The sequence below is a fragment of the Euphorbia lathyris genome, chromosome 8 (assembly GCF_963576675.1).
Source record: "Euphorbia lathyris chromosome 8, ddEupLath1.1, whole genome shotgun sequence".
NCBI classification, from domain to species: Eukaryota; Viridiplantae; Streptophyta; class Magnoliopsida; order Malpighiales; family Euphorbiaceae; genus Euphorbia; species Euphorbia lathyris.
The window spans coordinates 35,607,052-35,679,140 of NC_088917.1; the positions used below are offsets into that span (position 1 = coordinate 35,607,052).

A 72,089-nucleotide genomic window follows, 5' to 3' on the forward strand; every position below is an offset into this window, starting at 1 on the left:
TTCATAAATCTCCGATACGATTTTTAAGTAAAATTGTCTCGAGTGAATGTATTTAAGTAAAAAATTCTTTAAATCTCTATTTTTTATCATGCAATTCATGATACGGTAAATCTTATTTTAAATTTTCAAATTAGGTTTATAGGCATTAAATTGAACTAACAATTTTTAGCCCGGTTTGATTTCGTCTTACATTAACACCAATTGAAGTTTTTAAGGAAACTTTAACCATAATACATGTTGAATTTTTAAGTCAATATAGGATGAATGTGCTATTTTTCTTTTTCCCAATTTACAATTCATAATTCATATTAATTAATCAAGTAGTCATATTCTTAACTTTTGGCCACGATTGAGACCAACCTTATCACAATCGATGTATGAAAGGGAAGAAAATTAAGTACCGTTTACTTTTGGCCACGATTGCGACCACCCTTATCACAATCGAGGTATGGAAGGAATGTTTAAGCAAAAATAAAGCATGTTTAAAGTTTAAAGTAACGATTGCGTCCACCCATGGCATGGTCGGTACCTCTTAAGCGAACACAAAACAAAAAAAATGCATATACAGTTACGATCGAGACCACCCTTATCTTGGGCGTAACTAAGCAAATAAATTAATCCAAGTACCTATCCATTTAATGTAATTCATACAATAGTTTAGGTTTGGGAAAGGAAATTTTGTGCTTTGAAATGCCTTGAGACGAAAGACTCAATAACATGCGTGCTTATACCGTCCCGAATACTTCAATTTAAAATTGAAATATAAGACGAATGATATATCGCCTTTATACTTAGTTAATTTGATATTTTGCGTATAAATTTGTCATGCGAAGTTAGTCTTTTCTGTAACATCCGTGTCTAAAATTTTTCGATATAGATTTTGGAGTATTAATTAATTAGGATTTTAAATATATTTAATGTTTTTAGATGTAAATTAAAAGTTTTGGGTAAGTTTTATAAACAGTTATAACTATCAGGATCAAAATGAATATTTTTCAATTACCAAATCATATGTATACAGAAAGTGTATGATACAATTTATTCATATTAATTTATTATAAATAATAATAATAATAATAACAAATGAAATAAAAGACATATGTGGCATGATTTGGGGTTTTGAAGAACAATTATTCAAAATGTAAGAAAACACTTGTTGAAAGAATAGACATTTGTTGATGGATTAACCACTTATTATTTATATAAATGACACATATATTTAATTTAATATAAAAATAAAAGAGAGATACACTTATATATATATTGGTCATGTTTATAATTAAAAAAAAGAAAGAAAAGAATACATTGGTATTTTTATTCCTTTTTATGAAGTTTCATTTTTTTTTACAACTCTTAAAAGAGCAAGAGTAATGAGGCTTATGATATTTCGGCGACCGGCAACGGAGACCGGAAACAACATTTTGACGACGACATTTCGGTAACTGTATTTTAGACTCAAATTATTTTTAAAATTTTATAAGTATGATTTTGAGTAAGTTTAGTTTCGATAGTTTCGTCAAATTTTAACAGATTTAAATTTACGATTAATAATTTATCGACTATGGGTAATTCATATAAATTTTAGACAGTTGTCCTTTAGGTATCAAATTTCTATTAATAGGCTTTTAGTAGCGTCACGAGTTTAAAGATATAATCGGTCGGAATTAACTACGTCGGTCTAAAATTTCTATCTCGTAGACTAAAATAGAATATTTTGATTATTTAAATCTTATGAATAAAATAGTTTAAGCAAAAGTTAAAGTTATGAATTAGAAGGTCTAATTGTGATATTTACCAATTAGAGTCGGTATTGATATTTGCCAAGTAGACTCGGTATAAAGTCGAATATAAAATTAGTACTAATAAGATTTATGACAGTGAAACGAGTCTAATAGTATCAATAGTTCGAATTAACTATGTCAGTTTAGAATATTTATTTCGATGACGGAAAATAGTCGGATAAAAATGTATGAAAATAGCCCGATAAAGTGTTTGGTATAAATTTTATTTAAGTCTATTTCTATAATATTTGAGTGATTTTAATTTGATGAAATTGTCAACTTATGATTTTTATGGAAATATATTATTTAAAGTATTTACTTTTGATTTTAATTATAAAATGATTAATTTGAAGTATAATTTTATGCTTGTGGTATTTATTTGAAAATTGAGTCGAGAAAATGAATTCGACTATTTTATGTGAATTGCTTTTGGATTGAGAAAGCTATCACGGTTATGGTTATTATTTATGAGATTTGGATTGAAATCCAATATGATTTTGTTGCAATATTTTGAAAGATAGATAAAATGGTTTTGTCCATCTAGGATTGCCCGGGGTAGGGGTTGTAATTGTAAGACCATACCTAAGGGCGGTATGGCCAGAGTACACGGCTGGTAGTCCTAACGTTAGGCAAGGCGAGATATGAATGAGATATCTTGATTATTGATATAATTGATGTTATGATAAGCTACATGGGTGGAATTCGAGGATGGACACATACACGCAAATTTAGTATTACGTTTTGAAAATGCTTGATGATTTGAAATATAATTAAAGCGATTTATTTGATTACGAATTTGGTTTGATAAAGCGTTGGTTTGATAAAACTTTATTCGATTTGACTACGTTTTGATGTAACGTTGTTGAATTTGATTCGTTTTGATAAAAGGTTGTTCGATTTGATTCGTTTTGATAAAGCTTTGTTCGATTTGATTCGTTTTGATAAAATGATTTATATATATTAAATTATATAGTGATAAAGTGAAATATACAATTAAGTTATTAGTGTCTCAATCAAGTTAAAATGAGTTCATAAGTTAAGAGAACTATCTAAAATAGGTAGAACTACGTGGCTTTGATTCTCGATTTAAAGATTCAAAGATATTCGGGATACGTAGGAAGCTTGATAGAATTATCAAGTCCAAGCCAAATAATTAAATAAAACTTTAGGGAGTCCAAATAATATTTTTATCTATTAGATAATAGGTTCAACTTTCAGACTGTTAGAAATTCGTTATCCTATTTTCCGTTCATACTCGATGCCGTTTTGGGAAATAAAACTTTAGGTAGTTTAAATAAATTTTTATTCGTAGAAAATCAGTTTGCCTTCTAGACTTATATGTTCGTCATCCTATTTTTCCTTCATATCCGATGCCGTTTAGGGTCGGGTGTGACATTTTCTGCTTAACTAATTTAAAAGCATAATAAAAGATATATGTTTTATTTTCATAAAGAGATTAGTTAAAGAATAAATTCAGTGAAATTTTGCTCGGGACTAGCAAAAGATTAAGTGTGGAGATTTGTTAAGCCCAAAATATACCTAAAATATCATTAATATTTACATCAGTTTTGCTATAAAATCATACTGTTTATATCTATTTTAGAGTCCTTTTACGTTCGAATATGTTTCTTTCATACAAGGTACCTAAATATTTGGTAAAATTCAAATAGGAACGAAAAGAGGTCAAAAACGAAGGAAAAATCCTACAAAAGGAGTCAAAGACGACGAAAATCAACCGCACCGAAATGAGGACGAGGACGAAGTCAGAAATGGAGAATAAACCTCCTGTGTCGCGACCGAGAATCCTCCATTCTCGGTCGCGACACGCGTCGCCCAGATACTTCCCCCTTTCGTTCGAAGGCTGAAAAAACTGTTTCTCCATTCTCGGCCGAGAATTTACATTCTCGGTAAGTTCAGATTTTTAGGCAGCCTAATATACACTTGTTCGTTTTCAAAGATACGCGTCCGTTCGATTGGATAAGAACGTCTCTTCGCAGCAGACACGTTCCTTAGACTCGACTCCTCAACATCTATAAATAAAGAGTTGATTTCAGAGTTGATATGATATATTGAAGAGAAGATTTAGTACAAAATTAATGCAGAAATTCTGAGTTAAGCAATTCAGAGTTAGAAGTTCGATTTTGTAAAAAGCAATATGATGTACACACATTGTCTATCAAATAATTACAGACACATTAGCATTTAGATTTAGATTAAGAACTGTTTATATTAGTCTACATTTTGGTAGTAGAAGTACCCGTCTCTATTCTGAAGATTCAGCGAGAAGATTAAGTAGCGGATTCGACCCCGGAGCCTGACAAACTCTAACGAGGTTTGAGGAAAGGATTGACGACCTGGAACTTGAATGTCGTTTTGAATGCTTCAATGCTTTCTGTTCTCTGTAAACTTGTATCAAATTTATACTTCATCTAATAAAGTTTATACAATTCAATAGATTTTTATGTAGCACTTTTGTAATTGATCCGAAGTGAGTTCTGGTGTTTTCATTAATACGTAGTTGAATTCAATATCTTTACAAGGAAACTTTGTTGAACACTTAGGCAAATTAATTCTTATGCATATAAGTACTAATTTGGTTAAGGTAGCAATCTAACCCGACCGTATGAGGATTATCTACGGTTCAAAGCCCTTTAATTGAAAGAGTTTACGTTATTACATTTTCATAATTTATACAAAGTTTAAAGTTGTTTTCTTTGCTTAATGCAAACGAATACATTTATTCTCTTTTTCTAAACACTAAACGTTTCTGTTTTATAATTCATTCTCAAAACAGAATTGATTTCTAACATTCTACATATTCTAATCTAATTCTTGTTCTATCAATTTCAAAACCAATTTCAAATAACGATTATCTATTTATATAAACCTTAAGTCGTATTTAATCTACACATTAATAAGTTTTTGTTGAAAAACGTTCCCTGTGGGATCGATATCTTTTTATTACTACAAGCGAAACCGTGCACTTGCGGAAATCGCATCAACAGTAGTACATGTGAATTAGGGTGCTCATTAACGTATGAAAGCCATTGAAGAGGTGTAAGAAGATTAAAGGGGTTGAGAATGAGGGGTCTTTTATTAGATTCAAGTACAAACAGTTAAGCACTTTTCGTTATATTTGTGGTCATATTAGTCATACAAATAAGTTTTGTGAGTTGTTATTTCGACTCTCTCCCCAAGAAATTACTAGGGAGTGGGGTGATTGGTTGAAAGCTCTAATGCCTATGGGTGGTGAACAGTTAGTATCGCTATGGTTAAAGGAGTTGGGAGGAGGTGAGCATGGTGTTGGTAGTAGCATATTTCAAAATCCTAACTTTGCTACTAGTATGAACGTGTATGACACATGCGGCAATATTCATGGTGTGAGGAGTAGGATTCTAAACCTTAAGTTACCAAGCCTTAACTTTGAGGGTACTTCTCTAAACAAACAGGTGTTCAATGATACTCTATGGTCAGATTTTGATATGATGGCAGAGTTAGATTCGGAGATGAGTTTGGATTAAGAGGGTGCGATGGAAATACGAGATGGTAGAAAGAGGCATCGATGAGGTTTTAGTGGCGACAACGGACAAAAATTAATAATGAAAATGCTCCTAATTCTTTTTATGTCTATGAATAACTCAAAGGATGCTTCTTCTTTGCTCTCACATGATAAAATGTCTTCCTTTTGTGCTATTTTGGCATGGCCAGTAGACGAGGCCCACCGATCATCATATGTTGTCTTTCTTGGAACTTTCAGGATCTAGGGAACCCCTAAGCAGTTCGGTGTCTAAGTGAGTTGGTTAGGGCTTGCAATCCATCCAATGTTTTTCTTATTGAAACCCTAGTTGATAAACCTCGTATCGAGGGCATTAAACATAAATTGTCATTTCAAAGTTGTTTTTCTATTAATATACAAGGTATAAGTGGTGGGTTGGCAGTTTTGTGGAGGAATAAGGATGAGGTGTTGATTCAAAATTATTCTGATCATCATATTGACATGATTATCAAGGATAGTTTTCGTTATGACTGTCATTTTTTTGTTTTTATGGGTTTGATGATTGAGCACAGCAGCGAGAGTCGTGGCATTTACTTTCTTCTATTATCGAATCGTCTAATCTCTTATGGGTGATGATTGGAGATTTCAATTTTATCATTAATCGATGGGATAAAATAAGGAGTCTAGTGTATCTTCCAAACTTTATATCTCAATTTAGTGAGGTGGTCTCGTTACTTTTATCACATGATCTTTGTTTGAGGGGTAACCCGTTTACATGGGATAGAGGAAAGAGGGCAGATAAGGGCAAAGCTTGATCATGTTATGGGTTCTTTATTGTGGTGCAGTCGGTTCTTTGAGTACCATTTTTTCCAACCTCATTTCATCCTACTCGGACCTTTCTCCCTTATTATTGGAATTCATGGCTGCATGTCGTTCTAAGGCTGATCATAAATTTTGGTTCGAGCATGCTTGACTCTTAGAGTTTGACTTTGAAAACTTTGTTGCTAATTCTCAAACGAGCCGTGGTGGGGCAGTCTATTTTGTCTGAGCTGTCAGTAGGCAACTCTTCAATAGAATAATGGGGTCGTAATTTCAAGTTAAGGTTCACTAGTAAAATCGCCAAATGTAAGCAGACCTTAACTCGACTTAATAATTAAGAGGATCGGGAATCTATTTCTTGATTTTTTTGCTGCTAAAACTCAATTAATCCAATTACTTGAGTAGAAAGATTTGTACTGGTGACAATAAGCAAAGAGTTTTTGGCTCAAAGAGGGAGACACTAATTTTGAATTATTTCATACATGTGTCAATGCTAGGAAAAGGAAGAACATTATTGCTCGTCTACTTGGTGATGGGGGGAGCACTGCGACAGGATAGGTATGGCTTTTGTTGTTAGAAATTATTTCATTAACTTATTTCTTCCATCTCAAGTTATATTTTGTAGTACAATGAATGTGTTGGATAACTTTGTTATTGATGATATGAATAAGTGTTAACTGCTCCATTTACATTTGATGAGTTTAAAGTCGCCTTGTTTCAAATGCACCCCCAATAAGTTCCCGGTGCGGATGGGCTTAACCCTCACCTTTTTTCAACATTTTTTGAAGCTCATTAAGATGGAAGTTTTTGATGCAGGTGTGGGTTGGCTTGAGAGGTCTGAATTCCTTGTAAATCTTAATGATATGATTGTGGTCTTGATCCCTAAAAATGAGAGTCCTGAACGAATGACCGAGCTTCAATCTATTTCAATTTGCAATGTTTTCATAAATTAATTTCTAAGGTTCTAGGAAATAGGTTGAAAGTATTTCTTCTTGATATTTTCTCTGACGGTATCTCTACTTTTGTCCCTGATTGGTCTTTGATTGATAGCATCCAGATTGAGTTTGAATAGTTGCATTTTATGAAAAGGAAGAATATGGTAAGAAGGGGGAGGTGTCCCTTCAAGATTGATATCAATAAAGCTTATAATAGGGTGACTAGGTTTTTTTGAAAGGGGTCCTTATTCGGGTAGGGTTAAGTGATAAATGGGCTTTGGAGTATGTTATATGTCCACAATGATGTTATTTTGTTTCTCTCAATGGTGATTTTATCGAGCCTATTTCACCGGGGCCAGGGGCTGAGGAAGGGGGATCCTCTTTCCCCATATCTGTTTATTCTTTTTGCGGAGGTGTTATCTGAGCTCATTTATAAGGCTAAAACTGAGAATTTTATCACTGGGTGTAGGATCTATAGGGATGATCCCAGTATTTCTCACTTATTTTTGAAGATGACAGTTTCCTTTTTAGTGCTACTAGAGAGGAGAGTCGCAATATTTTTGAGCTTCTAGCTGATTATGAAGCGATTTCAAGACAAGCGGTAAACTTGAATAAAGCAGGCGTTTTCTTTAGTTCAAACATTCTAGATGTTGATAGAGTTGTTATTTGCTATCTGTTAGGGGTTCATTCCTCGATAGATACATGGAGGTACTTGGGTTTCCCTTCTTTTATTGGGCACTCTAAGTGCGCAATTTTTAGTTTTCTAAAAGAGCAGTTGTGTTAGTTGTTGGAGCTTTCACATATTGTCTTCTACAGGTAGATATGTCTCCTCAAATTAGTGGCTCAGGCCCTTCCAACATTTTTTATGAGCACTTTTCTCCTCCCTAAATCTCTTTGTGATGGGCTTTATAAGATGGTAAATTTGTTTTGGTGGGGTACAATGGATAACAGGAAGAAAAATATTCACCGGTTCGATTAGTCAAAGTTGTGCCTTTACAAATATACAGGTGGATTAGGTTTCCATGACCCCCAAGATTTTAACCTAGCTTTGTTGGTCAAGAAGGGATGTAAATTTATCAATAATCCTCACATTTTGGTTAGTCGAGTGTTCAAAGCTAAATACTTTCCTAATGAGTCATTTTTTTCTTCCAAATTAGGTAATAACCCTATTGTTATTTGGAGGAGTGTGTGGTGTTCGATCAATTACCTTATGGTTGAATTGGAGAATTGGTAGTGGGGATATGGTTTCAATTTGGAAGGATTTGTGGTTGGTCAATGATGAAACTTTCTATGTTCACTCTCCATATTGATGAGATACAGTCTGTTGTGGTCTCCGACTTGTTTATTCCTGAAACTAGAATCTGGGATTGAGGCAAATTAAACAGGTGCTTTATTCCCCAAGATGTTACGGTGATTTGTAATATGGTGGATCCATTCATTACTAGATATGATCAACTTATTTGGAACTTTTCGAAAAATGGTTTTTATACATCAAAGGCTTGTTACAAGTTGCTCGAGAGGTCAGAGACTAAATTGACTAGTGGTTTTTCCTAGGTGAAGTTTTAGACTTTATCGCTCCCCTCTAAAGTGAGACTTTTTATGTGGAATATGGCATTAAAATCATTGCCTACTCGTCTATGTCTCCATGGGAAGCATGTTACTATTCCTCGATAGGATATCTCCTCTACTTAGATAAAGTTGAACACATATGGCATTTTTTTTGTGGCTGCATATAAGTATGTAAGATTGTGTTAGGAGGAAGCACAATTGGCTGTTCCAGGGGTTGATTGGGAATATATTGACAATTGGTTCCTCAATTTTTGTTTGATAGTTGAGCCACCATTATTATATACATCGGTCGATAATCCTATGGGATATTTGGTTGCAACGGAATGCTCAATTATGAAAGGGTCGCTGCTTACAGCCTCGGGAAGATATGCTCTTCATTTTCTACAGGATTGGCGTTATACTACTGCTCCTTCAATTTTAACACCTTCTCGTTGGGAGAAGCAGCCTCAATGGACCCATACCTATAATGTTGACACTAGCTTATTTATGTTGTCTGTGCAATATGGAATGGAGGTTGTAATTTATGATTATAAGGGTGTTATTGAGGCGTGTTTCAGTTCGGCTTCCCCAGGTATTATTGTTCCTAAGTTGGATGAAGCCATTGCTTTTAAAGAAAGTATTCAACGGGTTGTGTCATTAGGTCTCATTTTCATCCGCTTTGAAGTATGCGCCAAAGGAGTGGTTGACAGTTTGTTGTCGATGCATCAACACCTCTCGGAGTGTTGGTGTGTGATCCAGGACATTAGATATCTTCTCCAAAATAGACCGGATTATTTGGTATCGTTTATTCCTAGATTAGCAAACTGTGTTGCTCACGAGTTACCGTGTAATGCTTATTCCAATGATAATCGTTTTGTTAGCTTTTCTAATCCTATCTTTCTTTTGAGTGCTTTATGTAAGGTGATTGTGTTTGTTCTTAATAAAGTGCTCTTTTACTGTAAAAAAAAAGTAAACATTAAAAATATGAGACATGTTATTAAATTATTGATTAGATACAATACGTCATCCGTGCACTAAATATACTAAAATTTCACTATTTCGTCGTAGTAATAATCATGCAAGGAATTGTAGAATATCCAATAGGATGATTAAAATTAAATATCAGAATTGATTTTTTTAAGAAAAAGTATTATAATTGATTAAAGTTCAATGAAATATAAATTATATATACATTTGAATTCTAATACTCACAATAATCTATCCATCTTGTTCATGATAGATGTCTTTTTTAAAGAAATGTACAAAAAAAAAATTAAGAAATATAATTATTTTAACTAAAACACTTTGTTACTATACTAATTGTATCCATTGATAAACTTTCATTAATAAATTTTTATCTATTTCTAAAAGAAACATACAATTTAGGTACTGTTTGGTTAGACGAGAGAAAGTTAATGTTTGAAAAGAAAAAACTCCAAAAATGATGACTTTGAAAAAAAAATATGGTTCTATAATAAATATGATACTAAATAAATTTAAATCATGCAATTTTCTATATTGAGGTCATCACAATCAAATCGGTAATGTCAAGCCTAAAAACCATTTATTTGTAAATGGAATCCTATTTAAAAAAACAAACATGCACTCACTTACAAATTAACGAAATTACAAGAGTTTTTTTTAGGGATAATTACTAATCTGACCCAATCAAGGACCCCAATTTACATATCTAACCCACCTTACCTCAAAGTTACCAAATTAGACACTTTCACCCATTTTGGACAAAACTAACCTTAGTTCTATTTGATGAATCGATCGATCTTCTTCTTCTTCTTCTTCTTCTTCCTCCTCCTCCGCTTCATCCGCTTCTTGTTCTTGTTCTTCTTCTTCGTTTCAACTTCTTCATCTTCTTCAATTTCTTATACTAATCGTTAACGATTTTTGAGATTTTTGACATATTATGTTCAATTTCCCGTACAAGTGGTATATTTTTTGCTTATACGCTTGCTTTTCTCGTTGGTTTTGCCTCTTTCTTCATCTTTAATGGTATCGTTTCAATTTCCTCTATTTTCCATAATTTTATTTTCATTTTCGTCCATTGTTGTCGCATTTGTGACGAAATTGTCGCATTTCGTTGCAAATGCGATAAGAACTGTCGCATTTCGTCGCAAATGCGACAAGAACTGTCGCATTTCATCGCAAATGCGACAAGAACTGTCGCATTTGTTAATGCGACAACTCTTGTCGCATTTGCAACGAAATGCGACAGTTCTTGTCGCATTTGCGACGAAATGCGACAGTTCTTGTCGCATTTGTGACGAAATGCGACAATTTCGTCACAAATGCGACAACAATGGAGGAAAATGGAAAAAATTATGGAAAAATAGAGGAAATTGAAACGATACCATTACAGATGATGAAAGAGGGAAAACCAACGAGAAAAGCAAGCGTATAAGCAAAAAATATACCATTTGTACGGGAAATTGAACATAATATGTCAAAAATCTCAAAAATCGCTAACGATTGGTATCAGAAATTGAAGAAGATGAACTGAAGAAGAAGTTGAAACAGAGAAGAAGAAGAAGAAGAAGAAGAAGAAGAAGAAGAAGAAGCGGATGAAGCGGAGGAGAAGGAGGAGGAAGAAGAAGAAGAAGAAGAAGATCGATTCATCAAATAGAACTAAGGTTAGTTTTGTCCAAAATGGGTGAAAATGTCTAATTTGGTAACTTTGAGGCAAGGTGGGTTAGATATGTAAATTGGGGTCCTTGATTGGGTCAAATTAGTAATTATCCCTTTTTTTTAATTAATCCTATTTTAAATTGGTTTACCAATAGATCATTTTAAGTTTTGAAATGTGCATCTTGTTGATAGGCTAAAAGCGTATATTGACATTAACAACAAGTGAACTGTGTCGTATCAAGTGATAAAGTTTTGAAGAACAATATCGATCTCACAAGGACTAGTATTCAATTCCCTACTCGTATTTAAATCCTACATTATCTAAGGTATCAATTAGAACTAATCCCCAACAATGACGCTAAAAACTTGATAGGCTAAAAGCGTATAATGACTTTAAGAGCAAGTGAACTCTATTGTATCAAGTAATAAAGTTCTGAAGAACATTATCGATCGTACAAGGACTAGTATTAAATTCTCTACTCGTACTAAAATCCTATATTATCTAAGGTATCAATTAAGTGATTTTGAGTTATATTTCAAACTAATGATTTAACTAAAAAACAAGGCAAACTAACAATTGATTTGTTTATGTATGAGTGGAAAGACTAGGACTTTGGATCACGGTGTTGACTCCTATGGACTAATATAGGGATAATTAGCACCGATAGTCATAAAAATTTGGACAATATCTCCAAAAGGTCACAAAAGTTTAATTTGTTTCAATAAAATCACTTAAGTTTGTTTTTGTCCCAATAAAGTCACTTTAGATGTTTTTCGATTATCTTTTCTTCGAAATTGCTCACGTGGTATCTCAACGTCACGTTAGTGCCACCTAGCATATTAAAAAAAATGTAACTACATATTTTAATTAATAATCTATATGCTACATAGGTTAATTTAGGATTAAAATTTTAATTGACCATCCTTATTTGCTTTAGTTAATTTATGGTTAATTTTTTTTATTATGTCATATGGCGTTGAAACATGTGATTAGATACCATGTGAGCAATTTTTGGCAAAAAAATGATCGATAAACGTCCAAATTGACTTTATTGGGACAAAAACAAACTTAAGTGATTTTATTGAGACAAATTAAACTTTTGTGACCACCGATGTTAATTACCCGACTAATATATGTACATTGATTGTAACAAAGACAACTCGAGATGGTGACTCTCCTTAAGAAGATAATAACTTCGGCCTGGAACTATTAACTCTATTTCAAACACCCTTAGATTGATGTTTGATTAGGCAAAATTCCTAAGTATGTTTGAAAACATTAATTACTATGAAAATCAAGGCTAAGTCGTAGCTTAGACCACGAAGCCTCATTATCCGGTTAAGATATATGAAAAGCTAATTTGCTCAGTTGAATAGTTTACGTGATTAGGTTTCACAATTCAATCTCTCTAACTAATTACTTGGTTAGGTTTCTTAGATGGAGGTAAGCAAATATGTTTAGCTAATTCTCTAGTTATTCTTCCTACAGCACAACATAAGAACTTATTAACAATCCATGCTCGTCAAACACGGTTCACCGCCATCCTACCTTAAAGTGGTTTGGCTCATGTTTGAGTTAAAACACAGTGGCATGGTAAGATGGACTGATGTCGAACTCATGTTCATCAATTCAAGAATATAAGACGAAGAAGAGTAGATGAAGAGAAAACTTAAATTGAATAACTAATATTGAGAACAAGATATGAAGAACAAACCAATGTCAAGCTTGCTGGAAAATAGAACGAAAATACTAAAGTAAACTAATATAAAACGAACTATAAACGAAAGTATAACGAAAACTGAAATGAAAGTAAGCTAAGTGTAAACTAAGATACAATTACAATGAAACCTATTTATTTATAGGCATGATCTTTAGTGAGTCTTCTACCCTTTCTCTAATCGGATTAGAGTTGTAAAAGTCGGACAAAATCGAGCTCTTTCGAGTAGAGTTTCCTTCGTTGTCTCTGATCTAAGGCTCATCGTCGAGTAAGGTGAGGCAACTCCTCGAGGTATGCGAAGTAGCTCCCCAAGTTGCATTATGATTTTCGCCCTTTTTCTCCGTTCAATGCCCGAAACTACCTGAAGTAGCTTAAAACTCCAATCAAAACCATAATAGGACAGAAGTCAATAATAATCAGGGAAAACCTATAAAAAAAACACATAAATAAAGATAAAACTAAGCTATAAAAACCCTATTTAAAATGGTGATAACACTTAAAAATATTTTCACAAATTCATTTTGGAATAGATTGTTGGTTCAGTGATGGATACCGTCGGAATATCCAAAGATAAGAGATTTATCTACTTCACTTGAAATTAATCTAAGTATCAACATACATAAACAATTTAAAGAATAAACGTATAAAATTCTCCAAAGGTTAGGGCAGATATAGCCAAGGCGCGGGCTACTAGCTAAAGTTAAGGCACGAGCTGCAGAGGCAATTAGTTTGGCTACTAGGACTCGAAAGGCTGAAGAGGTTTCTTGTTCATGGGAGCATGCGAGTTTAGGGAGTGCTCAATATGTAGTTGACTTGTAGGGTAAGTTGTGAAGTGTTGAGAAGTATGAGACTTCTCTCTCTAATATTGTGAGGTGGAGGGACAACGAGATTAGGAACTTTAGGGAGGAAGCCATCTAGGTTCATGCTGAAATTTCCTAGATAAGGAAAGAGGTGGAGGAAGAGGGTACAAACCATCTATGGTGTGAGACTGCTCATTCCATGGTGTAAGCTCATGCCTAGGAGGTGGTAAGGAACATGCGTAAAACGATTTGCCTGCTTACGGATGCTTACCAGGCTTTGGATCATAAGGTCATTCTTTCGTAGTCTCTTCAGTGTTCTGTGTCTCAACTCGAATAGAGGTTGTTAAATGTTGAAGAGTCTAGGCATAAACTGATAGAGGATCCAGCCCTTCTGACTACTACCGCAGTGTAAGATGCTGAAGAAATAGGCTATCATCGTTTGAACCATTTTCAGACTTTAGTTACGTGGGATCTTCACGAAAGGTATTTTGATGCAGATTTCTAGTTCTAGGTGAACCTTTACCTCCCCTCCTGATGATGAGCTTACTGATGAGTTCCTTAATATACATGAATTCCTTTCTCCAGATCGTCATCCCTTACACGATGATGAGTCGCGCGATGGTGATCCTCCCATAGAATAGCTTTCATTTTGTTGAAATCTAACATCAAGTAAATCAAATAAATATATGGAACATAACTGAAACGTTTGTGCTATTCCAACTAGCTAATATGGAACAACCTTCTTCTTTTGCTTTTGCTTGTGGAACTCCTCAAATGCCTCCTTCATGCTTTAGAATTTGTGAAACAAAATACTTTTTCACGAATATGAATTTGCTTTCGCAGATTACGAAATCTGTGAATTAAATTCATCTTTACGAAGTAGTAATTTCTACAAAATGAAGTCGATCCAACCGTTTTGAACTATTTCTAAATTTCATTTCGCAAAATGTAGCTATAAATTAATGAAAAAACACATAAAAGCATAAACCCTAATCCAAAATCGCAGGAGAAGTAATATACGATAAGAGGGACTTTGCCATTGAAATCCAAAATCGCATAAACCCTAAACCCTAATTATATGATACATACCTTCTTACCAATTCTTATCATTGAAATCAATTTGAAAGACTTTGGAAGAATAAATGCAGAGATTTAGTGGTGCGTTGGAAATGAAACGTTGAGTTCGTAAAGTTCGTGTTGTAGAAGAAGAAAACAAATTTATCTAAATTGTTATATATATATGAAGGATATTTTAAAAAAATATATAATGTAAATAAATAATGAATTGAATAATTGGTCGAAATATATAAATAGCCTCTTATTTAACCAAATTTTATAATTTTTCCTTTTTTATTCATTAACCTACCCTCAAAAAGTAAAACATAAATTAGCTCTGAAAATATTGAGTTCAATTTGTTAGTTTATGCCCTTCAATAAAATACCCGTACATAATCTGTTGATCTGTAGTTGAATTTGCAAAATCTATCGCCCGTAAACAAAGAAGCCGAAAAGCCTTTCCAATTCTTAGTTCCTACGCAACAACAGAATTCTCTTCCTGTTTCCCAAACTGAGTTTCATGTATTGACTCGCCGCTTAAACTTGCCTATGGCTATCCATTTCAGATTCAGGAGCTCTCTTTGCTTTGACTCTGTCGACATCGAAGGTCGTTCTTCAATTTCAGTTCGCGATCTCAAATCCAAAATTGTTCTTAACAAGAACCTAAATATTTGCCAAGATTTTGATCTCGTTCTTTGTGATGCCAAAACTGGTCAAGGTCTGCCTCTTACTCCTTTCTGTCCTTGTTGTGAGATGTATATTGGCATGTTTTTTTTTCTGTCGCTACGAAGTGTTGTGGAATTAGGACGTCTTTTAATTATGGGGGCGTAGAGTTGGTTCAATTCTGAATTTAACCTGATACTTTCATGCACGAATATTTGAAATATCACATTGAACTTGATTCAAGATCCACCATTTTTTGTAATTTTTTTACTCGGATCCTTAGCTGAACAGAATTGTCAAGCATGGGGCAGTGCAGTGCATTTTTATTCTGTAAAATTCCTAGATGTCAAGCAAGTTATTCGGAACATTGCTATACGAATTTTTTTCTCCTGAAAATAATTGGACATCAAATTGTTTCATCTATGTTTTTCTTTAGTGTGATACTATTGATAGTTAATGTATTGGTAATATATATGTGGATTCTGTGCAGAGTATTTCGAGGAAAATTTTCAAATTCCAAGCGGCTCAAGTGTGATTATCAAGAGGGTCCCTTCAGGATCAGTGCATTCGGATATGTAAGTTAATTACTTATATATATATATATATATATATATATATATATATATATATATATATAATTGGGTTTAATTTGTTGACAGAAAAACTATTAGCTCATGGTAAGATTTGTTTTGTGCTCTCTTATGATGTTGCTATCTTGCAGGGTTCGAGGTTTTCCTGTTGATAATGTTAGAACTAAAGACACAAATGTGGTTGAGACCTCTACTCCAATGGTATGTAGATGGTGTTATTACTTATTATTTATATGTATATCAATTGGGCAAAGCCATTTTTTTTCTTAATGCTTGACATAATTATGGAACTATGTTTATGAGCCTTACTAATAAAGAACCAATTTCGTGAAAGACATACAAATGACCCTTTGGAAGATTAAATTATTCTCTAATGAGCAAACATTGTAGCAGCTTGAGGCCACAAATAAGGAGTTATCCAAGTACTCGAAATGGATACAGACACATTAAAAGTCGCTTGATAAAATGAACATCTTATATTCTTATCCATGTAGACCTGTTTATTTTGAATGTTCACTCATTTGTACTCGTAGCAAGGCTGCAAGGGAGAGAAAAGGAGACCTTATGGTTGCTGCTATTTTATGGGATCACTGGCATGATAATGTACATTTGGCAGTTTTTGAGTTCGTTTTCCAATTTTAAAGTTGTTTGTTATGTTGTGTTCCTTTGTTATATCACAAAGTCCTTTGTTTGAATATATCTTAAATTCATGGGAGATAGTCTCGAGCGTGGATGTTTTGAACTCTCTTAAGCTTATATAAGCAAAATGTCAACTTATATAGCAACTTCTTCCTTGTACTATGTCTTGTTTTGCTCTCTGTATTCCTGAGTAGAGTACCTAGCTACTTTTTTAATTTTCTTTTATCCATTTGTAGGAAATCAATGACTCAATGGAACATTTGGACCCCTAAATTGTGGACATAAATATGTTATTAACATGTGATACAGTAATTTCTGTCTTGTACTATTTAGAATCGAAAATGAATCATACTACTTCTACCTTGAATTGAACTATGTTTCTGCTTATGTTCTCTGTAAGCCTGAGTACTTGTTTGTTTTCGTTTATCCATTTGGGGATTGGGTCATCATTATCTGGACTCATACAACACTATTAATAGTAACTTCTTTCTCGTACAATGTTTCTGGTTCTGTTTTCTGTATGCATGAGTGCTCATTTGATGTATTGCTTTCCATTTTTGGAAGTCAATGGATGTTACGACCCTGGACTTGCGCAACAGGAATAATACATTTTTAGCATGTAATACTGTAACTTCTACCTTGTACTATTTACAGTGGAAAATGATGCATAGACAAATTTCTACTTTGTATTATGCTTATGGTTCTGTTCTCTGTAAGCCTGACTGCTCGGTATTCTTTTGTCCATTTTTGGGAAGTCCAATGGAAAGTTGTGACTCTAGACTTTTGCAACTCGAATCATATGTAACCCTTAGAGTTGTAATTTTTTTTTTTTACAGAATGTAGAAAATGACAACTTTGATGATTTTGGGGTTGATTTGTGCCCTATTTTCGGGGCAAGTATATCTGGTTCTGATCTTGATGGGGATAAGAAATTGTACTTTACCAACAGTAAGTCTGACGAGGAAATTGCAAGGTATTACACTCTTCTCCATGTTCCTTAACGTTATTATTTTGGATTATATGGTTTATTGTTGTCCAGATGCATTTTGTTTCAGTCGTGCATGCTTATTCTTTTGTTTTAATTACAATGTGGTGTTTTACTTTGTTGAATTTTTTTCCCTTTTATTCAGATTCCTTGAGATGCCTGTGGTAGGATATGAGAAAGCAGAAGCAAGTGAACTTAGTGAAGCTATTCCGAGAGGTATGTATGGTACACGCAATGTGTTTATATATATGTTAAATTGAATCCAGATTTTTCTCATGACGGTATTTGCTACTTTAGGTATTGATGGTGAGAAGGACACATCTCAAATGAATTCAAAGCCTAGAGTTGAAGAATTAGTAAAACCGGAGAGGTAAGAATTGGTTAAACTTTTCCCATCTTCTTGTTGTTGCCTTTCAGTCTCTAGAAATCTGATAAGCCATTGCTTTTGCTTAATGGACATCTAGAGTTGTTACTGCCAATACAGTAGCCATACAAAGCATTGATTTGCCAGCTGAGTTGAAATGCACTCTCTGTAACACTTGTTTTAAGGAGGCTGTGATGATTCCTTGCTGCCAGCATAGTTTTTGCGAGAAGTGTAAGTTCTTTCTTGTGATAGTAAGCTGATGTTTGCAATGTGGGACACTTGAATGAAAATAATCTTACATTTTTTTTCTGAATATATTTTGTTCCCACTTTCGTTTTGCACTGGGTTTATGCAAGCCCATACAGATGATGATTACACCAATTTTGCATTACCTGCTTTTCACTTATTTGTTTGTCACTGTTAGAACAAGCAGTACAATTTTTGCATTACCTGCTTTTCACTTGTCATTTGTTTGTCACTGTTTAGAACAAATAAAATAGTTATACTCTGCGATTTCAATGCCTGCACATATTACTAAGTTTCTTCGGGCTTTAACTAGAATTGCTACCTGTTCATTACAATATAGCCCTAAATATAAAATGGGAATGGGATGCAGGCATTCGTCTAGTGCTTACTGAGAAAGGAAGGTGTCCCAAGTGCTTATCCACCAAATTCAAAGAGGAAAATTTGCTACCAAATGTGTCTCTTAGGCAAGCAATAGAACATTTTCTTGAATCTCAAATCCTAATGACAAGTACGGATAAAGCTTTTGGATATGCTCCAGGTAGGACGATTAGTTATTGTGTATCAATCTCCCAATTTGGGAACACCATTTTAAGAAAACTGTGTTAAGAATTGATAATTATTTGATCATTTGTTACAGATGGAGAATCAGGAATTCAAGTGAAAGAAATGTCATGTGCTGCGAGTATTCAGCAAAGAGATGAAGAGTTGTCTCACTCTCCTTGTACTACAGGGAGGGGTTCCAATCAAATTATCGTAAAGCCCATAAATGTGAATTCATCTCTCTCCCAAAAGTTAAAACAAAATAATGGTAAAAAGCATTCCTCCACACGAACGGAATTCGAAAGGCGGCCTGAGAATTTGGTTGTTGAATTCCAAGGGGAAAACCAGCCCATGCACGAGGAAGGTATGATTAGTATGAAATTTACTCTTCATATGCTGATTTTTCTGAGTTCATTGTAAATTTGTAAAAGGTGGGTAGTTTGCAAGTTTGAATCCTCATCCCCCATTCTATGAGGAGCGCACTTGACTGTTGGATGCTACTAAACTAAAATTTTCAAATAGGCTTTCTGCTGTATTTTCTATTGGCTGTTGACTCTACTGGCTATCCCTGTGCCGTTGTATTTCTTAATTTCTTATCTTTCCGTGCTTCTATTATTCCTATGCAGTAGAGTCCACTATAAAGAAGAAGGCGCCATGGATACATTCTGCAGGTTTATTTTTCTTTTATACAGTTAAACTTTTTCTTCCCCTTTCAATAAACAAAAGCTCACTTTTTCCCTGTGTCATTTTGAAAACGCCAAATGAATTTGTTAGGTGCCAACAGAAGTTTCGTGGATACAGGAAGGCAGAGAAAGGTTATAACCTTTGTCTATGTTGATTTATTCTTATGCTGATTGCTGTGCTTAATACTTTTTTTTTTTTGAACAATCTGTGCTTAATACTTATTATTATATGAAAACCTGAATCTTATGTGTCTTGTTGAAATTAGGGAGATCGTACATGTTACTTGTGTGGATCTCCAGATCATTTTATAAGGGATTGCCCAGCTGCGTCAAGTTCATATCCTATGCTTCACACAGGTAAATATGCTCCTGCAAAAAGTTATCCCCAAAATTTAATATTTTACTTTGTGCACATGTATATTTACACTGAAGTTTGGTATAGAAATATTGCAAGTGCTGATAAACTGGTGCTGAGAAGTAGAGATCTTAGTGTCAGTTAAAAGAAAAATCACTTTCTTCATTTGAGAAACTCCTCACACTTCCACATTAAGTTGTTCTCAGAAGTTACACTATTTGCATATGCCCTATTAAGTACTTTTTCACCTTGAAGAATTTAAAATTGCTACGAATAATTTGAATCACAAACATTTTAAGGATATAGTGTAATGATATCAATGAAAGGCTCATGTCTGTTGTCTGCCTTCTTTATGGATTTCAGGAAGTGCTATGTTTCCAGGAGATGTGCCTGGTTACTTATCACCATACTGGAACAGGTCTCCTTTCCCTCAGATGAGTCCGTTTCCAAATCCATATGGCAATCCCTTCAATGCAACCATGGTTCCACCTACAACTTTTGCTGTTCAGTCTTATATGCCTTCTATATTCAGCAGCATGCCTTTCTACGGGTATCTTAAATTTATGTTGCTACCCACTTCCTTTTAAATGTTGCACATCTCTAAATATCAAAGCATCAGCATTTTATGTTTTGCAATAAACTGCACTTTATTTTGCAGTGGTTTCCCAATGATGGGAGGTGTGGCATCCTCAGTAGTGCCCTGTGCAGAGTGGCATCAAGAGCTTCAGGGCCATGAGAAGAGACAAAAGATCTCAAATAATAGTTCAAAGAGGTAATTGATCAGTAATAAGAAGCAACAAATTGAATGAACTGATGACACTTGCAAATTTTGCTCCCATGATATATCATTGTTGTGCACCCATTACATACTTGTCCTCTTTTTAATATTCTGAAATTCTGTGTTCTTCCGGAGTTGAATGTAGGGGTTTTCTTGTTGAAAAAAGTTCAGGTAGTTTTGTGAATGGTGTTTGGAACTCAGATTATCGAAGTTTATATTTTGATGCTTTTGCTGTATATCTTTTCCCTCTTTGAAACTTTTGTACCAAGGATACTGACATGTAAAAGTAACCTTCTTGCTCGCCAGGCAACAATCTTTTGATGATGATGATGACGACGACAACAATATCAAAAAGAGGCATTACTATAGCGAATCAAAAAGGTCACATGACCCCAAAGCACCTCGAGATAGGGATGATGGTTTAAGCCACTCCAGGAACAGCTCTACTGAAAGGCCGCATGGGGAACGCCACTGTAGTTATTTTCACGATGAGCCAGAAAGGTCAAGTTCTGAAGTAGAAGATATGCCATGTAACTCCAACTGGCACAGTGACGAGAAGCATAAGCATCACCATAGGAATTCAAAGATTCATGACGGTGGAAGGAAGCGAAGGGGTGGTGATTCTATTCGTAGTTACCATGAAAGTACTAGAGCAAAAGATGATAAAATAAAGCGAGTCGTGTCTGATGCCAAAAGGGAGAAGCATAAACAGAACAGCCATGAAAGTACTGGAGCAAAAGATGATAAAAGAAACCGAGGTGATGGTGATTCTATTCATAGTTACCATGACAGTGCTAGAGCAAAAGATGATAAAACAAAGAGAGTTCTGTCTGATTCCAAAAGGGGGAAGAATAAACAGAAGAGACTGTCAGAATCAGGTTTGGAACCATGCATATCCAGCGAATGGAAAACACGACGGAAAGAGAGAGAGTCCAGTAATGGATCAAGACATTCCAGGCACAATTCAAGGTCAATGAATAATGAGCCAAGTAATGAAAGGTGGCAGATGGCCAGTCGGTCAGACGAGGATGGTGAAGATGACTATTACCATAAACGAAAAAGACTTCAATAAGAGTGTCAAAGGATTCAATTTTGAGGTAAATTGTATAGAAAGTTGCACATCTCAACTTAGGTGATCCATCTGGTACCCTTTAAAATTTATATTTTAGTAATTTTGTATCCATTTATTACTTGTATATCTTATTGTGTTTTTATTTTCCTAAGAGGGTAGGGTTAAGAATACTTGTTAGGTGATCGGTCTGTTTTTATCTAATCTGGATCCTTCTATTGGTTTTGTTGATACAGATTCTAGCTCAGTCAGGTTTTAGAAGTAGCTTCCTGGATAATGTTTTCTCTATTGATATGTGCTGACTAATCCTCCTCGTGTTTTTTTAGCTTAAGCATTGGAGACTTGCCAGCAAAAGTTTAAACCTGAGCAAGGATTATTTAGTTTTAGGTTTGGATGCCTAAACATTTTACGGGGATTATTGAAGATTCTGAAGGTATGTTTCTATTAATTACTAATCCAATTTAAGCACAAAAAAAAAAAAAGTTGATTTATTGAACATGCTTTGCTTTCCTTTTCCCTCCTCTTCTCGCATTTTGCTGTCCACAAGTGTGCATTAGGCATCTGTCTTGTTAATTTGTGAACTATTTGACGCCTTTCCAAGATTTGAAAACTTTCCAGAAACGTTTCCGTTCCAAAAATCTTCCTGAAACTCGTAGGAAATATTTCAGGTAACGTTTCTATAATTTTAAAAAATTGGAAACTCGTTTCTTAAAATAAAATTTGTTTTAAAAAACAGATCTGCGCATTAACCAATATCATGGTTAATTCATTCTGCGTTGATTCTATTTGTATTATTTATACATTTTTTGAATTAAAACCTGTTTTTCGGTGTTGGTTTCCATGTAACATAGGTTTGTGAATAGGATTGTTAAGATTTACCCCTCCTTGCTGGGGCGGGTCTTAGCATTGTTAAGATTTACCCCCTCCTTGTTGGGGCAGGTCTTGGCCCACGGGGTTTTCTCATCCCAGAGAAGCCTAACCATGGTAGGGTCGTTGGTCAGATTGAGATTGAGTTTGTTTTCGTTCGAATCTGTTTTTGTCCGATTTCTTTATTTCTTTATTTTAAGCTTTGCTTACAAAGGTAAATAGTTATAAGATCCTTGTGTTTTTACATAATACACTAGTTAGTCCCTGGGGTTTTAGAAATGATTAATAGTCCCTCAGTTTTTATTTTCATCAACTCTTTAGTTCTTATATTTGAGTGAATGGTCAAATTAGACTAAATAAATTTAAAATACCAAAATTACCCTTTGCTATGTGTTTTAATAATAAAATATTCATTTTTCCTATTTTATAATTTTTTTCCTTCGTAATAACAATCTCTCCAATATTAGTTAATTGTTTTATTAATTTTCATATAGTTATAAATTTTAATTTAGTAGTGTACAATTTATTATTAAAAAAATGAATGATAAATATTGTAAAAATTATTAAAATTGGAGTAGGATAATTTAAAATTATAAAAGTGATTTTTTAAGCGAATAAGAAATATATTTTTCTTTTTATAACTAATATACATAAATATAAGAATTTCAGTGTATATATATTGTACAAACTTCATTAAAATGATTTTGATTAAATTTGAAAATTAGAAGATAAGTTATTTTATTTGTATAATTAGGGCAATTTTGTTTCATATATAAAAATAAATAAAAGGACTAAAGAGTTGATTAAGGTAAAATCTAAAGACCTAGTGAGTTTAATAAATACACAGAGATTTTATAATTATTTACATTTTGTATAACATGCAAAATAGGGTTCTAAGGATTTTCCATTTAAAAAAAAAAAAAAAAAGACGTCTCGAAGCTTTTATCATAAAGCATTGTGTATCTTCAGCATTCGTTATGTTTTGTCCAAAACAATTTGAAGCCTTAATACATCAAGGGTCCCTCTACTTTGCTAAATAATTCTATTGGTCTTTTAAGCTTTGAAAATATTTCATTACTCTTCTAAATTTATTCATTAGTCTTCTAAATCTATTTAAATCGACATGATTAATCCTGTAGTCCTACATGGCAGAGTGAAGTAGAGATTAGACAATTTAAAATGAGTGTCACTTTAAGTAAGTTTTAAAACACTAATAAGTGACTTTTAAATATGTTTAAGGGCCACTAGGTCAATGAAACATCTTTACAAGTTCACGGGCCCAAAGATAATTCTAAAGTTTAGAGGCCAAGTATTGGGGATTCCCTGATTTATTAAGTCTACTATGAAGGTATTCATAATTTGTGATCACATTGCATTCTATTTTCCGGAGAAAAAAGAAAAAGAAATGTATAATTAATATTTATAGAATCTAAGGGGAGGTCTTCCCTTTCAGCTTCGTTATAGTTTCTAATTCCTGTCCCATTGGAAATATTTTTTGGGGTCGAATCTTTGCGGGGTGTAAGGGGAGGAGTTGGCCCATAGGCAAACATAGCTCCAAATATCGGCAAGGCTATGAGGAGGCTTCACTGAGTAGTATGTCAAATATATTAACTGTTGTTGTGGGTAGGGGTGTTAACGAGCTGAATTGATATCGAAGAAATTCGGCTTGAGCTCGTCGAACCTAGAATTTTTAGGCTCTGCTCGAGCTTGAAGCTCAACGAGCCTATAATTTTAGGCTCGATTAAAAAAAAGAAGCTCGCGAACGGCTCGATTAAAAAAAAAAAGCTTGCGAACTACTCTATTTTAATTTATTAATTGTATATGATTTAACATTTTATTATTTAATTTTCAATCTTATAACAAAGAAAACATTAAATTTAAACTTGAAACAAATGTGAGATACAATTGACAACAAATTTATAAGATCAAAGAAATAAACTTCTCAACAAATTCAAATTTAACATAAAGTCTACAATTAAATAGTTTTAAGTTTACAACAAATTTAATATATAAAATAAAATTGATAAAAGGTGAAAAAGCTAGGAATAAAACTGAATAAATTTTGAAATTGCGACATTTTTTGTAAAAGATTAAAAATCTAGGAAAGAATTGATATAGAGTTTAACTAAAAAAACTTAATTAGGGCCCAGAGTAATTTGAGTGCTTTTTTCGGTACAAATAAATTGAATATCTTTTTATTTTTTTAGGCTAATTTAAGATAATTATTAATTTTTTCATTGTTTATTTTATTTTGAATTATATATATATATAAACCAATCCAACCTGCTCATAAGCTTTTGAGTCGAATTTAAAAAAGGTTGGCTTAGTTTTATGTCTCGAGCCGGCTTTGACCTTTTGAGCTCGAACAGTTTGCGGTATCATCTTGGCTCATCAATACCCTTAATTGTGAGCGACATTGAGTTGGTATAAGGAATATTATTGAAGATAAAGACTACATTGGTGTTGGATCTTTGCCACTCCATGGGTTATTGATCGGCACTAGTTTAGCGATTTACCCTGGTCCATTGCTAACTAGGGGGTTTGGGAATTCGACCTCAGAGAAAGAGAGATGAATGTCTCTATAGGGGTGGAACCCAACAGAGACTTTGGGTTTGAGATAGCCAATAGTGAGTATCACTTTTTGGTGGGGGTTAATATACAGGGGACTTTCCATGATAGTATGTTGGCATGCATTGACGGTCGCATATAGATAAAACCTATGGCGAAATTGCCAATTGAATTCCTCTCTTTTTTTAAATAAAGTTTTGATTAGTTTTTTATATTTATTTTTGGTTTGGTTTTGGGCAAAATTTTATGATATTTTTAATTTCGACTACCGGTTCAGTTATTTACGTTTTGGATTTTAATTAGTATTTTATGGTATTTGGAATTTCAGTTATCAATTTTTGTAAAAAAAAAGTTATATATTGATTAAAAAAAATATTTCGATTCAGTTTTTGTTTTTTACTAAAATGGAACAACTTAATCAGAATCTAAAATATCAAAAACTGTTGATCGAATTTTTATTAAAAATAATAAAAAACTTAAATTTAACTTAATTTACTTTCAATACATAGATTGAGGATCTAATCAAATGATTTTAGATCTTAATTGACTGTCAATTAAAACAGATTGAAAATGTAATCAAATGTTAGGTCTTAATTGATTTTAAAGATATAGATTAAAGATCTAATTAACCTTTGAGCTTTACTTTTTTTCATAATATATCAGCTTAAAAACTCTTATCAAAATAAAAGAACGTATATTGTTACCAAAAACAACATAATTAAATAAAAGTGTAGACTATTATTTGTTGATGCTATGATATGTGAATTGTTTGAGAAAAACACTTAGGGTAGTTTGTTTGAAGGGTTTTAGGAAAGGGTAAGGGAATGATGAGGTTTCATTCCTTTTGTTTGTTTAATTAATTTAATCATTCTTTTTACCTTCTTTTAGTTTTAGGTTTACCCCTAACTCTTCTAATCTCACTCTCCCCACCCCTTTAAGGTTTTCCATTCCCTTTCTCCTCTTTTTCACTATTTTAAATATCTACTCTCCTTATAAAATTTTATTTTAGTCTCTATTTTGTTTTTTATTTTATTTTGGTTCATATATTTATTTATTCTTATTTTTTTAATTATTGGATTAATTTCACTTTTGATCATTATACTTATATATTATTTATTTATTCACAAAAAATATTTTTTTGACTAATTTTTATATTTGTTATTTTTCTTTTGATCCTTATATTTATTTATTTTTATTTTTTATCCCTAGACTAATCTCACTTTTGATCCTTATACTTATTTGTTTTTATTTTTTATCCTGAAAAATAATTTTGACAAATATTTTTCTTTTATCATTTTATTTGGTTTTGGTATTTATTTTTAATTATTTTAAAATAATTATTTCTTTTTGAACTAAACGCCCCTCTTGGTTTAATACATAGGATTCCCTTTGTGCTTATTGAAAACTTTAATTACCGTTTTAAATGACTTTCTATTTTTATTCAATTGTAAATAACTTTTAATTTTTGTTAAATTGTATTCAATATCCAAAAACTTCAACTGACTAGTGAGTTTTCTAAAGTTCCTAATTATTTATTTATTTAGTATTTTCATTTTGACAATTTGGTGAGCACTTTGATACATGGTGGAACATGTCTTTCATTTTTTACATCTAACAAGTTTTATTGAGAAATAAGAGGTTATTGAGTGCAAGTAAACAAGAACATTAGATCATATGAAATTTTTGAAATTCAGGGATCAGTTGAAGTTTTGGGACAAATACATGGGGCAACATATATATTAGGCGAAAACATATCTCGGGAGGCAAATGATAAGATTTTTTATTCCATAAAGGCCAATTAAACCTTTTTTTTTTTTGAAACTGAGAGGAAAATATTAATCAGAAAGATTCAGTACAGAGTTGGGGGGGAAGATTCCTCTCGAGTTATTCCTAAATGTAGAAAAAATGGTTCTTGTAAAAAAGTAGGCTCTTCATTTGTGTTTTTAACAATTCCAATAGACTGTTTTGTTAGGTTTTTAGGTCAAATTTTAAAGAGTTTATGGTAAAATTTAACTTCGAAAGTTTTTTAGTTTCTCCTAATCATTAAGAGTCTTCATTTCCTTCTTGTTATTGATAGTGTTGTCTTTCCTCCTTATTTCATTTTTTATCAATAATTTATTATAGACGTCTTTTCTCTAACTACTGGTAAAGATAACAATATAGAATAATTTTAATGATAAAAAAATGAATAAGGAGTGAGTATAAGAAATATTGTTAGAAATAAGTATTTTAAGATCTTAAATAATTAAGAACCAATTGTTTATAGTATTATTTTTAAAGAGTGAACTAAGAGCATTTCCCGAGTGAAAGAACCTATTGCAAGCAAACTCGGCTTAAGCCAACACTAAGTCCCATATTCTTGACTTGTCTTCACACTTGCTTCTTAAGATGTTTCCTAAAGTTCGGTTGACCACTTGGGTTTGCCCATTGGTTTGGTGGTGAGCGGTGGTATTAAATTTCAAGGTTGTTTTAAATAAGGTCCACAATGTCCATGTGATTCAAAAATTTAGTATCTCGATCTACACTATGATCTTTGGTATCCAACGTAGATGCACTATCTCTCGATAGAACAACTTTGCAATTGTCGTGGCGTCGTTGGTTTTTCGGCATGGAATAAAGTATGTCATCTTGGAGAACCAGTCAACAACCACAAAGATGGAGTCCATGCCCTTTTTTGTTCTTGACAAACCCAATATGAAATCCATGGATAAGTCTTCCCACATGATATCCAGCATGGGTAAGGGCATGTGTAGTCTCAAGTTAGTAGCATGTATGTTGGCGGTTTGGCACACATAGCACCGCTCCACAAGGTATGTCACATCCCTCCTTATCTTCGGCAAAAAATATCGGGAACACATCGCCTCATATGTCTTCTCAGAAGTGTCCATCCCCCGGATGGACGTACATGACAAGCGCAACTGGTTACCCTTCATAAGATACATCTGGAATATGGTACTCTCCTTCACCAATTTGACTTTTGCAATCCTCCCAAAAAATTTTGAAATCCCGATCCTCCTTGTAATCTTCTTTCACATTATCAAAACAATCTACTTCAAGCGTTATCGTTTTGAGAAGGGAAACTCTTTGGCGTACCCCATCCTTCATGAACAGGTAAGTGTTTCTTCTGCCGCCATAGGTAGCATACCGATCAAATTGCCAAAGTCACCCCATGAGTAAATGACACGCATCCATGTCTACAACATCATAATAAATCACGTCTTGGTAGTCCTCAATGGCAATCAAAACTCTGCATCTTTGGTTCACTCTCAACTTGCCCACACTTTTAATCCACCCCACATATATGGGCTTCTACAACCAACCCGAACTTCCAGACGACATCATTGCTTATAATGTTATCTTGGCTTTCGCTATTAATAATCACATTGCACTTCTCCTTTGCACCAATCAACGAGTTTCGGAACAATTGATGACATTTATCCTCTTCAACCTAGTTGGATACCAACAACCTCCTCACAACATGCACGACATGACCATCATCAAATTCTCCATCATCCTCTTCATGTATCGGCTCATAAAATACCTCATTATCATCTTCATAATTATCTTCATATTGCTCAACCACATTAGCACTTCGCCTATTGGGACATTTATTAGAGTGATGACTCGGCTCATTACATCGGGAGCATTTAAAAGGTGCTGATTTGGCATAAGGGTTGTTTCCCCTAGGAGGCGATAGTGCTCCCCTAAAAGCCCCACATCCCCTATCAGTCTGATCCCCACAATTGGAGCCTTCGTCCCACTAGAACTCGCCACTTGCTTCCTTTTATCAATCGTCTTCGATACATCTTGTCCCATAGAAAACCATCTCCTCTAGACCAATAGTTATCTCAGATCCTCACATTCAATTGAGCTTCTTAGGGATGGCAACGGGTACTCTACTCGCGGGTACCCGGCACTATCCGATCCTAATGGGACTACCCGTGCCCTATATAAAAAGGTATGGGACTGGTATGGGATCAAATCCATTACCTGTTAGGGTAATGGGACGGGTATGGGAAGACCCCCCAGGGTACCCAGTCCCCGTCATAACCCTTTTATATATTAAAAAGTATTGTTATGTTTTAGATGTAAGATGTAAAATTTGAACACCAACCTTTTGTTCTTCGACCTTTAAGTGATACTATTAAGCTACTTTATTTTTATTGATTAAGGTTCAATTTGTTCAATTTTTAGATGGATGATTTATTATATTTATACTTTGTTAAATTTGTAATATTTTTTGTTTTATTTATTGATTCTTAACGGGTAAGAGTACCCGCGGGTACTCGTGAATTTAATGGGACTAGTATGGGATGCAAAACATATACCCGTTAGGGTAATGGGAATGGTACGGGTAATTAAAAAATAAAAAGGGTACGGGTTTGGGATTGTCACTACCCGCGGGTACCCTACTTGTTGCCATCCTTAGAGCTTCTGCCTCAAATGCCAAATTTTGTGCGTCTTGCACCCGGATCACCATTTGTGTCCCTATCTGGTATTGGATATTATACCTCAAGCCTTCTAAGTACCTCGAAGTCTTTTGACTTTTGGTTTCTGACAAGTTAGTCCTTGCCGAAAGTCTAAAGAATTCTGAAGTATACACGTGGACGCTCTTATTGCCTTGAGAACATCCCCAATATGAGCTATAGATGTATTATTCATAGTATAACGGTAGAAATCGCTCTTGAAGCATTGCTTTCATTCGAAGCCAAGATCGAATCGGCTCCATTCCACCTCTTCTTTCCTCACTCACTTGGTCCCACTATACCGAAACACCCCCTTACTTTCAATCGGTAAGCCACTAACCAAACATTCTGTTCTTTCAGAATACCAACGTACTCAAAAAATCGTTCCACTTCTAATAACCAATCCAAGAACCCTTCAGTATCTAGTTCACGCCCAATGAAGGCAAATCGATTTTCAATTTGAAAGCATAGTATCTATCAAAATTACCGATGTGGCCACCTAGTATAATCATCATCAAAGTATGGATTTAGCTTAACCAATTCTACATTTCTATTAGCATTATAACCATCACGTTCCATATTTCCCACATCATCATACTCATCATTATCTTCATTATGCACAACAATAAAGTTTGGCCTTCTTATCTCATGAGCCCTTGAGCCCTTTTGATGCAGGTTTGGTAGCACCTGATTCCTCCTTGGGGGAGGTGATAATTGCGATGTTGGTTATCATTGGGGTTGAGGAACCATGATCTACTCGTTCCTCCTTTGATGACCTCCCACGGGTTGTGAACATGCATTCCTCACTTCTATTTGAAATTTATCCATCGAGGCTCTCACTTTCCTCAATTCATTCGTAAACATCCGATGTTGTTCCCATAGTTGCTCTTGTATCTCGGTTTTGAACTTCTCTATCTTCTTATCTTATGTCTCCATAATATTTTGTGGTAACCTTGGTTAGACCATTGCCAAAGAAGTCTCGTGTTAGAAAAACGATCAGGCCACTAATTGATACAGATTTGTGACGACAACATTGATTTTGATTGCAAATCAACAAAGAAACAACTTATTCTCTAACTTAACTAAAAAGAATGAATCACATCAAGGTTGAAAGGCTTACTTTCAAGAGGAAAATATATCTGATTGAATAAAATATATTTGAACCTAAATATCTAGCCAACCCTAGGTAGCAAAAGACCAAATACCCCTCCATTTAGTCCTAACTACCTCTTCTACCAATAGGGATAAAGTTCATTTTACAAATATAGTGGCAAGACAGTAAATAAATCAAATGAAAAGACATTAATTAAAGGATGGCAAAACAAATAAATAGGTGGTGGCAGTGTTGTCGCAGGCAACAGCTTACTTTGTCCCGAAGTTGAACCACACAACATGTGGCTGGATTGTGCGAATTTGACGTGTGAGCCATTGACTCGACATGTGAGGTTGTTCGAAATTTCTCTTAGGCTGCCACTCTTTTATCACACGTGGTATGTGGGGGTAAGGGACACGTCGATGTGGATTTATAAAAAAAAATGGGCAAGGAGTTTGGAGGGGACTCACACGATGTGTGAAATTGTTCACACGTTGTGTGGCTTCATTCCCTTCAGTCCCTCCTCTCTCTCTCTCTCTCTCAATGGCTCACACGGCGTGTTGAACAAATGACTCGTCATGTAAGTCCTGTCTCATGCTTTTATCTGCTTGCTAATGATGATGCCCTTATCAGCTTGAGAGAAGAAATTGTGAAGGTTTTAACCCAACAATCCAAAAACCAATAAAGAAACAGATTATTAAGCTAAACTTGAAGGAGTTAAAATTCACAGATAATAAAGGGATGAATTTTAGCATCCATTTGGAAATATGTATTCAATTTAAAATGGGCTATATATACCCAATAAACTTTAAGAATGGAAATTATGATAAAGCTTTAAAAACAAATTAATTAAACATAAGTTAAAGGGTTAAAAAGGAAAAAAAAAGGATGGTAATCTTGTAAATAATAAAAGGTGGTAGCTTGGTGAATTGACTTAAAGCAGTATTCGGATCCTGATGTATCTAGAAATTTGTTATTTGATTCATGATTTATTATTTTGTCATAATCTATCCCAATTGGTGAAATTCTATCCAATTTAGATAAAAACTTAACGGAATCGTAATGATATTGTAATACTTGAAATTAATAGATTTTAGTTTAGAATTTATTTTTTCTTTTTCTTAATCTAATTAATTATTTCCACATAACAAAAATTATGTGGCAATTTTTTAAGAAATATCACGTGTCAAGTTCAGATGTCAAAATATTATAACGTGTTAGAGGGTACCATTCGGTCAAATCTCTATTAAAATTAGGTGAAATTTCATCAATTGTGACAGATTGGTGACTAAATAATAAAATTCTGGATAGATCAAGGATCATATAGTACTTTAAGCCTGGTAAGTTTGAAAAGAGGCTGAAACAAGGGATGATGAGGTCTATAATAGTATCTTCAATAGAGGGTGCTTTTAGAAGAGTGTGCAGTGTGTCAATTGTTTTGGCAACTTTTAAAAAGGGTCAATTACATGAATATCATAATTAAGTACAAAATTACAATTAAATCATATCATCAAATTTAATTCTTAATATGTCATTATTTTCTATATATTATGATTTTACATCATAATTTAAAGATTATAGACTCCAATTCATAAATCATAAACCGTAGAAAATATATTATAGACTTCTAATTTATAAATTCTAATCCTTAAATATATTAAAAGTAATGATTTTAACTAGTTTGGTATCATCCAAAACTATGACATGACATAGTTGTAAATAGTTTTTAAAAGATGAATTTTTATGTAATTTTCCCTTTTAAAAATTGTCTAGTGGTTGCTTGAAATTTTGTAGTAAGGTTGTCAATTTTTTCTTAATATAAAAAACGTGATTACTATTAATCTATCTTTTTTTAAAATAAATTATATATAAGGTAATGATTTGTATGGGCCATTGTCTTAAATTTTAAAGTTGTTTTCTATTGGAACATTTTTTAACAAAAGTTGTCAAAAGTGATGTGAGAGATTGAGGAAATAAAATATTATATTTTAGTATGATGTGTTAAATTTTGATATTCTTTTTTTTTTTGGGGGAATGGTTTTGACATTCTTAGAGCATCTACAAGAGCTTTTTAGTTTGACTAGTTAAAATTTGAGAAGGGAGAACTAAAAATCAGCTACACCAGCCTATTAGTGGCTCCTCAAATCACTAAGAGTCTCTACATCATCTCTATTATTAAGGAGCCTCTCTCCATCTCTTAGTGTCTCCTAACTTCATTTTTTTATTAATAATTTATTATTAAAAAGTCTCTCTCCTTTCACTATTAGTAAATATAACAATTATTAATAATTTTAATTATAAAATAATAAATAAAGATTGAATATAAAGAGTATTGTTGGAGATGATATATCTTAGTCGCTATTAAATCATTAAGAGTCAATTGTTTATATTATTTTTAGAAAGTGCATTAAGAGTCTCTTAAAGATGCTCTTAAAGACATTGCTCATAATTGGGCGTGTTGTTATATTTGATATTGTGAAAATCGATGGCGAACCGAATAGGTTTTTAGTCCATTTGATGCTGGTTTTGTATATGTCGAACAAACTTATGTGTGATTAAGCTCAACCTATCAAGTTACAGGGGGTTGGAAAATGAAGGGTTAGGAAGAGTTAACAAATATTTAATTCTATTTTATAGAGATTTTTTTGTTAACCTTTCCAAGTTTTTTACTAATCCTCCAAATCTTTTGTGGATTAATTTTTTTTTTTATAAAAGAAAAAATCAAATATTCAATCCACAAAAATTGAAAAACTTATGATGTTTGTTTTCAAAAATAAGATTAAATAGTTTTAATTCAATAAATGTAACATAAATTTAGTTCTAATGGAAAATAAAATAAATTTAATTCTATTTATTGAGGAAAATTAAAAAAAAAATCACGTGCAATTTTATATTAACGTTCATTGGCGAAGGAGTTGATAAAGGGTACTAATAATAATAATAATAAAGGAACGTAAACTAGCTCCGGAATTTGCTTTACATATTATTTGTTTTTTTTTTTTTTTGTTTTTTTTTTTTTGTTTTTTTTTTGCTATGAACATAAATTTTGAATATAGAAAAGAAAAAAAGTGATGAAACTGTTGGGATGTGATTTAAGGATTAAGGTTAATGGCGATGGATAAAACGAAGGAGAAGACAATCCATACCAAGAAAAAGTATCCCACCAATCTTGTTGGACCTACGTTCTCCGGATCCTGCCACAAAACTTTATCTTCAATATTCTCTTCAATTATATATTTATCAACCGTAAATAAAATTGAAAAACAAAATTAGCCATCTAAAATTAGACATATAAGTTATGTATTTCATTTAGTTAATGTGGAGGCTAATATATTCTTTGTATTAATGAATTAGTAAACATATATATATATATAATTTGAGAGTTGAGTCCAACATGGACTCTTGGCCTTAGCCTCCAAAGATTCCGATTGACTAGACTCTCTAAACACATGGTATAAGAATCCTTTCTAACTACAATTTACATACATTATACTTATCACCTTCCCTCAAACTGTATTAGGCCAGATCAAACAGTACGCTTGTCAGGTAAGAATTGAAAACGACTTTGAGCAAGATTCTTAGTAAATACATCAGTGGTCTGATCAATAATAAAAATGTAGCGTACCACCAAGGTTTTCTGTCGTACTTTATCTCGAACAAAGTAGAAATCGTTTTCTAAATGTTTAGTTGAGTTGTGGAACACAGGATTAGCAGCGAGATATACAACACTGGTATTATCACAGGGGGAGACTGCAACGAAAACTCAATCTCTTGCATTAGCATTTGTATCCAACTGAGCTCAGAAGTTGCTGTAGCAATGGACCGATACTCAGCCTCAGTAGAAGAACAAGAAACCGTTTTCTGTTTTCGAGAAGACCATGATATTAAGGAATTACCGAAAAAGATTGCATAATCGTTGGTTGACTTGCGATTATCTTGACAACCGCACCAATAAGCATCGGAAAAACAATGTAAATGTCCAACATGACCTCTGCACTTGTATAAATCGTGTGATGAAGAACCATTCAAGTAACGTAAAATATGCTTAACCGCACTCCAATGTGTTACAGTGGGAGAATGCATGAACTGAGAAACTTTATTAACCGCAAAGGATATATTAGGTTGAGTAAATGTGAGGTACTATGAATTCCCAACAATACTACGATACAGAGACGAATCAGAAAAGGCATCGACATTGCGTAATTTGAGTTTCTCGGATAAAGTTGTAAGGCTTGAAACAAGGTTAGAGTCCACCATGTTTGCTTTGGATAGGATAGACAAACAGTACTTTTTCTGATGTAGAAACACACCAACTTTATCCCATTCAAGTTCAACACCGAGAAAGTAATGTGCTTGACCAATACTACGGATGGTAAAATTGGCCTAGAGAAATATGACTAGACGATGCATAAGGGCTGAACAGTTCCCGATAACCAGCAAATCATTACCGTATATAAGACAGTAAACCTTGACGCACCCCTGAGTGAAGAAGTATAATGAACTGTCTGTTTTGGAACCCAACTGAGTTAACATGGATCGACAAACCCCGAAGGCTGAACCATGCGAGGAGATTGTTTAAGACCGTATAGTGATTTTCGCAACTTGCATACAAGATTAGGACGAGCAGGATCGACAAACCCCGAAGGCTGAACCATGTAGACGTCTTCGTGTAAATCGCCATGGAGAAAAGCACTAGAAACGTCAAGTTGAGAAACAAACCACCCATGATTGACAGCCATAGCAAGAATAAGACGAATGGTGGTTGGTTTAACGGCAGGGCTAAATGTTTCTAAAAAATCAATATCGGGGCGTTGATGAAAACCTTTAGCAACTAAATGAGCCTTATACCGATCATTTTTTCCATCAGTTGTCGTCTTGGTACAAAAGACCTAACGGTATTCAAGTAAATTAGCACTAGGCGGTAAGGAACCCAAGGTTTATGTGTCGTCAGTAACCAGTGCATAATACTCATTATTCATAGCATGTCGCCAATGAGCAGATTGAGAGGCTTGCAGATAAGTCGATGGTTCCGACATGAGTATCGCAATGAATAATTTGGGTTTAAAAATCCATGACTGTGCTCGAGTCACCATACAGCACGGGGGTCAACACTACTGAGTAGGGGGGAGTACAATTCAGGGATTTGAAAATCTCCAAAATTGTATCTACTAAAGTCGATTGTACAATTCAGTTCGGTCCTAACGAAAAAGTCAACAGTTCAATCCGGTTCTGGATCTTTTTTTCGGATATTCGGTACGGTTCTAGAATCTCCAACATATTTACTCAGTAATATTAGGAATTTGAAAATCTCCAGAATTATATCTAATTAAGTCAACGGTACAATTCAGTTCAGTCCTGTAGAAAAAGTCAACAATTCAATCCAATTGTAGCAGGTTAGGGACGTAGTATCATAAGAGCCAGATTATGTGTTGCGACTCCAGTCGCCTTGTGAGGGAAATCGGGGCTGGTGTGTGGTGGTATAACTAGGACGACCCCCTAGTCTATTGTCCTCTTCCTCGACCACAAAAAGGACCAGCTCCACCTCTATTAGTATACTTGGCAGTGGGTGCAACAGTAATAGGTGCATCAGAGAAAGCACCACGAGCCAATTGAGCCTCCAAAGCCCGAACAAATGGTTGATATGACGATCCAAAACCAACCAATAAACAATCAATGAAATCATCATGTGCCATAAGATGCTCGAGCGCAACAAGTTGATCAAAGAGAGCCTTAACTCGTTGCATATAAGCAGTGATAGTTTCTGAATCACGTTTGAGAGTGAGTAATTGGTGATGAATATTTTGTGGCAAGAGCCCTGAGCAAAAGTTGCTAGCAATTTCTTCCATATGTCGCAGGCGGTTTTCGAACCAATAATTGAGGCAACATATTGTTGGATATGGGCGAATATAACCATGCCAATGATCAAAGTATTCACAGCCATTCAAAATAAATTCCACTTGAATATGTCAGATCAAGAAGTGTGAAATTTAATTTGGTTGAGATATTATGGGAAAGACTAGATGTGTTTTGGGACATGAAGGAGTTATTATGGAGTCCAAAATTCGAAGAAGGACCTGAGGGAGATTTGGAACTCATTGTGGAAAAGATAGTTTGCGAGACACTGGATGAATTTGGAGAGGATGTTTTTTACGGGGAAAAGAGAAGAAAAGAAAATGGTATTTTTTAAACCGATAAAGCTCTGATACCGAGACTCCCACACGTAAATGCAAGCGTGTACAACACAAGTACATCCCACCATGTGTTTTTAATACATGGAAATTAATGAGGTTGTCAAGACTCGAACCCTTGACCGTTTGATTCAAGAGGCTCTGATACCATGTCATGAAACCAATTGAACTAAAAGCTCAAACTGATAGTTAAGGCACAATCATATATCTTATATTAATCTTTGACACACCCCGACATGCAAGTGTCCCTTGGGGTTGAAGTGTGTACAACACAAATAAATTGAATTTCTAACACAATAACTCGCCTTTTTAAGTTAGGAGACTTAATGTATTGGATTTGAGTAAAAATGGAAAATATCCTTATGGTATTGGGCCATGTTGTTTCTACAACGAATTAGACTTGTGGGCTACATCGAAAATAGGGAGAGAGTAATTCATTCTATATTTCTTAAATTCTAATGTTCTAGATAATATTTTTTGAGTGAAATTTTAGAAATTTCTATATAATATAATTATACAAACATAATCTAGAAAATATTGATACAAAAAAATACATCAATCAGCAATAATCTGAATGAGAATATTTTGTGTATAAAATATATATATATATAATAATATTAATATAATTACATAAATAATTTTTATTTTAAGAATTGACACGGGTGCCACGTGGGAATAGAGATCAAAGAAATCTCCGTCCCCGCTGATCTCTGACTCTGGAGAATTTTACATGCATGTTAATTTGGACACTCTTCACAACTTTGTAGAAGAACCGAAGGGATGATATTGTGGGATTTTCCTAAAGTTGGATGGTACAAGATCAATTGTCATGGAGCTCTAAACTCTGAGCTTGGTATATAGCTTTTGATGTATGAGTATGGGTTTGTTTGTGTTCTATTCTTAAACCTCAACTTTAGGGTATTCTACATGATTTTGAGTCTAACTGGAAATAAGGATTGAGATTCATTTGCGGTGTATATACTTCAAAAACTAGTTCATAAGGTTGTAATCATCCTTATATTATTTATTTGTGCTATCCAAGAGTTGAATTAATACATTTCTAGCTTTATGTACTTAACATTGTCTCCTATATTTCAGAAATATGTTATCTATTTATTTTTTAACTTTCTCCAAAATCTCTAGTTCCGCCACATAATTTATATAATAGAATCATTACGCTGCATAATTTATATAATAGAATTTATATAATAGATTACTCTACGCAAATTGAGAAATAAATATAAATTTTTAAAAATATAAGAACACAGTTTGACTTCTAAGAGTTTATTAAGCCACAGTGGAATATGCAAACTCGACATATTTATAGTGAAGCTAATGCTTGTGCAGATTGAAATTTGGATGGGAAGCTTGGTTTATAGTCTGGAAATGGACTGTTATTATTTGACATCTATCCACTGGTTTATTTCTTAAGATTTGATTGATTCTTTGGGTGCATTAGTCCACTAATATTCTAACTTTTTCCCCTCCTAGTGCTTACTGCTTAGACACTATCTTGTTTGAATACATAAAACTAAAAAGAAGAAAAAAAAAGAACCTGAAAAGGAGGAGTATCTGGTGTGCGATTTAATATATCACTTTCATACGGCCAAGCATATCTATCTGGCTTCTCACTCCTGCCTAAGCTCCAATCATACATTCTCCTCTCTTCTTGTGATGATAATACTGCGTATGATTCCTGAAATATCATTAAACACAATTATTAATCCTATATCCTATATCCTATATCCTATAACATCGTTTTAATTAAAGAAACAACAGATCATAAACCAACTTTTAGGGATTCCATTTTCTCCCTAACTTCTGCTTCATCTAATCCTTGATTCATCAATTCATCAACCTTGTTTCTGTACGCTACTGTAACCTGTTTCATCATAGAGATTGTTATCACTGTCACTGCAACAACAACACATAGAATTTCAATTTCAGCTACTGATTGAACCTGATCATATGAACATCCTCTTTTAATCCCAAGCCTTCCGTAATGATCTATATCTGTAATAGCTGCACTCTAAACCATAATTTATCAGAACAAGCGCATAATATTTCTTCAAATGCACAGAACAAATTTACAGATTCAAAGTAATTACGAATGCCGCGCAGAGCCCTTTCTACATTTAGGGCAGAAATCAGAGACGGGCTTCCTCCTGGTGCTTCGATGTATGTTTGTGATTCTTCTTCAACTTCTGTAGCTGCTGTATCCGCTGATCCGTCTCCTGAGCTTCTAAGGAGAACGAATCTCCGTGGTCTTGTTGCTGCACAAGTGTTGGAATTAAACTTCTTCGACGTTCCGAGGGGAAAGTTTTGTTGCGAAATGTAAAATGTTGCTCCTGTAGATGACATCGCCATAGCCATAGCTTCTCTGTATCGCTTCTTAGCTTAGCATCAAGGAAGATAAGGCAAACCTGCTTTCAAGTTTCACCACCAGAAATCTATCGTATCCTTTTTACAGTATATTAATATGTATTGCAAAGTAAGAAGTGTTAACACCAAAGTCGTTGTAGTATAGTGGTAAGTATTCCCGCCTGTCACGCGGGTGACCCGGGTTCGATCCCCGGCAACGGCGATAATTTTTATTTTTTATTTTCTTTACGAAACGACACCGTTAAAGCTTTCGAAATGGATCAGGTTGGTTGGCTTCCTCCGCCGTCGTCTTAGTTCACCACTTTGCGCAGTTCATTGGAGTTTGTCTCCGAAATTTGTTCCATTTTTCACCGAAAAACAATCGGCCGTACGACTTGGAAAAAACGACACCGTTAAAGCTTTCGAAATGGATCAGGTTGGTTGGCTTCCTCCGCCGTCGTCTTAGTTCACCACTTTGCGCAGTTCATTGGAGTTTGTCTCCGAAATTTGTTCCATTTTTCACCGAAAAACAATCGGCCGTACGACATGGGGATTCCAAGTAACGCGCAATCGGATTCAAGCAATGACCCGGGGCCGAGTACACATTCCGCCCCTACTACTTCCTCCTCCAGTAGTAATGAACCGCGACGATTCCCTCCGGCAGCTCAGCCGGAAATAATGAGAGCTGCAGAGAAGGATGACCAGTATGCTTCCTTCGTTTACGATGCCTTCCGCGACGCTTTCCGGCACCTATTCGGTCCCTTTTCTTCCCCTTTTTATGTCCTCTACTTTAATTGCTTATCTAGTTTCGTGAAAATCAATCTCTTCATTCTCCTTTATTATGCAGGTACAAGAGTCGCAGTGGCTTATCAGAGTGAGGTTATTAGCCTTTTACAATTATAATTTTTCTACTTGATTTACATTTGGTGCTATTGTTAATTCTGCTTGGCAGACAAAGCTTCTCGGCCAGATGCTTTATTATGTACTGACAACAGGCTCGGGGCAGCAAACACTTGGGGAAGAGTATTGTGATATTAATCAGGTAGGATCAAATAAGAATTCCCATAGGAGGCAAGTCTCTTTTATATTAAATTTTGTATGAAAACTAGTAATAGGATGGCGTAGACAAGCTGAATTTGCCTGTTATCTTTTTGTATTTTCTCCCGTGGACAGAAATACCATCTGATTTGAACTTAAGTTTATGTATTATTAAGTTTTGCTAGTTATTATGCAATTCAAGGGGAATATGAATGTCCACTGCATCAAAGAATTTCATTGCATTTATTTTTCTTTTTGCTGACATCGATGGTTCTTTTGCTAGGTTGCAGGGTCCCATGGACTTCCTCCTACGCCTGCAAGGCGTGCTCTTTTTATTTTATATCAGACTGCAGTTCCTTACATGGCGGAGAGAATAAGGTTCGAGACTTCCTTCCTCCCTGCTATCATTTTCAACTTCAGACTTCTATACATGATATTTTGAAGATTAGTCATAGTTAAATTCTTTTGCAGCTCAAGAGTTGCTTCCCATGGCATCACTCTTTCTGATTCATTGTCGGATGATACCTTCAGCAACTTTGGTTCAGGGAATAGTCGGATAGATTCTCCGGCAATGATTGACCTTCCATCTTCCCCCACATCTGTTTCTTTTCTGTCAAGGTTGAGGCACAAGATTAGTGAACTCTGGTTGCGTGCAGTTCAAAGATGGCCTGTGGTAATACTTATGCTGAAGATTCTTTAATCATGCTACCCTTAGTTGACCAATAAAGTATTATGTTAAGAATATTATTGTTTTGAAATGACTTGTTGATGATAATGTTTTGGCCAGTTTTTAAAAATTTAATATTAGGTTGTTTTCTTCATGGTTACTGTAGAAGTTCTGTTCCTGGATTAATATCCTTCTTTTTACTATTGCTGCAATTGTCCTTCCTGTAACGCTTTTATTCATTTTTTGAGGAGGTAGGACACAACTTTAATATTTTACACCTTTCTTGCATTCAGGCGCTACCTGTAGCTCGTGAGTTTCTACAATTGATTCTCCGCACTAATCTCATGTTTTTCTACTTTGAAGGTGATTCAAGGGTTAAATTGTAATTTTAGTGAAACTTCTAATGACTAATTGAATGAACACTCTATATCTTACAATCAAAATTTTGCAGGCCTTTATTACCATATATCAAAACGGGCATCTGGTATTCGTTATGTTTTTATTGGAAAGCCATCAAATCAAAGGCCTAGGTACTGATCTCTTTTTGTTTCCAAATTGTACATAAATTGGTTTAACCTTTTAAGTGGCTGTCAGTTTTCAAATTATTGCTTCACATTTAATATTGAATATCTTAACTCCTTGAATTGACTTTTGATACAGATATCAAATACTGGGAGTTTTCCTGCTAATTCAGCTATGTGTCATTGCTGCTGAAGGTCTACGGCGCAGCAATCTATCTTCTATTGCAAGCTCAGTTCAACAGACTTCCTGGCAGCCCCATCAGATTTCAGGTTAATTATCTTAGGCATAACACAATTCCATTAGTTATTCTAAAAGATTTATGCATTGGCTTGATATTGTAGTTTGTGATGGCACTAGCTGCCTAGTCAAATCGGGAAATGCATCCCCTGCATGTAAAAATGTGCTGTTTAATTTAATAGCTAAAATTAGTAGCCTGTTAAGACAATATGCGAATATGATTAACAATACGTGCCATTGTTAGGATATCTGATTAAGTAGAATGGGCAGGGTGAGTACATAGTACAACCATCAGAAAAGTTAAAAAGTTGCAACTTCAACTTCTTGCTTTGCTGCTTTTTCTTTTGAAGTGCCAATGACAGTGAAATAAAAATCAACTTATGCTGTAGCTTTCATCAAAGATGTTCACTGCACTTAATCCACATGTGGCTCCAAATGCTAGTCATTGAGTCAAAGTCTTTATTTTCTCAAATATTTGGCCTCTTTTAATATGTAATGTCACAGAACTCTGCTATTTTTGTGTTCCGTAGGACGAGGTTTACCTGTCCTGAATGAAGAAGGTAATTTGATACCCGTGGAAACTGGCACAGAGGGTTGGGTCTCAGAATCTGCAGCAACTTCAGAGGTAAAATTTTGATTTTCTCACTAAAGAATGAAAGCTACTTCATTTTTCTGATCCCTTACAGTTTACAGTCTTATGCAAAACTGCCTCCTTGGGAATTTTTGAACTAGCAACCTTAGAGGAAAACTTTTGGTATTTGGGGAAAGGAAAAAGAAAAGATGGGTCAAAGGCAATTTGTAGGAGTCATTTCCTAAGAAAAACCCTAGCCTTGTAGTAAGGCTTTGTGCAGGTCTTAATGCTGATGGTTTAAGATGATAAAGTAATTATCTACTAGTTAGGGCTTTTCTTTATTTTCACCATTTACCTTTGCCACATGTTTTGGTATCATTCTTGATGCTCGTTGTAGAAAGGGCTTCTGCGTCTTGCATCGCTGACATGTTTTGAATGTTTCTAACTTGTTATGCCTCTTTTATTCCTCCAAAATACTCAGTCTTGTTTAATGATTTAAAAGTTGGTTTTAATGTTGTTTTGCTAACATTCAATGTTATCAGCCTTATACAGCAACTGGAGCAAGCAAATGCACACTCTGCTTGAGCAATCGGCAGTATCCAACTGCTACAGCTTGTGGTCATGTTTTCTGCTGGTTCTTTCTCTCTCTATCCTGCTTTTTTCCTTATGTTTCATTCGCTCTGGTACGTGATTTTGCTGATCCTTTTGAATGCGTGACCGTTCTGTAGGAATTGCATAATGGAATGGTGTAATGAAAAGCCAGAGTGCCCTCTATGTCGTACCCCAATAACTCATTCAAGCTTAGTCTGTTTATATCATTCAGACTTCTAGCATTTGAAAAAAATGGGAGTTTAACTCCATAAGCCACTGACTATATCTAAAAGCAATTCACATCAAAGGACTCATGTTTCTAAAGATTCAGATGTAAAAAAAATGAGAATGAACGATGAAAACAGTTCTTTCACAATATTACTACAGTCATAGTTTCTTTTCTGCTGCAATAATGATATTTTCATGAGATTGGTGAGAAGAACCATGTACAAGCCTGGTTTGGACAGATGAATATATCTACTTACAGCATAAGAAATGTTTCCCTTGTCAAATTTTCTTTTGTAGCCTGAAAACTAAAAGAGATGGATAATAACGACATAAATGTCATGCTTGAACTTATTTTCTAATAACTACATTTGAATTTCTTTTACGTTTTCTTTTATTTCAATTAGTATACAACATTTCATTTATTATTCAGACTTTATTATAACCTTATGCTAGATAAACAAAATATTTTCTCTTAATTGTTGTCTTGTTTTTATTTATTTTTTTTGCAAGACAATTGATACTGAAACTATTAAATTTGATTCAACATATATGAAAAGGATGAGGTAATAAAAAATAGTCTTGGAGAAAATTCAATTTAACCCTATGTACAACACAGCATAATTATAGTCCCAATAGTTTATTTGAGGTTGTAAAACGGCAACCTCTATTCCTTTCGTCTTAAGGGGCGTGTCACATTCAAACGTAAAAATAAGCTCAAGGACTAAAAGTGTTATTTGTCGGGTTCCTTTATTAATTTTGTATTTTGTTATTTTGTCATTGCTTTATTGTTCTCTAAAAGTTAGTACTGGGTACTATTGCTAGAATGCAATTTGTTACGAGTAGCAGTTTTGTTATGCCAGTTGTAAAGTTCTCACAGCTGTCCATAACTGTTTTTGTTCTTCTCTCTTTATAAAGAGATAAGCACTGAATTATGAGGTATGCTGAATATGAATGAACACATTCCTTCTTCCTAAATTCTTTTTCTTCTCTCTCTTTTGATCTTTCTTTATCTTCTTATTCCTTTACTTTCTAACGTCAGAAATTGAGAATCTGACATTGGTATCAGAGATTCCATTTCTTAGCCATTTCCACCTGTATGGTAAATAACACTGAGAAAAGAACCAGAGCAGCACTGAAAGCGCAGAAAGAAGCCATGGAAATATATGAGCAAAAACTCAAGGATGTTCAAGCTCAGATTCAATCGCAAATTCTGGAGATACGCGAATCAACTGCAACTCAACTGCAAGTAATGAACGCTCAAATGATAGATATGCAAACTGCTCAACAGGATCGCATGGCGTCCATTCATAAGGAGCAGGTTCAAGCTCGTGAGGTGCAACTAGCAACCAAAACACATTGCTGGAACTCAGTAAATCCATGGCCAGGCTAGTTCAATCCTCCCCTGAAGGTTCTACTACTCTTAACTCTCACCCCTCAATTTATGATAGAAATAAGGGAATTCTGGTCACCCCACCTCCCTACTCAGGTGGTGAAACCTCTAATAAACCACCTTACTTCAATAAGATACTTCCTAAATGTGATTTACCTAGTTTTGATGGCACTAATGTGGATATTTGGGTTAGTAAATGCCAAAAGTATTTCTAGATATTTGATGTTGCTCCGGGGAAGAGAAGGGATTTAGCAGGATTATATCCGCAAGGGAAGGCAGACAGGTGGTATAAAAACTGGATCCAGGTGGTATAAAAACTGGATCCGGGAGATAGCATGATCCAACTGGGAGGAATTCTTGGAAGAGATTAGCAAGCGATTCCAGGAAACTGGCATTGCAGATGTGGTAGAAGAAATGGCAAATTTGAAGCAAACTGCTTCAGTTTTGCAGTATCAAGAGAAGTTTGAAGCTCTGAAGTTAAAAATGGAGAAGGCTTATCCTTCCATTATCCCTCTTTTCTATGTGAGCAGTTTCATTTCTAGACTGAAGCTAGGAATCAGATCTGCAGTCAGGTCTAGCCAGTCTGCTGATATCTACACTACCATTAAAGTAGCCAAACTCCATGAAACTAACGTGAAGGAACTAATAGAAGCTGTGAAACCCAAAACACCTTTCAAATCCAATACCCCTGCTAGAACCTGAAGCCCTACCCTTCTAGCCACCTACAAACCAAATAACCTAACCAACACTACTTCTACCCTCACGCCTATATAAAAAAAATAAAAAGTGAGGACATTCTATTTCGACAAAAGACCCACACCCAAGTTCCATAGCTTTTGGTCCGCTATCCCGATCATGATTTTCTTACCTCTAGAAGGCCTGACCCTAAATATGCCTTAGTTCCCTCAAATTTTCGCAAAACACCTGGAGCTTGTTGGAAATGTGGGGAAAAATATTTTCCAGGCCACCAATGTGTACTAAAGAAGCTTAACATGATTAATTTGGAGGCAGGAGATAAGGAAGGAGGGGAGATTGAGGAAGCAATAGAGGAGCTTAATGCGAAGGAATCATTAATAGAGCAAGTTGAGCCTATTTCACTATCAGTGAATGCTCTAGATGTGGGAGTTACAGACAACACCATAAGGCTCAAGGGTGTAGTTAACAAGAAGCCAATTATGATCCTCATCGACTCTGGCAGTACCCACAGCTTTGTAGACCAGAAGTTAGCTGATGAAGCTAAATTAGCTTTGTTGAGGGTCAAACCAGCTGCGGTGATAGTTGCGGATGGCAGACAACTACTGGTAAACTCTAAATGTGATGAATTTTCATGGTCTATGCATAATACTAAGTTTCAATTTCCAGTTAGAGTCTTGGAATTGGGTGAGTATGATTTAATTGTAGGCGTGGATTGGATGAGAAGTCACACACCCGTTACCTTTGATTTCGCATGCAACAAGTTAATTATCCATAAGGATAAAAAACCAATTGAGTTACATGGAATGGTAGCGGCACCTAAGCTTAAGAGAATGAGTCTTAAGAGTGTTAACCAGCTCGTGGCTAAAGGATGGAAGGGAGTAACAACTAGATTGTTTCTCATGTCAATCACTCCAATTGAGGATACAACCCCTGCAGAAAACCATTTACCTGAAGTTCCTGAAACCTATCAACCCCTGATACACAAATACCAAGCTCTATTTACTCCACCTAAAACCTTGCCACCTCAAAGGTCTTATGACCATGCCATTCCCCTCAAATCTTCTACTGACCCTATCAATGTGAGACCTTACCGATATTCCCACCAACAAAAAAAATGAAATAGAAAAACTAGTGACTGAGATGTTACAAAATGGAACAATCCAACCTAGTCACAGTCCCTATGCCTCACCAGTGTTGTTAGTTAAGAAGAAGGAGGGCATATGGAGGTTTTATGTGGACTACATGGAGTTGAATAAAGCTACTGTTAAGCACAAGTTTCCCATTCCTGTGATTTAGGAACTCTTAGATGAATTGAATGGGGCCCGAGTGTTCTCTAAGATTGACTTGCGAGCTGGATATCACCAAATAAGAATGCAGGTGGCAGACATTCCTAAAATGGCTTTCCGAACTCACACAAGGCATTATGAGTTCTTGGTAATGCCTTTCGGCCTTACCAATGCTCCTGCTACATTTCTGTCTCTTATGAATACAATTTTTGCTTCATATCTCAGGAAATTTGTTTTGGTGTTTTTTGATGATATTCTCATCTGTAGTGCATCAGAGGAAGAGCACTTACAACATCTCAAAATGGTTTTCCAGTTGCTCCAACAACACCAACTTTATGCTAAAGGTTCCAAATGTGATTTTGGAGCCTCACAGGTGGCTTATCTGGGCCATATTATCTCAGCAGAGGGAGTAGCTACATATCCTAGCAAAATTTCTGCAATGATGAGTTGGCCTACACCAAATTCTCTAAAAGGCTTACGGGGTTTTTTAAGTTTCACAGGCTATTATAGAAGGTTCATTAAAGGGTATGGATCCATTAGCAAGCCTCTTACTAACCTCCTAAAGAAGGATAATTTCCATTGGTCCCTTGAAGCTCAGGAAGCATTCAATCAACTTAAGGACATTATGTCCAAGGCCCCAGTTTTGGCTCTGCCAGATTTTACACAGTCTTTTATTTTGGAATGTGATGCCAGTGGCACAGGCATCAGAGCAGTCTTAATGCAACAAAGCAGACCCTTGTGCTATTTATCTAAGGCACTGAGCCCTAGAAACCAGCGCCTCTCAGCCTATGAAAGGGAACTCTTGGCAATCCTACAGGCCTGCACTACCTGGTGACCATATCTAGAAAATTCAGTTTTCACCATCAAAACTGACCATGAGAGTATAAAACACCTTCTTGAGCAGAAACTGCATACATATCTCCAACATAAAGGGATATCTAAGCTTCTAGGCTTGGATTACACTATCCAATATAAAAAAGGGATGTGAGAACAAAGTGGCTAATGCACTTTCAAGACAACAAGAAGGAGCAAGTTCTTCCCCACCCTCTACACTCAAGGCTATATCTATGGTAGTGCTGACATGGATGGAAGAGATCCAATCCTCCTATGAAGGAGACGAGTTAGCTACAAATCTCATACACTAACTAACCATACAACCTACCTCTCATCCAACATTTACATACACTAATGGTCTTCTCAAATATCAGTTCAGGCTCTACATTGGTTCTACTACTAATCTTAGGAGTAAAATTCTTACAGAATGCCACAATTCTCCTTTTGGGGTCACTCTAGCATCAAGGGCACCCTTACCAGAATTCAACACCACTTCTATTGGCCTAAGCTTTCTCAGGCAGTCACCACTTGGGTTACCAATTGTGATACTTGTCAGCATTGTAAAGTGGATCATGTGGCCTATCCAGGACTCCTACAACCTCTCCCTATTCCTGCAGGAGCTTGGCAGGACATTGCAATGGACTTTATTGAGAAACTACCCAAGTCCTATGGGTTTGATATTATACTAGTGGTGGTAGATCGTTTTTCCAAGGGAGGACATTTCATTGCTCTATCCAATCCTTTTTATGCAGCAAAGGTGGCACGGGTTTTTCTGGACCACATATTCAAGCTTCATGGTATGCCTAAAACTATTGTCTCATACAGAGATAGGATTTTTACAAGGATCTTCTGGAAGGAATTACTCAAGCTTCTAGGCACTAAACTGCACTTCAGCAGTGCCTACCACCCCCAAACAGATGTCTAATCTGAAAGGCTCAATCAATGTTTAGAAAACTACCTACGCAGTATGTGTTTTCTTAAGCCTAAGTCCTGGTATAAATGGCTGAGTCTGGCAGAATTCTGGTATAACTCCACCTACCATAGTGTAATAAAAATGCCCCCATTTCAAGCACGTTATGGTGTGGTTCCTCAATTACCCATCCTACCTACCAATTCTTCCAATGTGGTAGCAGTGGAAGATCTACTTCGAGAAAGATCTCAGATGAATTCCTTCCTTCAAGCCTGTTTAGCCTCTGCTCAAAACAGAATAAAGCAGAACGCAGATCAGCATCACACTGATCGAGAGTTCTTAGTTGGTGATTGGGCCTATCTCAAACTTCAACCCTACAGGCAGGTCTCTGTTGCTGTTCGCAATTCAATGAAGTTAAGTGCAGGGTACTATGGTCCCTTCCAAATCAAGGAACGCATCGGCAAAGTAGCTTACAAACTACAGTTGCCTTCTACATGCAGAATACATGATGTTTTCCACATTTCCTTGCTAAAAAAGAAACCTCCTACATCTGTTACACCATTAACTACCCTACCCCCAACAGATTCTGGAGAAATTGTCATCCACCCATTCAAGGTTGTCAACACCCACCATGCTGTTATTGCAGACAACACTATGCCACAACTCTTGATCCAGTGGTAAAGCTTACCTACGATTGATGCTACTTGGGAGGATGAGGCTATTATCGTTGCTCAGTTCCCTGAATTTTTTCATTCTTGGGGACAAGAATGCAGTAAAGGAGGAGGCATTGTCAGATACAAACGTAAAAATAAGCTCAAGGACTAAAAGTGTTTTTTGTCAGGTTCCTTTATTAATTTTGTATTTTGTTATTTTGTCATTGCTTAATTGTTCCCTAAAAGTTAGTACTGGGTACTACTGCTAGAATGCAATTTGTTACGAGTAGTAGGTTTGTTATGCCAGCTGTAAAGTTCCCACAGCTGTCCATAAATGTTTTTGTCCTTTTCTCTTTATAAGGAGATAAGCACTGAATTATGAGGTATGCTGAATATGAATGAAAACATTCCTTCTTCCTAAATTCTTCTTCTTCTCTCTCTTTTCATCTTTCTTTATCTTCTTATTCCTTTACTTTCTAACGTCAAAAATTGAGAATCTGATAAGGCGACCGTTCCATCGCCTCAACCAGTCATTCATAGCATCCTTAATGGGTGTAGAAAATCAGAGTGGGGCTATGTTAGTTTTTGAAAAGCCCATGAATACTAAAAAGGCATGGTTTGAACTAACTAGGGACCGTCATTTTTCTGCAAACTCTGCTAGTCCTAGGTCCCTACAAGACCCGCTTCTCAATCTGGTCCACAAGTTTATAGCCCATAACTTGCTTGGAAAGAGAGAGAGAGAGAGAAATAAAGTGTCTAGTATTGAGGTCTTTATGTTGTGGTATGTGTCTAAGGGAATTCCAACTAACAGTGTGGAGGCTATTTTTACTTGTTTTTGTGAAATGCTTAGCCATAAGCGTAAATCTATCGGGTTGGGGTACTTAGTGACCAACTTTTTCAATGATTATTGGAAAAACGTATCCTTTGATGAGGTTGGTCCACACCACCACATATTATTAGCAAAGATTTTCTTGGCAGGTCCACCTTTCAATCGGTGCTCAACCGGGTCCAAGACCCCAAAGCATGTACAAGTAGCAACCCGAAGAAAAGGTCAAGGAGACAACCACCACGAAAGGGTCGTAGAGGAGGAGAATGAGGAGGAAGAAGAGGCTAAAGCAGCAAAAGAAGAGGACCAAGAGGAAGATCAAGGGCCGACGGTTCAGGCTCAGCTGCAGTCAATGAGCAACATGATGAATGAGATGCGAAATCTCAACCTCTAGACATATGCTACTGTTCAACAAATGGATCAACGCTTCACGACATTTGAGCATAGCATGGATTAGAGGATATCTGGACTTGAGTATGTGGCGGAGGATTATTGCGCCTGCGACAATATGCAGTGGCCCTGGCCCCCGGCTGATTAGTAAGTTGTCTTCTCCACCCTAACTCTTTACATGTGAGCTTTCTTGATTAAAATTGCAATGTTGGAACTTATTGCAAATTTTAAGTGTGAGGAGGAGGGGTAGAGAAACTTACAAAAGCTTGTATAAATTTTTCAAATTTTTGTTGCGTCGTGTCTAGTTTAGTTTTATGGTGTTTTAAGTAATTTTTTGTGTGTTTTGCATGTTTTAGGGCCTAAAAACCAACTTCCTTCGAAGTTAAACTTCGTTATTTGTCCCTAGGGATTGAGAATCGAATCTAATATTGCATGCTAACTAGTTTAGGTGTAGGACACAATCCTTGTATCTGTAAACACGTGAGCTAAGATCACATCTAGACCCTACTTTGGAAGAAATGCTAAAATCATTACTTAGGTAGATAACTTAAGAATTGAAGGCATGTGATATTGAACTTGAGCTTGGGGAGAACTAATAAACACAAAAAAAGTTAAAACCCAACGAATTGTGAGCTGAATTTGAGCCCAAGAGCGAACATCAAAAAGCTTTTTTTTCTTGATATTTTTGTGTGTATGCTTTGACTTGTGAAGGATTACAGATTTTGCACTAAATACTGAGTTGAGTCTGCACGCACTGATTTGAGACAGTAAACGATGAAATAAGCCTCATTAGAATTAACTTTTTTCTTTACCTTATTTTTATCTTTTTATCAACTTTAGAAAGCCCCTTTGAGCCTTAATTTTTGTAGTTTATAGATTTTCTTTCCTTCTTAACCGTTATTTTTGCAAACTATCACTTAGTTTGTTTCCTAACATAAGTTTTTGCAAAATTCCAATAGAGTTTTTGTTTTATTTTAGCAATTTTTCTTTGTTTATGGCATTTTTAAGAGCAACCGAGAAGCTAAAAGGTGAACGAGCACAATTGCTTAAAAGGACCAATCAAACGGTCCGCACCAGGAAAAAAAAGGCGAACAAAAGGGAGAAACATCATTCCCCGGTTCTTAAATCAAAGTCTCAGAAAAAAAAAAGAGAAAAAAAAAAAAAAGTTTGTTCCCTTTGTGTTTGCTAAAAGCCATTTAGACCTTGTTTTTCTAGTGCTAAATTTTTTTAACCCTTTTTTTACCTGTATACTTCTTTAACCACATTACAACCCCATTTCGAGGTTGTTTTTTATACTGTCGGAGTCAAGTAGCAAAGTAGAGGTACTCGGATGAACGTGCAAATTCACCATAATCTTGAGAAAGAATATAAGCCGAGATTAAACACTTAAGCCACTAAAAATTGTGTGAATTGAGTGAACTACCAATGGTGAGGTGTTTTACTTAGCTATCCCCTAACGCTCGTTTAATTGAACATGTGTCCTTTTCTTAAACATGTGACCTATGATAATTGAACTGCGGCTTTTGGATATCATGTCTCTAATTTGCGCTTCTGAATACATGTAATTACAGATGCTTGAAATTGTGTCAGACACCTAGTCAAACCAATAGGTTTTTCTAGCTTGGCCAGTGATTGCGAGTTTAATTTTTAGTTTACTTGGGGACAAGAAAAGTTTTAAGTGTGAGGAGGTTTGATAGGGGTCGAAAACCCCTATCTTTAGGTACGGTTTTTAGGATAGTTTTGATTGGTTTTCGTTTAATAAGCGAACGTTTCTCGCACTTTTATTCATACGTATGTGTTATTTAGTTTTAGAACATGTTTTATTTAATTTTATAGTTTCTAGCCGTTTCTGATTGTTTTCAGGCAAAATATTGTTTTCACCTTATTTATTTCGGCTAATTGATCCATCAAAGGTTACACCAAAAGAAGTTTTTACTCAAATCTAACAACTGGTAAGTCAATTTAGCCTTTAGACTAATGTTTTTTGGAGTTTATATGTGTGTGCAGGTTGAACAGGATCAAATTCGGGTTGAAATCGCGTCTCGGGGACCCCCGGGAGTCGCTCGACAAACTGGGCATCACCAGCCCGTCGAACTAGCCTCTGCAGGCCAACTCGGCGAGCTAGCAATGGCCAACTCGACGAGCTGGCTCGCCCAACTCGAAGAGCTGGCCTGCGGGAATCATCATTTTAGCTGATTCCCGACTCCACGTCTTCGCCTCCGCTCTTCCACCTGCATTGGAAAACAAGTTAGATTAGGTTTAGTCACGAAACTACAACTATAAATCATGTGGATTCGATACCTGGACTTGTCCAGATTTATTACTTAATAACGACGAGGTACACTTATCCCTTAGTGAGTCTCTCGAGTGACCGCTCGATGACGCATCAAGTTTTTGGCACCGTTGCCGAGGATTTATTTTCTAGCAATTTCGAACCAAAGGTCGAAATTGTTACTTTAGGCATTGTATTTGTATAAAATTGTTCATACTTTTATCTTCATTGCTTGATTATATGTTCAATGTTTTGGTTTAAAGATCTGTCGTGTTATAGAAATATGTATTATTTGTTTTCATTCTGCACATACAACTGTAACCTATTGTTGTTGTTCTATAGTTTAGATTTTAGATAATTATAGATATCAAATGTACAACATGATAGTTCCTTGTAAATATCCTTTTAGTTGTATAGAACTGTAAATCATGTTATCACCCTTGTAATTCGGGTAATATTTGTTGATTGTTGTGATTATACTTTTCTGAAGCTCTGTTTCATTCATCCTTTTTCAGCTTATGCATCCTCGATCAGCGAGTGTGACTTGTGTTCCTCGTAATCTTGAACTTGAACGTACTCTTTGCAGGAGCAGACAAGCTAAGAATATCTAGCCAATCGTAATGACAGACAATGAGTCCGACGCCGAGACTGGCCATGATAACCGCTCAATGAGTGAAATTTTGGCACCACACTAACATCACCATCTGTCTGGGATCGTGGCCCCCAACATTCTAGCCAATTCCTATGAGATCAAGTCAGGGATGATACACTTGATCCAACAAACTGGTCTGTTCGGGGGTGAGGTGCAAGAGAGCCCAAATGATCATCTGGATCGCTTTCTGATGTGCGCAAATACCGCAAAGATGAATGGAGTCCCTCAAGACGTTGTTCGACTGAAGCTATTCCCATTTTCACTAACTGGACAAGCTTTGGAATGGCTGAGGTCGATGGAGCTCGGGTCGATTACTACATGGGCGGGATTAGAAAAGGAGTTCCTCTCTTATTACTTCCCTCCTTCAAAAATGGTGATGCTGAGAAGTGAGATCACATCATTCCACCAACCCGAGCACGAGGCGCTCCACATATCTTGGACTAGATTCAGAAATTTTTTGCGCATGTGTCCTTATCATGACATTTCTAAACATCAGTTGGTAAACGTCTTCTATCACGATTTCACTCCCGCTAACTGAGCTACTGTAGACTCCGCTGCAGGTGGAGACTTGTTCATGAAAACAGCGACAAAGGCATATGAGATTATCAATGAGTTGGCTTGAAAGAGTGTGCAGTGGCAAGAGGAGAAGTTCGTTGGGCCTTCAAGGCAGCGAGTGTTTGCTATGGAAGACCAAGATCAGAACCCAGTTGTAGCGGAGCTGAGCATGAAGATGGATGTTTTGTTGGCTAAATTTAGTCAACCTCCCACCTGTGTGCATTGTGGCGGCGACCAGGTCAGTTGTTTCTCATCCCCATATGTTTATATCTATAGTAGTCCAACAATGCCTTATGTTTCTCTAGAGTCCTTAGTTGCTATTTTCTTATTGGTACTTGGTGTGGTATTAGGGTGTTCTTGATATCAAGGTTAAGATAATGCTTGACTGGGATCCTAAGGGCAAGGTGGGTCCAATGACATCATTGCCTGATTTGGTCACTATCCATCCTCCAAAGGAAGAAGGAGCATATTCCACCACCCGTGCTGACCACCACCAATATTGAAATTCCAGTTGCCTAAATCTTGATCATGGAGGGAATAAGTTTGTACTACTTATTTCATGGATTTTTGTTTTTATATGTATTGTTAGGGGAGAAAAGATACTAGTGGATTGTATGAATCGAGTTAGTTTTTTTTTTTTTTTTTTTTTTGCTAGCTTTTATTAATTAGCAACTTAAATTTGTCTCATGGGAGTAATCTTATCAGTTTTTGACATTTTTATTTTACCAGTCTTGCATTGAATTTTATTTGTCAACTAATATTTTAAGCCTTCAATTGTGTTTTGAAAATTCTCTTGAAATCATTTACGAAACTTACATTTGTTGTTTAGAGAGGTTTGTTGGCTCTCAAAACCACAACTGGATGTGTTGATATTGTGTCATTGCTTAAGAAAGAATTAGCTTTTGCCTAGCTAAGATGAAGATTGTACAGGCTATCAACTTATCCATAAGGTGAATTTAGTGGAATGTTGGTCACAGATAGGTATACCAAGTGTCCTAATAGGTTACTTTCAAGCAAGACATTGTCGAAGTTCTTCCAATAGCAAATGCCCTTGTGCAGTCTAGCTGTACAGAAATTCAAATGAAATTGGGAAGTTCTGTGATTCTTTTGCATCGATTAAAGGATAGCGAGGGGATACAATTAACGTTTTGGAGGTATACTCTCTAAAAAGTCGTAAATTTACTCTTAATAGTGCAATTTTGGTTTCGAGTGATTTTACTCTTAATGGTGCAATTTTGTCTTAATAGGCAATTTTGCCTATAATGCTAGTATTTATAATCTTAGTAACTAAGAGTAATTTTAATCTTAATAAGTTGGTTTTAAAATTATACCATTACGGGGAAGAGATAGAACAACAGTTTCTCTCTGCAAAAAAAGAAAGAAAGAAAAAACTTCTGATTCATTCTGCTTCTTCTCTTCCCAAATCAAAGTGGATCTACTTTGAGGAGGAAGAAGGAAGTTCATTTCTTCCTCCTCCTACCGGGTTAGATTTTCTGTGTTCTTTTTGTTGTTTTTTTCTTTTTAATCAGTGTTCATATATTTTTTCAGATATCTCTATCTGTTTGAATTGTATATGCTCCCAATTATTATTTATACCTTCTTCGGATTTAGTAAGAGCGAAAACGATTTATTTTATATGTGGATCAATAGATCTGTGTGGTTGCAACAAAAGAAAAGACACTGATTCGAATGTTCGAAAGGGTCTGAGTGATGAAGATCGGATTGCAGTTGCTCTTCTACGGATTTTGATTTTCAAGAAGTATATGTTTCATTGTTTTTTTATACCTTGTATGAGTTTTTTATGCTCTTTGTAGTCATTTTTGTTGTTTTATGGATTTTGTAAGGTTTTATTCCTTGTGGGTTTTTTTTATTGTATTTGTATGTTTTTCATCTAATGAAAATGTAAGCATTTACATCAAAAATAAAATAAAATAAATCATACCATTGGGAAGAGATAAATTCCAGCCATGTGATGAATATGAATCCACATGCCACTTGGATTTTACTTTTCATTATTGGGTTAATACACATATTTGCTCATGTATTATCACGGATAAACAGATATGTCATTGTATCAAATAAACCCACAAAACTACCCCTGAATTTTCCACAAACCTACAATTATGCATAATCTAACAAACCTGCGAAACGGTGTCACATCAAACCTTCTTATCTCCATCAAACTTCAGATTCATCAAACAGAAACTAATAGAACTTATTAAAATAATAAAACAGAAACCAGAAATAGTAAATAAATTGCAAAATGCTATGAAGCAAGGGAAAATCTGTAAAACGACTTTGGTTGATTTTCAGCCTTTTGGCACCAGCTGAATGCTCTGTAAAACGACTTTGGTTGTGATAACACCCGCCATGAAATATGAAGGATTAAACCGAAGATATTCCCTCACGAGGAGGGCTTAAAAGGGAAAAAGCAAGATCAAGGGTCGCCTCTAAGATATATATGGTGAACAGATAGAAATACGGTATCGTTCCACAAAGTCCTCCTTCCGATCCGCCACGTAGCTTATAACGAGGATACGATGTCGTCTCGTAGAGCTCCACTTATGATCCGCCATACAGCTTATAGTTGGAAATACGGTGTCGTGCTAGGGATCCTTACAAGAAGGGATCTGCCCCATATGGCGTAACTTACTATCATTAAACTAATATTAATGATAGCTCAAAACCTGCCAAAGCTCGGAGGTTAGAAGATAGAGTTAAACTACATTGAAGGAGCATTACTCTTCATTAAAAGGGCATTAAGAGAAGGTTATTACAGTTATCATTTGAACCTGTATAAATACCCTTGTAACATGACAATAGAGGTGCACTTACACACTCTTCTTAGCTTTGCTTTGTCATTACAGTTTATTCTCTTAAGAAGTTTACTGACTTAGGCATCAGAGTGCCTGATAGGGGCGTTTCGTCCCTATCTTTTAGCGTGATTTACGATTTAATTTTAGAAGAAATAAATAAGTTTAATTACAAAAATAGAGTGTTTTAATAAAATAACAAAATAAAAATAAATTCCTTACTTTCGGTTAATTTTCCTTATTTTTGATTAATATTAGAAAATAAAACGTCAAGCTAACTCAGCTCTCAAAGATTTGTATTTCAGGTACGAGGAAGGAATGAAAATCTACTCAAATACGCGGGGCGTATCACCATTTACGCGGGGCGTATCGTCATTTACGCGGGGCGTAAAACATGGTGTCAGAAATAATTGCCTTATCCGCAGGCACCATGTGGAAATGACTCAGCATACGCGGGGCGTATGACACCTTACGCGGGGCGTATGACACATATCGGAAATGATTGGCCTAATCCTGAAAGTCAGACTGCATTGTCTCCCGGAGTCAACTCTCCATACGCGGGGCGTATCACCATTTAGGCGGGGCGTAAAAGGTAGTTCTTCAACGTAAAAAGATCAGAGACTCATTTACACGCGGCGTACTTCAGCTACGCAGGGCGTATTTGAGACAATTAGACATAGAATTGGTCCACATGCAGGAGATTTCTGACGGAATGGGCACTTACGCGGGGCGTTCATGGGATTTCTGCACCAAATAATGTTGCTCCATACTTGTACCTTGTGAAGTTACAATTCTACCCCTAGCTTGATGTATAAATAAGAGTGACTAGCACTCATTTAGACGACTTCTAGAGCTTCTACCTTCTATCACCTTACCTTACCTTACCTTACCTTGAACATAGCTACATTTTGCTTCTTCTAGATAGTTGTTGTATAGTTTTGGTTTTAGATTCAGTTTATGTAATAAAACTCTCCCACCTCGAGAGCTTGTTCGGTTATTCCGGCGTTCCATCAACGTTCCGCTCCATCATTCATCACCAAGCTCGAGAGTTCCACCTCCAAGTCCTAAGAGACGGCCTTGAGTCCGGTTGGCTAGTTCCGAGGGCCGATTCTTCTCTCTTTACTTGCTAATTAGCTTGATCTCGTCCTATGTACTAGGCTTGGTTGTATTCTATATTTTTATCCTCCATATTTATAATTTATGATTTGCAATTTCTGTTTTTATATACGTGTTGATGTTTATTGCTTGTTTTGATACTCATAATTGACTATTGTGTAGGGGAACGCGATTTCCGATGCCATTCGGGCTACCTTTAGGGATTCATATAGGTGTTGTCTTACCGGAAGTGACAAACCGGAAACCGTAGGAATTGACAAGCCACGAAACTTACGGGCCCTAGTTTTTGATCCCCAGCATTAGACACGCCTTGACTAGGAACCACGTAGTCTAAGCACTTCACGGGTCGGTCGAACTACACGTAGTCGTCTTTGCAAGAGTAAATCGTCAACCGAATATATTCGGAGTTATTGCATATTATATTTATAACTATCGTCACCCATATCACTCCGTGGAGTTTTCCATTACATAAATCTGTGTCACCAATAGGTTAGGAGTAGTTTGTAGTTGTGTCTCACACCAACTCAAAGTATTCACCGCTTAGATAACGTATAAAACCGAGTCGTCTAATACTTGTAATTATAAATCCCGTGGATTCGATACCCGGTCTTAACCGGATTATTACTTGATACGACGGGGTACACTTGCCCCTAAGTAGTCGTAGTGTCTAGTAGAGCTAAGAACATTTAAAAGATCACATCCATATTCATAGCACATTCACCGCAATACACATTTAATCGTCGTAAGAAAAGCTCACACTAGGTGCGCACGCTATCAAGTTTTCGGCGCCGTTGCCGGGGATTTATAATTTCTTGCAATATTAGACAAAAACGTTTTATTGTTAGTCTAAGCATTTGTAAATATCATTTTCTTTTTTGTGAATAATTTATTGTGTTTCTTGATGTTACTAATAATTTTCTTTCCATGGTATGATGTCTTATAATTAGGCAGTGAAACACTGCCACATCCATAAGATGTCGGTGGCGGAGATGCGTATGTTGAGATGGATGTGTGGTCACACGAGAAAGGACCGGGTGCGTAATGAAATAATTAGGACAAAAGTAGGGGTTACATCTATTGAGAATAAAATGAGAGAAAACCGACTAAGGTGGTTTGGCCATGTGAGACGTAGAGCGCTTGATGCGCCGGTTAGGAGAACCGAAGAGTGGCAAAGGGATGTAGTGGTGAGGGGTAGGGGAAGACCTAAGCAAACTTGGAGGAGGGTGATCGAGAGTGATATGAGTTTATTGGGAATTGAGGAAAATATGGTAGTGGATAGGACGGAGTGGAGGGAGCGAATCTGTGTCGCTGACACGACTTGATTTTCACGGTTTTATATGATGGTTCATGTTAGCCGACCCCGAATCATTTCGGGACTAAGGCTTTGTTGTTGTTGTTGTTGTTGTTGTTGTTGTTGGTATGATGTCTTATAATTGTCATATGTGGGACGACCTCATGGATGACGAATGTTCGCACCAACAATCTCCCTCGCAATTTGATGTGGTAATCTCTATCCTTAAAGATATTCAAGTGAGATTATCTAACAATGAGGCATATTGCAAGGATTTGGGAAATCAAATAACTAGATTGACGTCTCGTATTGATTCAACCGCGGACGAATCAATTCGAGACGCCAATCCGGGTGGTCAAGTTGTAGGGGTCGAGTTAATTGAGCCCTCTCAAGAGGAGTCCCCAAGTCATGTAGGATGTCTCAACTGCGAGGAGCCGGAAATCCTAATCGATAAGCCGGTTGTGTGTGGGCCCATGGAAATAAATCCAAAGCTAGAAGAGTTTGAGGTTCCTTCTACCTCGGAATATTTCACTCTTTTTGAACTACCAAATGAGTCAAAAAGGGAGCAAACGAAACTCTTCAATAATTTCTGTAAATATAGTTTTTGGTTTTTGCTAAATTCTTTTGAAGCTAACAATCCGTTTTGTAGGTATGGATTGTTTATTCAAGAATTTGCATTTCTAACGCGAATGGAAGCATACACCTAGGAGGAAATGCTAAGTCGAGCTCACCGACTATAACGTAGCGCTTCTTGGGAGGCAACCCAAGCTCGAATAAGGGAGTTTTCTTTCCCAACTTTTATTTTCCGCATGTCATTTCTTTTAAAAAAAATTAAAAAAAAATTAAAAAAAAAATCCCACTTTATCCAAAGGAGAATAAGTCACGCGGGGCGTACACACTATACACCCTGCGCACCGTGCTTGTTATTTCTGTTTTTGTGTGAGTTAATAACATTCACGCGGGGCGTATCCCTGTTACGCCCCGCGTGCTCCACCTTTTCCATAATAAGATGGCTCAGAGCTCGGAACACGCGGGGCGTCCCTCTACGTGCGCCCCGCGTATCTGAGTCTCTGGCCCCGGTGCACTTAAAAAGCCTCTTCTACGCGGGGCGTCCCCAGGGATACGCCTCGCGTAGGATCTGACCTTAAGGGTCCCTTTTCCAGCTCATTCTTTATTTTTGTTTTTGTTTTGTTTTCTTTTCTTTTTGCGACACCCTTGGAATAGGCGTCATTTTAATAACGCGGAGGGACGTGCAACCCCACACTTTTAGTTTGGTTTGCACTAACAAAAACAAAAATAAAAATCAAATAATTATCAAAATAATTAAACAAATTTATTGACTCTTGAATTCTTCCGACACGCTACACCTCCCTCGGAAATTAATTAAAGTTCCGTTATTTGTCGTTAAAAATAAAAACATCGGAACACAAAGGATGGTTTAATTGAGAAATTTTAGTCTTGGTTTTGAAGTTAGGGAATTTATGAAAAGCTTAGGCTAGTACTAAACAAAAGCATTGAGTCCTAACTCACATGTCATCTCCATAATGAACTTTAAAAAGGCAATAAAAACAGGATAATTGAGAATTTAGCGAAGACTTGATAGTACACAATTTAAACCCGTCGCGCAGCGCTTGCAACCCCGTGGCATTGGGTCCGATTGCTCTTTGTGAGGTATTTTTGAGCCTAAAAGAGTTCGTACGAGAACTCTAATTCTTTCACAATTTTTCGAGAGCTTTGACTTCACTCGACTCATAGAATTTGCATCCAATTCCGGGTTAAGTACACTTATTTTTGGTAAAAAGGCAATAGATGATAAACTGAACCTACTTAGGTTAATTTTTCTTAATTTATTTTTCTCGTTTTCATTAAACATTAGGAAACCCCTTCGAGCCTATTAACCAACCTTTTTGTTAATACCCTTTTAACATTTAACCCTTTTTCCTCTTGTTCAAATACCGACAAAATCAATTTGCACCCGAATTACCCGAAATAAGTCACGGCCTTAGCAAATGAGCACCATAAGCTTTCAAAATATTGTTTTTGTGCCTCTATCAAAACAAAGGATACAATAAAAGTAAAAAGGCATTCTCAAGCTCCACCCAAGCAATTTTGAAGTATATCTTGTAAAATTCGCTAAGGCCGAAGCAAAATACGGTGCGATCATAAGTCGGTATTTTGGAACTTGAGTCTCTTTAAACTAACCACTAAAAAGCCACCCACATTACAACCCCCCTCCGGGTTCATTTTTAATGTTGCCTAACCATGCTATAGGAGGAAAAACCCAGATGAAAATGCAAATCCAACATGATCTTGAGTAAGTGCAAGGAAGAGTGCGAAAACACCGACCCACCAAAAATTAAGCGTAAGAGTGAAATTCCTTGGTGAGGTACTACCGAGTTCTCAAAAGATGATCGGCTCCCGTTAATATCGCCTATTAAACTTAATCATGGAGGTCTCAAATAAGTTTTTGTACTCAATTGCTTGCGTAGGTACTTACCGAAACCTTTGCATAAAACCGTAACTTTGAAATCACGCACTTGGTAAAACCAACCTTCGGTTTGTTTCTCAATTATCTCAATCCCTTGTCTTTCGATTTCTTTTACTTGAGGACAAGTAAAACTTTAAAGTCCGAGGAGGTTTGATAGGGGCGTTTCGTCCCTATCTTTTAGCGTGATTTACGGTTTAATTTTAGAAGAAATAAATAAGTTTAATTACAAAAATAGAGTGTTTTAATAAAATAACAAAATAAAAATAAATTCCTTACTTTCGGTTAATTTTCCTTATTTTTGATTAATATTAGAAAATAAAACGTCAAGCTAACTCGACTCTCAAAGATTTGTATTTCAGGTACGAGGAAGGAGTGAAAATCTACTCAAATACGCGGGGCGTATCACCATTTACGCGGGGCGTATCGTCATTTACGCGGGGCGTAAAACATGGTGTCAGAAATAATTGTCTTATCCGCAGGCACCATGTGGAAATGACTCAGCATACGCGGGGCGTATGACACCTTACGCGGGGCGTATGACACATGTCGGAAATGATTGGCCTAATCCTGAAAGTCAGACTGCATTGTCTCCCGGAGTCAACTCTCTATACGCGGGGCGTATCACCATTTACGCGGGGCGTAAAAGGTAGTTCTTCAACGTAAAAAGATCAGAGACTCATTTACGCGGGGCGTACTTCAGCTACGCAGGGCGTATTTGAGACAATTAGACATAGAATTGGTCCACATGCAGGAGATTTCTGACGGAATGGGCACTTACGCGGGGCGTATATCACCTTACGCGGGGCGTATCATGGGATTTCTGCACCAAATAATGTTGCTCCATACTTGTACCTTGTGAAGTTACAATTCTACCCCTAGCTTGATGTATAAATAAGAGTGACTAGCACTCATTTAGACGACTTCTAGAGCTTCTACCTTCTATCACCTTACCTTACCTTACCTTACCTTGAACATAGCTACATTTTGCTTCTTCTAGATAGTTGTTGTATAGTTTTGGTTTTAGATTCAGTTTATGTAATAAAACTCTCCCACCTCGAGAGCTTGTTCGGTTATTTCGGCGTTCCATCAATGTTCCGCTCCATCATTCATCACCAAGCTCGAGAGTTCCACCTCCAAGTCCTAAGAGACGGCCTTGAGTCCGGTTGGCTAGTTCCGAGGGCCGATTCTTCCCTCTTTACTTGCTAATTAGCTTGATCTCATCCTATGTACTAGGCTTGGTTGTATTCTATATTTTTATCCTCCATATTTATAATTTATGATTTGCAATTTCCGTTTCTATATACGTGTTGATGTTTATTGCTTGTTTTGATACTCATAATTGACTATTGTGTAGGGGAACGCGATTTCCGACGCCATTCGGGCTACCTTTAGGGATTCATATAGGTGTTGCCTTACCGGAAGTGACAAATCGGAAACCGTAGGAATTGACAAGCCACGGAACTTACGGGCCCTAGTTTCTGATCCCCAGCATTAGACACGCCTTGACTAGGAACCACGTAGTCTAAGCACTTCACGGGTCGGTCGAACTACACGTAGTCGTCTTTGCAAGAGTAAATCGTCAACCGAATATATTCGGAGTTATTGCATATTATATTTATAACTTATCGTCACCCATATCACTCCGTGGAGTTTTCCATTACATAAATCTGTGTCACCAATAGGTTAGGAGTAGTTTGTAGTTGTGTCTCACACCAACTCAAAGTATTCACCGCTTAGATAACGTATAAAACCGAGTCGTCTAATACTTGTAATTATAAATCCCGTGGATTCGATACCCGGTCTTAACCGGATTATTACTTGATACGACGGGGTACACTTGCCCCTAAGTAGTCGTAGTGTCTAGTAGAGCTAAGAACATTTAAAAGATCACATCCATATTCATAGCACATTCACCGCAATACACATTTAATCGTCGTAAGAAAAGCTCACACTAGGCGCGCACGCTATCAGTGCCCCCGGCCGATCCCAACGGCGCCTTAGAGGGACGCTCTACGGTGTTGCTAAATCTCAACAATATCAATTGGTGCGGTGAAGGTGGAATCTTAATAGTAATAGGGTTACACGATGAACATTCAAAACATGTCTTCAAATAATCCCACTGGGAATACCTCCACTACAAAAAATACGGGGAATACCCCTACCAACGAGGACCCCAATAACAGTCCCCTTGAACAAATTATACCACCTCCCGACGACATAGTGCAACCTTCACATGAATGGTCTCCCGAGTCATTTTTTGACCAAATGGTGGAATCTGTTCGACAGGAACTAGGCAACGAATCGGCTGATAGGGCGCGCAATATTCTCAACAAAAACGATGTAACAAAGCGGGCCAGAAGGGTGTTTGCACAACAACAACCCCAAGGAGGCGCCGCTAGTGCAGGTCTAGCACTGAATAATTCTGAACCAAGGGATAGATCGAGATCACGTCACAGACATTTGCCCAGACCACGAGAAAATAACAATAAAGGTCGAGATGGAGGATCCGTTTCTCCAGATAGGTTTACGGAGGCGGTAGAGGCGCGATTCCAAGAGGAATCCCGAAAGCAAAAACAGAATAAAGAACGATACGCCCATCAAGTAAATAGGCATTCACCTTTCACCGCCTATATTATGGGATTCAAAACAGATGGACGCTACAAAACCTCCAACTTGCCACAGTACAAGAAAGCAGAAAACCCTGAAGCACACGTAAGAAAATACAGGGAACTGATGGACCTAGGGGGAGCCAATGAAGGGATCCTTTGTAGAATGTTTTCTACAACATTGAGCGAATCAGCCTATGGATGGTTCGAATCCCTAGCGGCTGGATCCATAAATAGCTGGGAAGAATTAAGCCGAGAATTTTGTGCAAAATTTGCAGGTAGTATCCCCTGCAAGGTGTCAAGCAGAACATTATATGATCTAAAGCATAAGGAAGGTGAACCATTGAGAACCTACATCAATCGATTCAATGACTTATGTACGGATATAACAGACGTTGATGTAAATACGGCGGTAGAGGCCATAATTAAAAACACGAGGTGTAAGCGATTGCATGAAAAATTGGTTATCCATAAACCAAAAACAATGGTGGAATTAGTTGAACGTTGCAAAAGATTTATGGAGATTGATGACATCAACAGGAACAATGAATCATCAGGCCATAATTCACCAGAAAGGAGAGACCATGGCGGATCTAGCAGGCGCGAGAATAGATGGGCAGATGCCAGGCCTAGTAGGCGTGATAACAGATGGACTGATAGCAAATGGACGGATCAAAGGAGCAAGCGTCCCTCCAAAGGCGGATCTCATTTCACGCCTCTTAACACTCCTAAGAATGAGGTCTTATTATGGCTAGAGAAGAGTAGATTCAAAAGAGACGTCACATACCCTGATTTCAAAGGCGAGCAACACATCCCGATGGGAAAAAATACAAAGGCATATTGCAAGTTCCATAGAAGGCAGGGCCATGACACTAATAGATGCCTTGCGCTGGATAAAGAAATTGAAAAATTAATTGAACGTGGGGTGCTCGACAGGTTCATTCAAAATGAACAAAGTGAAGGAAAAGAAAAAGAAGGCGGCAAAGGCAAAGGCAAAGGAGTGATCAATGTTATTGCAGGGGGATCCGGATATCAACCACTCGCTAAAAAGGCAAGGATGTAGGATTCTGATAAGGTGGCTCTTAATAAACCTTTCGCCGAAGTTGGATCCACTAGTGGTCCTCACACCGATGCATTAGTAATCATGATGAACATTGAAGGATGGGATATGAGGCGAGTCATGATCGACACCGGGAGCTCGTGCAATGTGATCACAAGAAGCGCATTCGCCAAGTTGAAAATAGATCCAATGCAGGTTGAAGCTACTATTATGGACATCCTAGGGGTGACCGGGCACACTGTCCAAACCAAGGGACAAGTAATGCTAGAATGTGAGATCACGGATGGAAACCAGACTTGGAAGGGAGAGCAAGAATTCACCATCCTAGATGGCCGGCTGGCGTATAATGTTATCTTAGGAAGACCTTTCCTCTTAGAAGTTGCCGCCCTAATATCAGTACGCCATTTAACTATGTATGTGCCAACTGAAAAAGGCGGGATAATGGTCAAAGGGAGTCAAAAAACAGCTCAAGAAACCTATACGGCGTCTCTAACCATACGCCCACAAGAAGATAACGATGAACAAGAAGAAGAGGAGAATATGAACACAACCGCTCTAGGAGAGATAGAGACATGCCTTATCTCCGAAGGAAAAAGGGTGAAAATTGCAAAGGGGCTGCACCTAGGGATCAAGGAGGCAATTATGCAAACACTCATTGAATGCCAGGAAGTTTTTACCGGTGATAGTGAAATACTAAGAGGAGTAAGCCCAAACCTCATTGCCCACAAACTCAATACAATGGATGAAGGTACACCGGTCACAAAAAAAAGAAGAAATCATGGGCTAGAGAGACAGAAGGCGATAGAGGAAGAGATCGCAAAACTTAAAAAGGCGGATGCGATAGAAGAAGTAATTTATACTGAATGGCTGGCGAATGTGGTTCTAGTTAAGAAAGCTGGTGGAGCATACATAATGTGTGTTGACTTCACGGACTTAAACAAAGCGTGCCCGAAGGACAATTATCCTCTACCATGTATTGACATCTTGGTGGATGGAATGGCAGGGCACGAGGTCTACTTTTTCACAGATGTGAAATCCAACTATCACCAAATACCTATGCATCCTGAGGACAGAATCAAAACATCATTTATCACACATCAGGCGACATATTGTTTTAAGGTGATGCCTTTTGGCTTAAAAAATGCAGGGGCCACATATCAGCGCATGATGAACAAGATCTTCGAGGATAAGAAGGGTGATAACTTCTCCATATACGTTGATGACATGATCATCAAAAGCAAAACCATGAAGGAACATGCGGCGGACATCAAAGAGGTACTCGATGTATTAAAAATTCATAATATTAAGCTTAACCCAGAAAAATGTACATTTGGTGCCACATCTGGCAAATTTCTGGGCTATATCATTAATCGCCAAGGAGTCACGGCCAACCCTGAAAAAGTAAAGGCGGTATTAGAAATGAAGCCACCAAAGAACCTTCAAGAGGTGCAGCGCCTGAACGGGCTAATTATTGCTCTGGGAAGATTCATATCTTGCTCCGCTAGACGATGCCTCCCCTTCTATGAAGTGATTAAGAAGCAAAAATCCTTTGATTGGAATGATGATTGCCAACAAGCCTTCGAAGGAATAAAGGAGTTCCTGTCTAAACCACCGCTGATGAGTAGACCAACTAAAGGTGAGGACCTTTATTTATACATCTCAGTTACAGAGAAAGCGATATGTACGGCCATAATCAGGGAGGAAGAAGGACAGCAATATCCTATATATTATGTGAGCAAGGTGTTGAAAGATGTTGAGATAAGATATTCAAAGCTAGACAAAATGGCGTTGGCGGTAGTAGTCACTTCCATTCACATGCGTCCGTATTTTCAAGCACACACCGTCATAGTGCGAACGAGTATACCAATGAGGAAGGTGTTGCAGCGGCCAGAAACATCCGGCAGGTTGATAGAATGGTCCATACGGCTGGGCGAGTTCGACATTCGCTACGAGGGAAGGGTAGCATTGAAAAGCCAGGTTTTGGCAGATTTTGTTAATGAATTCACAGAGGAATTCACAAGCTCGCCAAAAGTCAAAAAAGAGGAATGGACAATGCATACGGATGGAGCCTCTTCAAAAGAAGGAGCAGGGGTGGGAGTAGTAATAAAGGGGCCAGAATATGTCTGAATCTGCTATGTAGCCAAATTAGATTTCTCCACAACTAACAATGCGGCAGAATACGAAGCCCTTATCCTCGGGTTACAACTGTTGAAGGAAGTTGTACCAGAGCCTGTAGTGCTATACATCGATTCAAAGCTAATGGTGAACCAGATAACGAAGAATTTCCATGTCAAAGATGAAACCTTGGTAAAATATGTGGAAGAAGCAAAGCGAATCCTATCTATACTGGAGGGCAAGGACGTGAAGTGGGAAATAATACACATCCCACGAGAATCAAATATGGAGGCGGATCACCTAGCCAAAGCAGCCTCCACCAAAGGTCAGTGGTAAGACCTCACATGTCCGTTTTCAATCAAAACGAGGTCGGCATTTGATAAGGAAGAAGTGGCGATCGTCCAGTTGGCTCAGAATGGCTGGAGAACCGCCATAGTGAAGTATCTAGAGGAAGGAATTTTGCCTGAAGACAAAAATCAAGCCAGGAAGATGGTCAAAAAGGCCACTCATCATCCTATTATGGAGGATCAATTGTACAAAAAATCCTTTAGCCAGCCTTGGTTAAAATGTATAACTACAAAAGAGGGACAAGATGTTCTCTGGGAATTACACGAAGGAATATATGGAGCACACAATGCTACGATCTTTAGAAAAACAAGGTTAGCAGGGTATTATTGGCCCACAGCAGAGAAAGATGCCAAGAAAATGGTGGAAGAATGCCACAATTGTCAAATTCACGCAAATGAGACACATGTACACAAGGCGCTTCAAAGACCAATCGTAGAAGGCAGGCCATTCGCCACATGGGGCATTGATATAGTAGGACCCTTCCTGCCTACCAAGAGAAAATACAAGTTCGTGATAGTAGCTGTAGATCATTTCACCAAATGGGCGGAGGCCGAACCCATTTTAGTTATTACTGCCAGGCGAATGATAGATTTCCTCCATGACAACGTTATTGGAAGATTTGGCATACCTCATACAATTGTCACAGACAATGAGACACAGTTTAATTATGAAGAATTCAAGAAATACTGCTCAGATTGGGGAATCACCAACAACTTCACCTCCGTTTATTATCTGCAATCAAATGGGATGACCGAGGTTACAAATCATATGCTTGTCAAGGGGATTAAGAAAAGATTGGGAGAAAAGAAGAAATGCTGGGCAGATGAATTGATGTCAGTCTTATGGGCGTACCGTACAACCCCCAGGGTGGCGATCGGAGAAACTCCGTTCTCTCTCACTTATGGAGTCGAAGTAGTTCTCCCCATTGAAATCAAGAACCCATGTGGGCGAGTCTCCTTTTATTGCAAGCAACAGAATGAAGAAAGGCTTAGACAAAGCCTGGATGATCTTGAAACGAAGAGGGATAAAGCTTCTATTAGAATTGCCGCCTATAAGCAGCGAGTCGCCTCCTATCACAACAAAAACACTCGCCTAATGGAGTTAAATAAAGGGGATTTAGTCCTGAAAAAGGCGGATAAAATCCAGTCGACAGATGGAAAAGGCAAGTTAGGCGTAACCTGGATGGGACCGTACCGTGTAGTGGTTAAAATTGGAGCCGCCACCTTCAAGCTTAAGGAGATGGATGGAACAGAGATACCAAGAACTTGGAACATCCAGAATCTCCGCAAATACTTTCAGAAGTAGAAAGAAAAGGGCATTGAGTACTCTTTTTCCTTAGAATAAGATTTTTTCCCAATGGGTTTTTTCTTGTTATAAGGTTTTAATGAGGCTCATAAGAGAGGCTATTCATCATTGTAATAAAGGCAAGCCATTTCTTGCTCGATAAATGAATTGTTATTGAAATTGATTTTTTGCTCGTATGTTTCTTTTTAGCACATAATACATAAATGTCTTCTAACTAAGAGGGAAGGCGTAGATTCTCCATTTATGATCACCATTGCATCTCTTGTAAAGAGATTTTTAGGCAAAGCCCCTCCATAGGGCAAATTCTCCCTTCGCAACAGGGCAGATTCTCCATTGCTTCTCCCGTGAGGAGATTTTATACAAAGTCCCTCCATATCAGGGCAGATTCTCTTATCCGTGAAAGAATCTTTTAAAAGTCCCTTCATAGGGCGGATCCAAAATTATAAATGTCCCACAACGGATAGACACTTCTTTGTAAAGTGGTCGTTTAGATATCCTATTAATGGGCGGATTCATCCTGCGCAAAGAAAATCCTTAAAAGCTTATCGCAAGCTTACCGGGGGACGGCTGGCCACCTACCCCGGAATATGGTGGAAAAGTTTAAGTACTTGAAAGATTAATATGGTGGAAAAGTTTAAGTACTTGAAAGATTAATATGGTGGAAAAAGTCTAAATACTTGAAAGATTGATATGGTGAAACAAGTCTGAAAGACTTAAAAAGGGGCAGTTCAGGGAATAAGTTCAGACACTTATGTCTTCCCAAAAAGCATATAACTAAGTGAATGCTTAAAGTGAAAGGCATACATCCAAAGGCGAAAACTTCTTAAAGAGAAGCAAAATAAATATTGAGAAATGTGCAAAATGATATTGTAGCATTTTTTACATCAAAAAGAAGACCTTAAACAGTAAGGTCATCAACATTGTCATCAAGAGGAGAGGCGCTCAGGTTAGCTTCAACAAACTTCGGCGTAAGCTCAGGAGCAGGGTTATGTTGACCTTTTATTGATTCACCCGCCTTAGGGAGATCCTCACCAGGCGCAGCATCGCCATCCTCTAAGGCGTCCTCCGTGTCCTGAACAACGCCCTCCAGGTCAATGATCTCTCCACTCTTCTTTGGTATGGCGGGAGGGGCAAAAGCTTCTTTGAACATGACCGCCCTGGCATCCTCTAAAGAAGCATAGTAAACTGCTTCATTCTCGGAAGGCACTTCCACTTGGGGATCGTCAATGCCAGCGTCTGGGAAGTCTTTCAAAAGAGTCGCCAGGATACGTTCACCATAATAGTAGGCACGGAGTCCGCAAGCTCCCAATCCTTCTCTCGCCCCTCTTGCTCCGCCCTCAGCTCCTCAGATAACTTGGCAGCTTCTGAGGTCCTCTCCTCCAGCTTCTTCTCCAGATCAGCAAGCTTCTCCTTTAAACCATTCGCCAAAGCACTTGCCGCTTGTGCATTGGACCTGGCAAGGGAGGCTTCATCCTCTAGCTCATTGAGACGGGCTTCATTCACTGCATTCACAGTAAGGTCCGCCTCCACAACATTGCAATGATCAATGGTCTGAAACAGATAATAAAAGAAAGAGTAAGTTAGAGAAGGGAATTATAAAAATATGTCAAGATCAAGAATAACACATACTGCCAAAGCCCGACGCTTGATCATTTTAAGGTGAGTTAGGGTCTTGTACTTGGCCCTCGTCTCTAGAACAACAGGGAGCTTACCGATAGCTTCTTCAATGCCATTCATTATATGCTCCGAAGCTAGAACCAACTCCAGGCCATAAGTGGACAACCAATAACCCCCAAGATCAGGCTTCGAGGACTGAAAGTTTGAAGAACAGATTAAAGACAAAGGTAAATTCCAATATTCCCTATAAAAAACACATAGAAAGAAAAGGCATACCTGAGAAAAGGAAGAGGAGAATAAGGAGACCTTAGGATTCACCGGAATCATTTGTTGATCCGATTCACCGGCTTGTGAAACTCGCTCCTGAGGACCGACCGCCCTGGCCTTTTTCGAAGAATGAGGGGATTGAGCACCAAAGGTTATAGGATGCTTCCCATCCTTCTTGCTAAGCGCAGCGTTCGCCTTCTCCTAGGCGACCAGAACTGCCTGAAGCTTTCGCCTCTCTGCAATAACATCCTTGGCGTTAATTCTCCCCCTGCAAGAAGGGGTGAAGGACAAAAACAGGTCAAAAAGGCAGATCAAAAAAGGCAGAAGATACCTTCAAAAGCGTAGAAAGAATTTTAGCGGATCTCTCCGTCTCGTATCGTCGCTAGGGTTCGCCAGACTTCATAATAGCCAAAGCTTGGTCATACGTCCAAAAGTCATGCTTGAGAGACCGAAGAATCCGTAGAGTATTCTTCTCCTCTTGGGTAAAGTAAAACTTTTGATTCGCCTTCTCTTTTGGTTTATAGTTCCATCCGGTAGGAAACCCGAGAGGTACGCCTTCCACTATCTTCACAAAGAAAAATCTTTGCTCCCAACGATGGACGTTCGATATTTTACTATGAAAAGGCGAATACCCTTTCAATTTGGAAAAAGTAATGTGACTTTCCACCCCGCGCTTGGACATGGTGTGAAGAGTTCGGAAAATGCGAGGGCTCAGAATTAAGCCCAGATTCGCCGCCAAGTAAGTATCCAGTATTAAGTCTAACCAACCGTTTGGGTGTAGTTGGCAAATAGGGATATAGAAAAATTCAAGAATGTCCCCAACCATCTTGGGGACCGGATAACTAAAGCCCCTTTCAACGTGGCTTTGATAGACTGCAAAATAACCCTAAGGAGGGGACGCAGGTCTCTGATAAGGCGTAGGAACCAAGCAGGAAGCCGCTCGGAGCCAAGGGTATAGAGATTGAAGAGTTGTCAAGAGGGTGAAGCTAAAACTAGAAGAGGTCACCTCCATTTTAGGGGATTTTGCCCCTTTCTTTTTAGGAGCAGAAGAACTTGCTTCTTCTCCAAAGGTAAGGTTTTGGGCCTTCATAGTCGCAATGGGAATACGAAACGAAGAAGGCACCAAAAAAGAGTTTAAGTTCAAACTCGAGGTTCTCTCGGAAGAAGAAGTAGAAGATGAAATAAGCATTCAATAAACAAAAATTTAAGAAAGAATGGAGAAATTACAGTAGAGAGATGAACTTACATAAAAAAAAATCGAAAGGTAGAGAGAGAGATTAAGCTTCTGCAGATGATTGAAGAGAATCGTAGAGAGCAAAAGTGAAGATGGAAGAAGTTGAAAGGAAAGCCTTGTCTATTTAGTGAAATGATTAAATAGTTTCGAAATCCGTGTCGAGAACTGCCACCTATAAAAACATCATTGGCCTAGATAAAAGCGCCTGTCAGGTGCAATAAATGCTAATAGCATGCGAAGAAGCTGAAAAGTCCTAAAGAACT

General features: G+C 36.7%; 3 protein-coding genes and 1 non-coding gene across 8 annotated transcripts; 3 read left to right on the plus strand and 1 right to left on the minus strand.

Annotated features, from left to right (window-relative positions):
- The first annotated feature begins 15,111 nt into the window (after window positions 1-15,111).
- LOC136202390 (E3 ubiquitin ligase PQT3-like) lies at window positions 15,112-38,415 on the plus strand. 4 transcript variants are annotated; one of them, XR_010674430.1, is made up of 17 exons: window positions 15,112-15,511; window positions 15,947-16,031; window positions 16,178-16,247; window positions 17,522-17,658; window positions 17,816-17,886; window positions 17,968-18,040; window positions 18,135-18,265; window positions 18,651-18,818; window positions 18,918-19,184; window positions 19,447-19,491; window positions 19,595-19,635; window positions 19,770-19,860; window positions 20,222-20,408; window positions 20,517-20,630; window positions 20,943-21,733; window positions 22,032-22,138; window positions 37,655-38,415. XR_010674430.1 is itself a non-coding variant. In XM_065992975.1 (16 exons), exons 1-15 carry the CDS (start codon window positions 15,343-15,345, stop codon window positions 21,706-21,708), a joined length of 2,412 nt encoding a protein of 803 aa, XP_065849047.1. In that variant the 5' UTR covers window positions 15,112-15,342; the 3' UTR covers window positions 21,709-21,733; window positions 22,032-23,021. The 4 variants fall into 4 exon arrangements, 3 of the variants coding, with proteins under 3 accessions (XP_065849047.1, XP_065849045.1, XP_065849046.1); XM_065992975.1 differs by lacking the exon at window positions 37,655-38,415 and having other exon boundaries at window positions 19,450-19,491; window positions 22,032-23,021; XM_065992973.1 differs by lacking the exon at window positions 37,655-38,415 and having other exon boundaries at window positions 22,032-23,020.
- On the minus strand, window positions 33,683-39,308 carry LOC136202393 (NAD(P)H-quinone oxidoreductase subunit U, chloroplastic). Its single transcript, XM_065992978.1, has 5 exons — window positions 38,996-39,308; window positions 38,848-38,909; window positions 38,680-38,769; window positions 38,443-38,583; window positions 33,683-33,893 (listed from the first exon to the last, which is right to left on the minus strand). Exons 1-5 carry the CDS (start codon window positions 39,258-39,260, stop codon window positions 33,792-33,794), a joined length of 660 nt encoding a protein of 219 aa, XP_065849050.1. The 5' UTR covers window positions 39,261-39,308; the 3' UTR covers window positions 33,683-33,791.
- A 91-nt stretch (window positions 39,309-39,399) lies between these two features.
- TRNAD-GUC (transfer RNA aspartic acid (anticodon GUC)) lies at window positions 39,400-39,471 on the plus strand. The gene has a single exon. It is a non-coding gene; the product is annotated as a tRNA-Asp (tRNA).
- Window positions 39,472-39,512: 41 nt separating this feature from the next.
- Window positions 39,513-43,479, plus strand: LOC136202391 (peroxisome biogenesis factor 10). 2 transcript variants are annotated; one of them, XM_065992976.1, is made up of 11 exons: window positions 39,513-40,005; window positions 40,096-40,127; window positions 40,201-40,290; window positions 40,570-40,664; window positions 40,758-40,959; window positions 41,247-41,316; window positions 41,405-41,483; window positions 41,614-41,744; window positions 42,243-42,337; window positions 42,826-42,917; window positions 43,012-43,479. In XM_065992976.1, the coding sequence occupies exons 1-11, from the start codon at window positions 39,795-39,797 to the stop codon at window positions 43,112-43,114; spliced, it is 1,200 nt and encodes a 399-aa protein (XP_065849048.1). In that variant the 5' UTR covers window positions 39,513-39,794; the 3' UTR covers window positions 43,115-43,479. The 2 variants fall into 2 exon arrangements, with proteins under 2 accessions (XP_065849048.1, XP_065849049.1); XM_065992977.1 differs by having other exon boundaries at window positions 39,893-40,005; window positions 40,096-40,122.
- Window positions 43,480-72,089: the final 28,610 nt, after the last annotated feature.

Bases quoted from the DNA above. Each gene is read 5' to 3' on its own strand.
- LOC136202390 (XM_065992973.1), top strand. From the start codon at position 15,343: ATGGCTATCCATTTCAGATTCAGGAGCTCTCTTTGCTTTGACTCTGTC. The intron at 17,659-17,815 runs GTATTACACTCT...CCTTTTATTCAG, and splicing joins TCTGACGAGGAAATTGCAAG to ATTCCTTGAGATGCCTGTGG. The intron at 20,631-20,942 runs GTAATTGATCAG...CTTGCTCGCCAG, and splicing joins TCAAATAATAGTTCAAAGAG to GCAACAATCTTTTGATGATG.
- LOC136202393 (XM_065992978.1), bottom strand. From the start codon at position 39,260: ATGGCTATGGCGATGTCATCTACAGGAGCAACATTTTACATTTCGCAA. The intron at 38,910-38,995 runs GTAATTACTTTG...TTTAGAGTGCAG, and splicing joins AAGGGCTCTGCGCGGCATTC to CTATTACAGATATAGATCAT. The intron at 38,770-38,847 runs GTTCAATCAGTA...ATGATGAAACAG, and splicing joins GAGGATGTTCATATGATCAG to GTTACAGTAGCGTACAGAAA.
- LOC136202391 (XM_065992976.1), top strand. From the start codon at position 39,795: ATGGGGATTCCAAGTAACGCGCAATCGGATTCAAGCAATGACCCGGGG. The intron at 40,006-40,095 runs GTCCCTTTTCTT...TTTATTATGCAG, and splicing joins CGCTTTCCGGCACCTATTCG to GTACAAGAGTCGCAGTGGCT. The intron at 42,918-43,011 runs GTTCTTTCTCTC...ACCGTTCTGTAG, and splicing joins TGTGGTCATGTTTTCTGCTG to GAATTGCATAATGGAATGGT.